We start from the raw sequence: 72,089 nt of genomic DNA on the forward strand, positions 1-72,089 counted from the left end.
TCAAAATTCTCATTAATTACACACTGTTTCTTATCTTTTTAACATGTTCATATCTTAAAAAAAAAAAAAAGAATAATACATATTATGCTTTAATAGACTATGTTTGGTAACACATTTGAAATTTGTGACCTCAATTACTTAACTTTAAATGCAATGCTTATATGTTTGACAATTTTGTTTTTCCTTTTCATTCAATATAAATACATGTAAACATCGGTGGAAACAAAAATTAGAAGAGTGTTGCTTTTATTTAAAATTGATTTTAAAAGTCAACTTCAATTGAATTTAATTTTCTAACTATAATTCAATGACACATAGTAATCATCCTTGACTTATCTTAGTTGCAACCTAAAAAGAGTGTCATAATGAGTCTAATGTAATAGGTTTACTATATAATCTTCTAAAGCGAGTTACTTTAGTTTGATTGTACTATTCAACCCTTTATAACTCATACAATCAAACTTGCATATTCTACCACCCAACAAATTGAATGAACATTTAGTTGGATTAGCCTTTTAGGTTGATTCGCTGGGTTAAATTTGACCCATTAACTTATATTATTTTTATTTATTGTTGGGTACTTATTAAGACTTTTTTTTAAAGGGAAGGTGTTTATTTTAAGACTTATTTATAATTGTATTATGTACTTATTTTATTGTTGCTAATGAATTTATTTATGATTATATTATGAACTTTTTTAATATTATCATGCCTCTTGTTGATGTGGAGCTAAACCATTACCATTAATATTACACTTAAGATATCTCTCAAAAATCTGTAATTGAGATGCATCAATGATGACTACTATTAAGACATAAAATGTATATTATTTCTTATGATGTATGTGCATGTTAAAAAAGAGATGGTGTGTGTAGTAAATGAGAGAATTGAGTGAAAAAAAAACACTAAATTATATAGACAAAAATCATATTTAAGCTCAACTTTAAGTTTAATTCGATCAATGTATTATATATTCTAATACATTAATATATTTAATTATAGCAATTATACAATAATTATATATTATAATTTTATTTGAATCAATCAATTAAATTACATATGTGAATGTGTTTTTAAAAATAATATTTATACTTATTATAAAGGTTAAAACCCTTATTTGGTCTCTTATAATATTTTTTTGTTTCAATTTAGTCCTACTTTAATTTTTGGTTTCAATTTGGTCCCCAATAATTTAAATTATTGCAATTTGTGACTTCCGTCCAAATAATTTAAACAGAGTTAACTATTAGCCACGTGGATGCCAGGTGGATGCCACGTAGATGCATATGTGGATGCCAAATTTCATGAATACACCTGGAACCAGAACGACCCATTCTGCTTGCACATGTTATGCGTTAATTTTGCAATTGGAACGGGTCGTTCCAAATGCAAATTTAACACACAATGAAAGCAGCAGAACGGGCCGTTTTGGTTTCAGAACGGGTCGTTCTTGTTCTAAGTGTATTCAATAAGCAGCAGAACGGGCCGTTTTGGTTTCAGAACGGGTCGTTCTGGTTTTAAGTGTATTCAATAAATTTGACATCCACCTATGCATCTACGTGGAATCTACGTGGCATTCACCTGGCATCCACGTGACCAATAGTTAACTCTGTTTAAATCATTTGGACGGAAGTCACAAATTGCAATAATTTAAATTATTGGGGTCCAAATTGAAACTAAAAATTAAAGTGGGACTAAATTGAAACAAAAAAATATTATAAGGGACCAAATAAGGGTTTTAACCTATTATAAAAGAGATATTGAGTTATGTAACCGTTTTTTATCTCCATTTTTTAGTAAATCGTTATACTCTTTGGATATATAAGAGAAAAAAAAAACTCTTTATTTCCTCTCTAAATAATGGCTATTACTACTGTGCCCTTTTATGTGAAAGGGTTTCAATGCCCCTTTATGTAAGGACCAACTATAGATTGACATGTGGATTCTATAAGCTGATTCATTGTAAACTGGTTAAGGGGTAATTTGGGATTTTGACATGTGAAAACGATCCTGAACCCCGTTCCTGAAACCCGTTCGGAAACCCGTTTCTCGGACGACAAAGCAAGTTTGTAGATCTGAAAATTTTGTCTTCTTCTCCAACGAAGTAAGTTGGTTTGTGAGCCTTAAACCTCGAATCATCTCGAACGAAGCAAGTGACGGAAGTTCCCAGCAACTTTCTCCGGAGACAACATCCCGTCACGCACAAGTTCCCATTCGTGGCGTTGTTAGCATTCCCTGCGTAAGTAGGACCCGAGGCAGTGCCAACCCCTACAGTAGTAATCCATGGAGCCACATCGGAGAGACTATCAGAAGTAGGACCCGCATTCCCAATGGAACAAGAAACCAAAATCCCTTTCTCCATTGCAAAAAAGCTCCAATAGCTACGTGGTCTCTGAAATAATCAGCCACTCCACCACCGAGCGACAACGAAAAACATTAAGTTGTCTGTTATCGCCCTATCAATCGTGGCCAGAATGTTGGAGCTGAAACACCCTCCCTTCCAGCAAACCTTGTAAACAGCGACTCTCACGCGCGTGGCCATCCCACGTGTTGTCTTGGACGCGTAGCCGAACAAACTCGCGCCAGAAACCACCGATCCCGAGGCAGTGCTAGCGGCATGGGTATCGTGGTGGTCGTCGTCACGCGACAACCTAGAGTACTCCTCTATTTACAGTAACGCCCTTGGTGCAAATTACCCAATTGTCCCTTGACCATATGTCAAAATGTCAAATTAACCCCTAACCAGTTCACAATGAGTCAGTTTATAGAATTCACATGTCAATATATGATTGGTCTTCACATGAGGGGCACTAAAACCCCCTCGTATAAAAGGGCACCGTAGCAATAGTCCTAAATAATTACTCACAACCTTTTCTTTATATACATAATTATGTCAGGGTAATCAACTTAATTTTTTTTTAATGTTAATTGTTAGAGACATAACGTAAAAGATTAATTTTGAGTCATTTTATAAAATTATACATACAGACTAAATTTAAATTTTATAAAAGGTAAAGAATGAATCTAAAAAACTAAAGGTATATTTTATGACTGAATTGAAATTTCATAAAAGGTAAAGGATCAATTAAAAAACTAAAGGTATATTTTATCCTAAAACAAATAAAAGGATAGTGGGTGATTAATCGATCAATGTGAGTAGTTTTTAATGTGAAGTTATAAAAAAAATAAAATAAAAATAAATTTTATAAAGAAGTAATTATAAAAAATTAATTATAAGCTATATTTGAAACTAAGTTTTACGTCATTTTTTGTAAATAAATTTTAAATTTAATATTAATATTAGAGACTATAAAAATATTATAAAACATACGAATTTTGATTATATTTTTCATTAAGAAAATTGTAGAAAAATATCATATCTTTGCTAAATTTTAATATTTTAGAAGTTATATATATATATATATATATATGACATGTAAAAAAATTTAATTATATTAACTAATAATTATTAGGGGTGAGCATTAAACCGACACCCAAACCGAACCCGAAAAACCCGAAAAAAAATATTGCTTTTGGGTGGGTTCGGGCGGGTCTTATGGGTAAATCGGGTTAAAATTTTAATTTTATACGGGTTATATTGGACGGGTTCGGTTTTGAATTTTTAAACCCGCTAAAAATCGAACCCAACCGAAAATGAGATAAATTTAAATTTTTATTACTTTTGTATAACTAAACAACAATGGTCCAAATTTAAAAGTCTTTATTTCAAGTATAATATAGCCATCAATTTGTAACTTATTTTTTTCCTTTTTCTCATAACTTAGATATTTATTTTGTCTTCTCCTTCCTCATTCAACTTCTCAACACACTAGTCCATTTTTAGAGTTATCTTTTTGCTTCTTTCTTTGTCTTTCTTTTCCATCTTCTTATCTCCATTTTGAGTACATTTTGTGTGACTGTGATTTCTTATGGTTTTGTAATCTAACTTTATATTTTTTTTTCATGTAACAACTATGAATTTTGTTATCTTTTATTTTTGCTTCTTTAGTTTGTAAATGTTTCAACTACGAATCTATTTACACCATCTATTGTTACCTTCATTCTATTTTTATACACTATTTTAAAAATATTTTTTATCGTTTTAAGCTTCATCTTCGTTAAGATAAATTGGTCTACAAAAAAATTCAAACCCGATTATACCCACCCGCTTAAATCCGAATCCGTTTCAACCCGAACCGCCTCAAATCGAAAGCTCAGTCGGTCGGATATGGGTCACATTTTTTCAAAGCCGGTTTACAACGGGTTGGACATTTTTCACCCGAACCCGACCAAACCCACCCGTTGCTCACCCCTAATAATTATTAATAGTTTTAAAATAAACAAATTAAAAAATTAACTTAAAAAATCACTTGTTATTAAAATTTATTTTCTGTTGTTATTAATGTATATCTGTTAAATTTAGTTTAGATAATAATTATGCCATCTAATTAAGCTATTGAAAGTGAATATCATTTTTAATGTTGAATTTTATTCCCCTTTTGAATCTTTAATTTAACCTATTATTTATTTTTTTTTAAAAAAGTTAAAAAGTACGGCCACCCAAAACTCGAGTCGAGAAAAAGCAAACAAAGTCCCAATCCTCACTTGCCGTATCAAACAATATCTGATCGTTAAAATTTATTTATCGACGTCCCTTAGGCTCCCACTTATCAAACCACGGATCGCCAGTCTGAACCGTGGATTAGTCCGAAATCCAACGGCAGAGATCAAAATTTGAAAACACCGAATCTCCTCTTCCCGCTCCAATAAATACCCCAATCTTCCTGTCAAACTTCATTCAAATTGCAACCAAAACCCCAAATTTTCAAATTCGAGTTTTCAGCAAATAATCCTCTGAAGATGTCTGGTCGTGGAAAAGGTGGAAAGGGTTTGGGCAAGGGAGGCGCCAAGAGGCACAGAAAGGTTCTCCGCGATAACATTCAGGGCATCACCAAGCCTGCAATTCGTAGATTGGCGAGAAGGGGTGGTGTTAAGAGAATCAGTGGTTTGATCTACGAAGAGACCAGAGGGGTTCTCAAGATTTTCTTGGAGAACGTGATTCGTGATGCTGTCACCTACACCGAGCACGCTAGGAGGAAGACTGTTACTGCCATGGATGTCGTTTATGCGCTCAAGAGGCAGGGAAGGACCCTCTATGGATTTGGAGGCTGAACAATTTCTTTGGTCTTATCTCAACTACTTTTTCTTTTGAATTCCCTAATGTTTAGTTTACGACTGTTGTGTAACATATAAAAGCTTATTGGGTTGTGTTTTGCGTACAAAGTGTACAACTTTGAATGAAATCGAATGAAGGAGTATTGCTTTTGTGGTGCATGTTATGGACCAAGCATGTGTTTTTATACATTGTTTATTTATTGTGTTATGAGGTTATTTAGCGCTAAAGTGTATAACTCTGTTAACATAACCATCTGTTTCGCAAAATTTTTGTTCTTGCTTTTGGTATTTTGAGCTGAAAATGTTGTTTAAAAATTTAAAGTTAATTATCTGATGGATCTGTTTGGTTTCTTCTAGTCTATTTAAATATCGTGGCGCTTATGTTGATGATAGTTTGTGGTGGGTTTTTGAATTTTGAAAAGCTTGTAGGCTTGCTTTGTAATCATAATAATAATAACTTCATAGTAGGAATTTAGTTTGTGTGTTAATTTTATTCTTTTTTTTTTGGCTCTTTCAAATGGTAGTTTATGGTAAACAAATGTTTTTCATTGTTAAGTAGCGGTGTTTTTCATTGTTATTTTGGGTTACTTTTTGTTTTTCCTTTTATCATCTTTAGTTGGAGTAAGCTTGTGCTTTTTGTCTCTTTCTTGCCTCTTTTCATTTTTATCTTGGCCAATGTTTAAGATGGTATTAAAGTTCTGTTGTGCTGCTGTACTCTCTTTTTTGTTTTCATGGCTTCTTCTTCAATCATGAGTGAAGGAGCGAACTCTCTAGCTAACATTCATAGCTATGTCTACTTACACCCCAGTGAAAATCCCCCTTTAACTCTCGTATTACCTCTTCTCGAGCTTAGTAATTACCATACATGGAGCAAGTCCATGGAGATGACACTCAGCGGCCAGCACCGAAAACAAGTTAGAATTCATAGATGGAAGAGCTCCAGAACCACCTCTTGATGATAGGTTTCATGGTGCATGAAAGCAATGCAATAACATGGTAGCTTCATGGATTGTAAATTCTATTTCTTCTCAATCAAACAAAGCATGGTATGGATGAACAAAGCTGAAGACATTTGGCGTGACTTGAAATCCAGATAAGCGCAGGGCGACCTCTTTTGAGTTTTAGAACTACAACTTGAAACTTCTTCCATCAAGCAAAGAGGAAAGAAATTATTCACCAAACCAACTGTCTTGATACTCTAGAGCAAAACGAGATTGTGGAGAGAAAACATCAACATTCTCAATGTTACCTGTGCTTTGCTGTTTCATAGTGGGTTGCCACCTTTATTTTGGTGTTTTACCATTCAACATGCTATCACTTATAAATTGCATTCCTACTCCCATTTTGCATGATCACCTTACACAAAATTATATAACAAGGATTGTGATATCTCTTCATTCAAAGTTTTTGGTTTTCTTTGTTATGAAAGTAACTTATATGCCAATTGCAAAAAATTAGATGGCCGGGCTGACCCATGTATATTCATTGGTTTCAAGGATCACACAAAGGGTTACCTATTATATAATATGAAAAGTGACTCCATTGATGTTAGTAGAAATGTGTTATATTATGAAAACCATTTTCCCTACATTCGAAAAGCTAGAGAAAAAAAATTGATTACATTTTTTTGTCCACTAGTCATTTTATAGCGAAGACCTCTTTTCATAATCAATGTATATACTTTATTCCTACGGCAAAACAAACCACTTTTAAGGACCAACCTATGTCTTCTAGCCTTTAAAATCACTAGAGCTCCTTTCTGATCATACTTAGCCTTGTCTTGACAACACTCCACCTATTTTGTCTCGGCCAAACATCCCTGAGTCACATGACACCCATTCCTATTCTAATCAATCTTTAGATATTCCTATCTCATCCATGAGTCTCCACCTATTAGTGATCTTCCTCAGCGAATCCATCTAAGACGATCATCTCGAACCCCATTGCCACCAAGCCATTTAAAAGATTTCCATTGCAATATTGCTACAACTATGCCAACTTTTTCAAATGTTAGGTATCCTCTCCACTCTTTTCTTTCTTATAATCGTCTTTTACATTCCTTTTGACATCTTATTTGTTCCATCATTGTGATCACTAAACCACACTCATATACTGAGGCTTCCAAATCTGAATGTTGGTTAAGGCTATGAAGGAAGAACTTGTGACCCTTGAGATGAACAACACCTGGACCTTAACTAAGTTACCCCCTGATAAGGTTGTTATTGGATGTAGATAGTTTTACAAAGTTAAATATAATGTTGATGGAACTATTAAGAGGTACAAGGCACGTTTAGTTGCTAAGGGATACAATCAACATGAGGGTCTTCATTTTCTAGACACATTTTTCCTGTTGCTAAGATAACCACTATGAGGATGTTGCTTGCTTTGGCATCTATTTTTAATTGGAATCTTAAGCAACTCGACATAAATAATGTGTTTTTGCATGAGGAACTCAATGAAGAAGTTTACATGCATGTTCCCCAAGCTCTTTCAGCTCAAAATGACCAAGTGTGCCTTCTAAAGCGCTCTCTATACGGACTTAAGCAAGCAAGCCATCAATGGTATGCCAGATTGTTTAGCTTCCTTCTCTTTCATGTTTATCATCACTCTTAGGTAGATCATTCATTATTTTTGAAGTTCACGGGTACTTCCATCACAACCCTCCTCATTTACATGGACAACATTATTCTCTCTAGAAACAACTTGTCAGAAATTTCCCACATCACTTTTCTTCTTAATCAAACCTTCAAAGTGAAAAAATCTTGGTAATCTAAAGTATTTTCTTGGTCTCAAAGTAGCTCGTTCACCCGATGGTATTCATCTTTCTTAGCAAAAATACATTCTCAATGTGTTAGCAGATGTTGGAATGTTACCTTGCACTTTTGTTTCCACTCCAATATATTACACGACCAAACTGACTTTAGACACAAGCACTGCCCTTGCAGATCCTTCTCCTTATAGAAGCTTGATTGGAAGACAATTTATCTTACTTTTACTCGTCCAGGCATTGCCTATGTTGTTCAAGATCTAAGTCAATTTGTTTCCTCCCCACTGATCTTCATTATAGGGTTGCACTTCGTAATTTAAGATACTTAAAACAGTCCCTTGTAGCTGGTATTTTCCTTTTATCCTCATGTTCTTTGCAACTAGAAGGCTTTTGTGATTCAGATTGGGCAGGGTTCTGTGAAACGAGACGATCCATTACTGGTTTTTCTTGTATTTGGGTGATTATTTGATCTCTTGGAAATCTAAGAAACAAGCAACGGTCTCACGAAGTTCATCTGAGGTTGAGTACTGTGCTCTTGCATAAACTACATGCAAGATTCAATGGCTTACTTATTTGATCGATGATTTCAAAGTCCCTAGGAAAAGCCTGCTTTATTATTTGCGATAACGATTTCGCCATTCAAACAACTTGTAATCAAGTTTTTCACGGAGAATTAAGCACATAGAGATAGATTGCCATGTTGTTAGAGAAAAGGTTAATCTTGGAGTTCTCAAGTTTCTCCTTGTTTCTTCTTTAATGCAACTTGCAGACATACTCATGAAAACTTTTCATCCCCACGTTTTCAAAACTTGTTACGACAAGGGAAAACTAAGTGGTGATAATGGTTAAATGGCTTGCTTGCAGCCATGCATCACGTGGTTGGATGATGTATTTAGTTAGAATCTTTTCTGTTATTTTGTCCCCTACCTTATCATTGGTTGTACCATTTTTCTCTCTCTGTAACCTCCCTTTCTTTCTCTCATTCTCGCTGTATATATTATGCTTTTATTCATGAATGAGAATTAGAATCAGGTTGTCTCTTTCTTGCCTCTTCTCATTTTTATCTTGGCCAATGTTTATGATAAGCAACTAGAGGGATACAAATATGTGCAATCTAGAGTTCATTCTGTCTGGTGTTCTAGTTGTTTTGAATTTTATGTTGGAAAATAAGTATTTTATCCCAGGAAAGTCAACATCGAAAGGTGTTTTTCATAGTGCCTAATGGGAAAAATCATGGTCCTCATGGATAGGCTTCGAATGCAATGATTTGGATGCTTTACTTAGGTAAAATTTTAATATTAAATTAAATGTTAAATGCTTATTGACTTGTTTTTTAATAAATGCTTAGCCACTTTTTTAATAAGTGTCCTGAACAATTTGTCATTATAGATCTGAGAAGACATATCTTGCTCGTGGAGAATAGTAAACCAGTTATTAACGTCTTGGTGGGGTTTTAATGCCATGGTGGAGATGTCAATACCATGTCACAAGTCTCACCTCAATGAACTTTGTTAAATACTAACTTTTTGAACACTTGCAAGGAATCATTGGAGATACAAGAATGTCTTATCAAGATGAAAGCATTGGTTAGAATGTGGCAACTTTAAAGTTGCAAAGCGCAATCTCACCTTTGTATCTAAATATATGAACCCTCATTGGATTTGATAAATGTAACCCAATTGGTGTCTAGTTTTCTACGTTTGAAAACAAAACATAACAACTGAACTAGGATTTTCAAACCTCACTACTAATGTTTTTGCTATTGTGGCTACTAGACCAAACAATTGAAGAGGCGATCAAGTTCAAGACGAGGAAGTTGCATAGATTGATCGGTTAAAAACAGTCGTGTGCAATATGTGGAAAGTTTGGACATATAATCGCACATTGCTACATAGTATTTTACAAGTGCAACATTATATTCATTTTTTTTCTTCTAATTTTTTTTCAATTTATAAAATATATATAGTATATTTAGTCTATACCAATTATATCATCTATATTTATACCTATTATAAAAGGGATATCTTGTTTTTATACACACAATTTTTGAATTATTTTACTCATTTTTAAATAATACAAAAATAATATTGATAAATTAACTAAATCTAGAACTTTAATTCAAGATCTTAATGTTGAAAGATTAAATATAATATCAATTAATTTTAAAAATATTAATATTTTTTAAATACCTTTAAATAGATATAGAGATACAAAGTGTCTCTACTTCTTTAGTCATCATTATTATATAAAAGAGATAGCCTATTTAATAATTGTTTGGATTATTTTTATTCGACTATTTTCTATTTTTATTTTATAAAAAATCTAAATCGCTATTTTTCTTTTAATATATTTTTGGTCCTAAATATTTTTTTAAGTAACTACTTAATTATTTTTAAAATTATTATTTTCTCATATGAAAAATAAATAAAGGTTCGAACTACTGGACTCTGCTACGATAGTTAATACATTAATTGTAAACATAAGACAAGCTCTAAGCACAAAAATATAAAATCTAATTCATAATTAAATATGATATATAAAAAATTGACTTCAATAAAAGTTATAAAAATTATGCTAATTCAATTGATATTACGATTGGTTCTAAAAAAAAGGAATATTTTCTTAATAAAAGAAGTTATCCCATATAAATAAAATATCACGTGATAACATTATATTTATTATTTTTACCTCAAAATTTTCAATCATTTTTTTGATAATTCATAAAATATATTAATATACTTAAATATATAATTAATATATTATTTATAAATACTAGGAAAAATCTTATGTTGTTATCTTATAATGACTACTAACAACGAAAACTAAATTACTAGAACATATAAACAAGTATATACATGTATACAGCAATCTCAAATAATCTTATGTCCTAATGTCGGCCAAAAATACCTATACAAGGTACATTAGTAGTACTGCCATAAAAAAGGATCACAACGTCTGTCCACAATAGCTCCTTAAAGCCTAGCTTTGATCTATTCCCATACACCGTATAATCATCGCAGTCCAACACAACTGTGGAAACAAAAAGATTAAGTTAGAGTTCTAAAAGATGTACATATAGAAAATAAGTCTATAATATACAAGATCATGTCATATATCATACATGAAGCTAACACAACTGAAGCAATTATGTATCTCAGTTAATCATGTCCCACAAAACATCAGTAATGCACATGAACACGCACTAACATACATTATATGCAAACATAACAATCAATGTGTTGTCACGCATTCATCTACGAGGATCTTCTAACAACATGAGTAGTTTAAGTGATTTCCATCCTACCGAACCAACTCAATCGTTTTCATGCCTAAAGTGTTGGCTCAATCACAACAAAATGGGATACCAATCCCTCCTCTGATTTCTTGAGTTTCATCACTTACACTAGGAAAGTCCGGTTCCACCATCACGAGTAGTACAATTGGCTATAGGCTTACCACGATCTTGATATGCATTACCAAGTCACATATGGAATTCGCTTACTAATTATTCTTAAGGAACCACACAACCTTTCTAGGTACTTGGTTAAGGGTTGTAGACTTCGACCTCCTACCTTACTTAACTACTATCTAAGAACTTAGGGGAGACTCAACACACCTCAAAACCTATTCCAAGAGACACATCTTCTTAAGGAGGGTTTTTCAAACAATGGCCTACCCGAGCACTACCCTATGTGAGATCTTCAATTTTCAAAATAATTTCCTCTTCTCAAGTCTTAAGTTAGCCATCATGCTTTAACGTCACACTGCACTTTTAGCATCCACACCTCACCAAACATCTACTATATACATCACATCCAGTCAATGCATAAAAGATTAATAATATCAATCATGTATAGCATATCAATGCTTAACACCTCAACCAAGAATAACATATCAATGCTTAAGAATTCATACAATAATATCATACCAATCATATAGAGCATATCAATGCTCATCACCATTTCATCAACTACACAAGGATAGAATACCAATCATACAAAGCATATCAATGCTCATCACATTTCAACTATACAAAGATAGCATACCAATGCTTATTATCATTATCCTATATTACACAACATGCAATAGACATAAGTATTCTATTCATGTTCACCAAATTCACCCATCATACAACATGTATCAACATGCAACTAATCAAAATCACTTATCCTACAGTGACAACCTTCACATAAAACAACCCATAGAAAGTTCTACTACTCTTATCATGCTCATCCTTATCTCATATGAAAGACAAGAAGATTTTATACAACTTTCATGAAGAATTTAGGTTCTAATTTCCCCATCTACCATGTTAAAAATTGTAAAAGTCACAATAGTTTTTCTAAATACTGATAGCTTGACCTTTGCTCACTAAAAAGGTCATAATTGGAGTTCTATACCTCATTTTTAGGTGATTTTAATGTCATTGGAAGCTAACATCCAAGACTACAATTTTCATGAAAACCTTAAGACCAAATTTGGTCATCTACCCTCGGCGTTGCAACACTCAATTTTCCATTACAACATTGGATTTTTGCTAGCTTCATTTTCTCCCAAGGTTGCAACGCTCAACTCAGCACTAGATCTCTACCAATTTCATTTTCTCCTAGGGCTGCATTGCTCAACTCAGTGTTGCAACGCTGGATCTTTGCTACCCTTTTTTCTCTCACAACTGTAGCACTCCACCAATGCTACAATCCTGAGTGCATAATTTTCTGCACTTTCATGAGGGTGAGCTCATGGGGCATTTTGGAATTAAGAAAACTCTTTTGCTTTTACAAGAGAAATTCTTTTGACCTCATATGAAAAAAGATGTTCAAAGGTTTTGTACTAGATGCATAGCTTGTCTTCAAGCTAAATCTACGACAAAACCTCATGGACTATACACCCCCTTGCCTATATCCAATGCTCCTTGGGTTGACATTTCCATGGACTTTGTCCTTGGTTTACCTCGAGCCCAAAGAGGAAAGGATTTCATATTTGTGGTGGTGGACCGTTTTAGTAAAATGGCACATTTTATTCCATGCTACAAAGTGGGTGATGCAAGTAATATTGCTAAGTTATTCTTTCAAGAAATAGTGAGACTCCATGAGTTACCTAAAACCATAGTCTCTGTTAGAGATGTTAAGTTCCTTAGCCACTTTTGGAAAATTTTGTGGGCAAGGCTAGGAACTAAACTTCTATTCTCTACCACATGTCACCCACAAACTGATGGACAAACTAAGGTAGTCAATAGGTTTCTTGGAGCTATGTTGAGGGCAATCCTCAAAGGCAATAAAAAGTCATGGGATGACTATCTCCCTCATGTGGAATTTGCCTATAATAGGGTGGTTCACAAAACCACTAAGATGTCTCCTTTTGAGATTGTTTATGGTTTCAATCCTCTTATCCCTTTAGACTTATTACCCCTTCCTGATGTTGCTTCTTTTATTCATAAAGAAAGAACATCTAGGGCTGAATTTGTGAAGAACTTACATGAGAGGGTTAGAAATCATATTCAATCCCAAACTGAAAAATACACAAAATACAATAATAAGGGTAGACAGGAAATTGTCTTCAATGAAGGAGATTGGGTTTGGCTACACCTTAGGAAGGATAGATTTCCTTCCAAAAGAAAGTCTAAACTTAGTCCTAGAGGAGATGAACCCTTTCAAGTCCTTAAGCGCATCAATAATAATACCTATGTCCTAGATCTTCCCTCTGAGTATGAGGTTAGTCCTAGTTTCAATATATCTGATTTATCTCTTTTTACAAGACTTATTGATCAAGAGGAAGATTCTTTGGATTTGAGGTCAAATCCTCTTCAAGAGGGAGGGGATGATGGAGGCTCATGAGCCAAGGGCCCAACTACTAGGGCCATGACCAAGAAAATGCATGAAGAATGGGTCAATGTTCAAAAGAAGCCCATAGTACTTTTTAGTTGGGCTTTAACTCAAGCCATGTAGATTAGGTTTGGGTCCATTGGGCTTGTATTGTGTTTTTGGGCCTTGTATTTTGGCCAATTAGATTAGGAATTTCATTTCATTGCCATTTGAATTTAGGGTTAATTAGGTTGTCATGTGCATCTCAATTTACATGTAATTAGCATTACATTTAGAGAACATTTCGGCCATGTGCACTCATGCACATGGGGTGACTGAAAATACTCCTAAATGCATGCTAAATCACATGCAAATTAGGTGGCACATGGGGTGACCGGTCTTGGCACCAAAATTTGAATTCAAACATTCAAATTTTGGCACCTAAGGTTAGTTAAACCATACCATGGTTTAACTTAACCTTGGGTTAAGCCTAGCTTGTCACACACTCTTCCTACCCCTATAAATTCACTATGGTCGGAACTTGTACTCACTTTGGCATTTATGAGATTTCACTCATTGAGAATTCTCTCACCGAAGTCATCCAAGGAGAAACCCTTCTCCCTTTCTACTTGAACCTTTCTCTTTGTAGAGCTAGGCTTGCCTTCCTTCTATCCGAGATTTGTAGCTCAATCTAGGCTACACTTGCTTCTCCATTCTTGCCTCAATTCCTTGCGTCAATCATCAAGGATCCGTGGAGAAGTGTGTTCAAGGATTCATGGAGTTTTCCTCTTGAAGCCTCCATCAGTTTGGTTACACATTTGAAATTTGTAATCTTAGTTAGTTGACCTTGAACACAATGCCTATATGTTTGACATTTTTTTTCTTTTATGCTCAATGTAAATTACAAGCAAACTTCAGTTAAAACAAAAGTTGTAAGAGTGTTGTTTTTATTTAAAGTTGGCTTGAAAAGTTAAGTTCAACTCAACATAACTTTCTAAGTATAATCCAAACACACACATGGTAGTCACCTCTGACTCATCTTAGTTGCAATGCAAAAAAGGGCGTCATAGTGAGTCTAAAGTAATATGTTGACCATATAATCCTTCAAAGTGTGCGAGTTAGTTTTAGTTTGGTTGTGATATTTAACCCTTCAACTCATACAATCAATTCTACTAACCATTCCACCACCCAACAAATTAAATGACGCATTTAGTTGAATTAATCTTTTAAGTTGACCCATTGGGTTACCTATATTTTTCCTTGAATTTGACCTATTAACCTATATTTGGGTGCTTATTAATACTTCTTTTAAGGGAATGTACTTATTAAGACTTATTTATAATTGTATTGTGTACTTATTTTATTGTTACTCATGAATTTATTTATGATTGTATTATAAACTTTTTTAATGTCATGTCTCTTGATGATGTGGGACTAAACCATTATCATTGATGTTACAATTAAAACAACTTCCAGAAAATGTTATAATTGAGATGCGCCAATAATAACTACTATTAAGACATAAAATGTATAGTGTTTTTTATGATGTAAGCAAATGTTAAAAAAGTAAGGAATAATGTGTAGTGAATAAGAAAATTTTGAGTATGAAAAAAAAAACTTTAAATTATATAGACAAAAATCATATTTAAACTTAACTTTATTTTTAATTCAATCAACCTATTATATATATATATATATATATTCTATTACATTAGTATATTTAATTATAACACTTATACAATAATTATATATTATAATTTTATTTCAACCAATCAATTAAATTATATAATTCAATGTATTTTTAAAATAATATTTTTATACAATACTTTTATAAATCTATCGTAAATTTATATACTCTGATTCTAATTTTATTTGAATAAAAAAAATGAGAAATTATGTCAGCGTAGTCGACTTAATTTTTTTTAATGTTGATTGTTAGACACATAACGTAGACTAGTTTTGAGTCATTTTATAAACATACACATACAGCCTAAATTGAAATTTAATAAAAGGTAAAGGATGAATCTAATAAACTAAAGGTGCATTTTATGACTAAATTGAAATTTCATAAAAGGTAAAGGACGAATTAAAAAGCTAAAGGTATAGATTATAAACTATATGATAAGCGCATCAAGTCTGCACCCATTTGGAGCAAAGATTTCATTGTTTAAATTGATATTGGGCTTTAGTTTAACTTGCTATTTTCTTTGTTGTTGGGCTGGAAATTATGTTTACTGGAGCCCAATTTGTCTATTGCTATTTAGTTGGAACAATTGAATGAAAAGTCAGGATATTACTGGATTGAAAAATCTTTCTTAGGGTTCTCTTAGTGTAGCTTCTCTCTAGTAGCTTATCAAATTGGTGCTTTCATCTCGTTCCTCTATGCCTCCCCGCTCTTCAAGGGACGTAGACCCTCGTGATACTAAAGGTGATGACGATCCCATTGGTGTCCTTACCACTCAAGTAGCTGCTTTACAGTCTCAGTTCGAATCCCAAATCAAATTGAATGCTTCCAATCATGAATCCCTAACCACCCTTTTATCCAACCTATTAGCCCAATTTCCCCCAAACCCTACTACCTCCCCAACGATTTCCCCTACTGCTACATCCTTCCCTCCGCCTCACCCACATACCTCCACTATAAATATGGCCATTCCTACCTCAAATTCCCATTTCACTCACTCAGTTGCACCCACCATACCCATTTCGTCAATTCCAGCACAAGGGTTCTTTACACAACCCTTGACCATCCCTGGCACACAACCACCCCCATGTATGCCCCAACCAACCTCATATATCAACCCTTCTCCAAACCCTTTCAACTCTCAACCGTATGGGTCTCCCATTCGCCTTCCGAAACTCCATCTTAGTGAATTTGATGGTTCGGAACCACTGGACTGGTTATTTCAGGCTGACCAATATTTTTTATTTTATCAGGTTCCATGGGATCAACGAGTTTCTATTGCAGGATTTTATATGAGGGGTGAAGCACTCAGTTGGTTTAAGTGGTTGCATACCAACTATCAATTAGGGGACTGGACTCAGTTTTCTCAGGCGCTTCAGTTACGTTTTGGTCCTTCGGCTTACGCTAATCATGAACAAGATCTCTTTAAGTTACGTCAAACAGGGTCCGTGGCTGAATATCAAACCGCTTTTGAGAAACTCTCTAATCAAGTCTATGGTTTATTTCCACTCTCCATTCTTAATTGTTTCATCTCTGGATTGAAGCCTAGCATTAAACGTGAGCTTAAGATTCTACAACCCAATTCAATCAATCAAGTTATTGGCCTTGCCAGACTAGTGGAGGATAAATTGAATGATACCAAACCCCAGTTCACTCGCCCTCACCCTGTAGCCAACCCTCCTACTTTTCACACTTCCCTATCTCCTTCGACTTCAACCATTCATAAACCTATTCCTTCCACCACCCCCACCACCATACCCATAAAAAAATTATCCCAACAACAACTACACGACAGGCGTGCTGCGGGTTTATGTTTTCATTGTGATGAAAAATATTTTTTCAGTCATAAGTGCTCTACACCGAAATTTTTGTTGCTTTTGGATGATGATATTCCAGACTCCGCTACGGTGGACTCTAATCTCGACATTGTTGCTTCGGATGAAGGTCCCTCTGACCCTGGTTCTCATTTCCAATTATCAACTTATGCTTTAACAGGCCAGGTGGGTGCCCAAAATTTCAAGTTTCAAGGCTTAATTCGAGGCCATACCGTTAATATCTTGGTAGATACTGGCAGCTCCCACAATATTGTACAACCTCGAGTGGCTCGATTTCTTAATCTAGCTACTATTCCTACCACACCTTTTAAAGTGATGGTCGGCAACGGAGAGCATATCTCATGTTCTAAAGTTTGTCCATCAGTTCCTATTTTGTTTCAGCAGCATGAATTCGAAGTTTCATTATACGTTTTACCCATTGAAGGTGCTGATATTGTTTTGGGCCTTTCTTGGTTGAGAACGTTAGGGCCTGTTCAAGCTGATTTTGCCATACCATCATTTTCTTTTACCCATAATAACCAACCCCTTACCATTACTGGGACTTCCCACCTTCCCACCCCAGCCTCGTTTCACCAATTATCTATCCTGATTCACCAACAAGCCATAGCCCAGTACCATTTATTATCCATTGTTCCCACTACTAATGTCCCTAGCTCACTTGATACTTCTAACCTTCACCCAGATATTACTACCATTCTCCAATCCTATGAGAATGTCTTCCAAAAACCACACAGCTTACCACCCTCACGCCCTCATGACCACCATATTCCCCTCCAACCCAATTCTTCTCCAGTCAATGTCCGCCCATACAGATACCCCCACTATCAAAAGGAAATTATCACCCAATTAATTTCTGAAATGCTTCAAGATGGGATTATACGGCCTAGCACTAGCCCTTATTCTTCCCCGGTTCTATTGGTGAAAAAGAAAGATGGAACATGGCGTTTTTGTGTCGATTACAGGGCACTCAACGCCTTAACAATTAAGGATCGCTTTCCTATTCCCACAATTGATGAGCTACTAGATGAGTTAGGCCATGCTAAGGTGTTTTCTAAGATTGATCTACGGTCTGGGTATCATCAAATTCAACTTCACCCTTCAGATATACATAAAACTGCTTTTCGGACATTTGATGGCCATTATGAATTTTTGGTGATGCCATTTGGCTTATCAAATGCCCCTTCCACATTTCAGTCAGCTATGAATGATTTACTAAGACCATTTTTACGAAAATTTGTCTTGGTTTTCTTTGATGACATTCTGGTCTATAGTGACTCATTCACGGCCCACTTGGATCATTTACGCTGCGTTTTGCACTTATTATCAAAAAATCATTATTATGCAAAATTGTCTAAGTGTGTGTTTGGAGTGCAGTCAATTTCATATTTGGGTCATGTTATCACAGGGACAGGGGTTTTCCCAGACCCTGAGAAGGTGAAGGCCATTCAGGACTGGCCCGTGCCACTCACGTTGACTGCCCTACGCGGATTCTTGGGTCTCACTAGTTTTTACCGGCGATTCATCCGCAACTATGCCGCTGTTGCCGCTCCCCTCACCGATCTACTTAAGGTTATTAAGTACCAATGGAATGAGCAGGCTCAACAGGCCTTTACAGAACTTAAGAAAAAAATTACAAGTAATCCTACTTTGTGCCTTCCCGACTTTAGTCAACCATTTGTGTTGGAAACTGATGCTTCTGCCATTGCTGTTGGCGCCGTCCTCTCCCAAAACCACCATCCTATTGCATTTTTCAGCAAGAAATTAGGCACCAAGATGAAAACTGAATCAGTTTATGTCAGGGAAATGTATGCCATAATTGAAGCTGTTAAAAAATGGCGACAATACCTGTTAGGTCGCAAGTTCAAAATCATCACTGACCAGCAAAGTCTTCAACATCTCCTCACTTAGGACCTCCACACCCCGGAGCAACAAAAATGGCTTTCCAAACTACTCGGGTTTGATTTTGAAGTACTGTACCGCCCAGGCAAACACAACCTTGCTGCGGATGCTTTGTCTAGACCACCTCTAATGTCAGACGTTTCCTTGTTGTTAGCCATTTCTTCCGTCATTCCCCAATACTTGCAACAGTGGAGGCAGTATTTCACCCAAAATTCAGAAGGAAAGGATCTCGTTACTAAATGTTTGAATAATGATGAGAAAGCAGCAATTTATACAGTTAAGGATAACTTACTGTATTTTCATCAACGCCTTTTTGTGCCTCCCCATGCTGATTTTCGTTCACAACTCATGGCCGAATTCCATAGCTCACCCACTGCTGGACACTCCGGGTTCAAGCCGAGTTTGTTTCGTCTTGCAGCTTCTTTCTACTGGCCTTCTCTGGCTAAAGATCTCAAGGATTTCATCCGCAAGTGTGAGATATGTCAGCTGTCCAAAAATCCAACCCACAAACCCCTCGGGTTACTTCAACCCTTACCAACACCACACAAAATATGGGAAGATTTAAGTATGGATTTTATTACCTGTCTTCCATGCTCTCATGGGTACACTTCGATTTGGGTCGTCTGTGATCGTTTAAGTAAATCCGCCCATTTCATCGCTTTACCGACTCATTTTACCGCTGTTCAGCTTGCCCATCGCTTTATGCATGAGATATTCCGTCTTCATGGTTTTCCTCGTTCCATCGTCTCTGACCGAGACCCTATCTTCCTGAGTATCTTTTGGAAGCAACTCTTTAAGGCTGCTGGTACGAAACTCCGTTTTAGCTCTGCTTACCACCCGCAAACGGATGGCCAGAATGAGGTCGTCAACCGTACCCTTGAGGCGTTTTTGCGCTGCTTTGTTGCTGATAACCCCCGCTCCTGGTTTGGCTATCTCCATTTAGCCGAACACTGGTATAATACTAGCTTTCATTCTAGTTTGCGGACTTCCCCTTTTCACGTGGTCTATGGCCGCCAACCTCCCTCTGTCATGGATCTATTATCTCCGCCAGATACAAACTCTCCTTCGGTTGCTGATCTGCTTCAACAACATCACCACACATTATTAGACATCAAAAACACCTTACGAGTTGCGCAACAGCGAATGAAAAGTTTGGCAGATCAAAAGAGAAAGGATCATACCTTCGAGGTGGGTGATTGGGTCCTCCTTCGACTTCAGCCTTATCGACAGGTTTCCCTCCATCGTCGCACCAACCAAAAACTCGCGAGACGTTTCTATGGTCCTTTTCGTGTTCATCGTCGCATCGGCGCTGTCGCTTATGAGCTAGAGTTACCATCGTCTTCCAAGCTGCATCCGGTTTTTCACATTTCTAAGCTCCGCCCTTATATTGGTAATGATCCTTCACTACACCACCAACCTTTACCTCCAGACTCAGTTTTATGCCGCAGTGACGAAACCCAAATCTCAACCAGTGACGTTCAAAACCCTCCGTCGGGCACGCCCACACCTATTCGTGACCAGGAATTTTCTGAGACTTCCCGAGACCCTTCTAGGTCTGTGCCACATCGTTTCCCCCTCATTAAAGAAAACGTTCCACTTTCGCTTCCAGCTGCACCGTTGGATCATTCACGGACGGCCACGATTAATCTTTCACCTGCTCTTTCACATTCCAAGACAACCTTTGTCACCCCACTTACCCCAACACGTGCTGAAGTCACTCACGAAGCTTCCTCCACGCGGGTTACATGCGGTCCATTAGATGGGGCAGTAACAAACACAAACGCATCTGCGACAGCCACGTCATCTTCGATCCGTACCTTCCCCCTTGTGACCAATCCATGCTTCACTTCCACTGACCTTGCGGACAAGGTCGTTGTTGGGCCGCGGAGTAATGATAAGCGCATCAAGTCTGCACCCATTTGGAGCAAAGATTTCATTGTTTAAATTGATATTGGGCTTTAGTTTAACTTGCTATTTTCTTTGTTGTTGGGCTGGAAATTATGTTTACTGGAGCCCAATTTGTCTATTGCTATTTAGTTGGAACAATTGAATGAAAAGTCAGGATATTACTGGATTGAAAAATCTTTCTTAGGGTTCTCTTAGTGTAGCTTCTCTCTAGTAGCTTATCACTATATTTGAAACTTTACGTCAAATTTTGTAAATAAATTTTATTCAATATTAATATTAATATTAGAAACTATAAAAGTATTACAAAACATACCAATTTTGATTATATTTGTAAAAAAATATTGTGAGTAATTACATTAATTAATAATTATTAATAGTTTTAAAATAAACTTAAATTAAAAAAAATTAACTTAAAAAATCACTTGTTATTAAAATTTATTTTCAATTTTTACTAATGTACATCTGTTAAATTTAGATATTAATTATACCATCTAATTGAGCTATTAAAAGTCAATTATCATTTTTAATGTTGAATTTTATTTCCCTTTTGAATCTTTATTTTAACCTATTATTTATTTTTAAAAAATGTTAAAAAGTACAGCCACCCAAAACTCGAGTCGAGAAAAAACAAAGAAAGTCCCAATCCGCACTTGCCGTATCAAACGATATCGGACCGTTAAAATTTATTTATCGACGTCCCTTAATGCCCCACTTATCAACCCACGGATCCCGATCCTGAACCGTCGATTAATCCAAAATCCAACGGCAGAGATGAAAATTGAAAACACCGAACCTCCTCTTCCCGGTCCAATAAATACCCCCAATCTCCCTCTCAAATTTCATTCCAATTGCAACCAAAACCCCAAAACCTCAAATTCGAGTTTTCAGCAAGTTATCCTCTGAAGATGTCTGGTCGTGGAAAAGGTGGAAAGGGTTTGGGCAAGGGAGGCGCCAAGAGGCACAGAAAGGTTCTCCGCGATAACATTCAGGGCATCACCAAGCCTGCAATTCGTAGATTGGCGAGAAGGGGTGGTGTTAAGAGAATCAGTGGCTTGATCTACGAAGAGACCAGAGGGGTTCTAAAGATTTTCTTGGAGAACGTGATTCGTGATGCTGTCACCTACACCGAGCACGCTAGGAGGAAGACTGTTACTGCCATGGATGTCGTTTATGCGCTCAAGAGGCAGGGAAGGACCCTCTATGGATTTGGGGGCTGAACAATTTCTTTGGTCTGATCAACTACTTTTTTTCTTGAATTCCCTAATGTTTAGTTTATGATTGTTGTGTAACATATGAATGCCTTTTGGGTTGTCTTTTGCACACAAAATGTACAACTTTGATTGAAATCGAATGAAGGAGTATTGCTTTTTGCTGCATGTGATGGACTAAGTATGTGTTCTTATGCATTGTTTTATTTTTGTGCTGTGAGTTTGTTATGCACTAAAGTGTATAACTCAGTGAACAAAAACATTTGTTTCGTTAAACTTTTGTTCTAGGTTTTGGTACTTTAAGAAGAAAGATTTGTTTAATAATTAGAAGTTAATTCTCTGATGGGTTTGGGTTTGGTTTCTTGTGTATTAAAATCTTCTTTGGTGTTGAGGAATCTAAGGAAAAGTTTCTGGCGTTATTTTGTGGATAATTGTCGGTGGTTTTTGATTTTGGAAAGGCTTGTGGGCCTGCCTGCTTTGTAATCATAATAACTTCGTAACAGGAATTTATTTTGCCTGTTAATTTTTGTTATTTTGACTCATTAAATTAGTAGTTTAACATAAATAATGTGTTTCATTTTCAAGTGGCGATATTTTCCCGGCAATTTGTAATATTTTCTCCTTCTAGGTTTGTAGCCTCGTTTTATCATAAAAAAAAAAACAAAAGTGACAAGGAGATGTGTGATAATTCTCATTTGCATTCTTAACAGTCAGATTGATACTTTTCATGACAATGAAATACTGAGAAAATAAAAGGAAAGAAACTTTATTATGTTGGCAAGTAATATAATAATAATTACTTTTTTAATTGTATGTTCAATCGGAAGGATAAGATGTTTTTAAATATAAAGGAATAATTTTCTTTTAAAGGAAAATAGAAACACACTTGATAACGTGAATTTTCACTATATATGAAGTACTCCTAGAAATTACCTACAAATAAGTATAAGCATCTGCTGAGAGTGAAACTAATTACTTTATATACAAATTGTGGAAATGAGAATGGTGAGAAGAAAATGTTGATCTTTAATCTAACATTCGTCTTATATGCAAATAGTTATATATTAAAGATATGCAAGATTATGGTAAATTAAAGTGATTTAATGATATTTAAATTATTTTAGCAGTTATATATTTGAAAGGATATAAGACTTTTAAATTTTAATGTATAGTAACAAAAAGATAATTTTATTTTGTAATAGATAAAAATAGAAATATTAAAAAATAATCTTATGACTATTTATAAATAGGTTAGATTTTCTAATTATTATACGAAACAGATATAATTAAAGAGGCAGACATAATTAAAGTATCAAGACATACAGATTGATCTAGAAAAATAAATCATCATTTTTTTTGTTATCATGGGTTTCAGGTATATTATTTATTATTTCTACTGATCTACATAATATATTTAAAATTTTATATAGATAATAGTTTTTATTAAAGACTTAAGTTTGATTTTACCTTGTTTATAGATGTTGAGATCTTGAAAATTTAGTATTTATAGAAAATTTGTTTGTTAAGACATGAAGCATATAGTTATCAACCCCTCTTGATAGAATAGTTGTAAAGGACTTAAGTAAAAATTTGTTCTACATACAGTGAGAAAGGCCAACGGTGTTTATACTTGAGTATTCAAATATGAAGGATGAGTTAACTTTATGAATTTAACTCTTCTTCCGAGGCTTCTTTCCTCATTGACCCTAGAGAAGTTTGTTATTACATAATAGAACTTGAAACTCATAAGAGCATTTCTAGTGGGGGTTGCTTATAAGCAACTTCCTATGCCACATCATTGCCACATCAGCTTTGATCCACTTTATGAATTGCTTAAATTTTAGCAAAGTTGCTTGATGTAGCAATGATGTGGCACAGGAATTGCTTATAAGCAACCTCCAGTAGAGATGCTCTAACTCTAATTAAATTCTCAACCTTCCCCATCATCTAAGTTTTTGTGAGGTGATCGGTTTGAAAAACCTTTGAAACAAAGGGAAGACTTTGAGTAAGTCAACAGGCACTTAGTGTAGCTTTAGTTATAGGCGCAAGTTATTTATTGTTTATATGATCGTCCTATATTATTTTAGAGTTAGAAGCCATGCATTGTCATGTTTTACAAAATTCTCATCAGACAAAATTCTCTTTAATTAAACAAGTGATGTTATTTTCTATTTCTCTTCTTTATTTTTGTGTTATTTCTCGCGTAACAAATATAGTGTAAATGAAGATAATAAAAGAAAAAATATTGAAATACAGTAAAAGTACTATTTTTTTTTTTTACAGTTTATTTGAGAAGATAAATGGGAAAGCTGGAAGTATTTTTTTCTCCTTTTGAATGAAATTTATTTCCTCTCTTCTCACTTTTTCTTCTCTTAAACCCAACTAAATTTGAGTCATTTATTTCTCTCAATTTCTTTCCTTTTATAAAAAATATAATCAAAATTTTCTTTTGAAAATATTAAATGATTAAAATGCCAAAGTTTGAAATTGTGAATGAAAATATCCAACCTCAGGCTTAGTTGGACTTGGGTGTTGGAAGTGAATTTATTCTAGAGATTATTTTAATACTCAATTATAGATATAATTCATTAACATACAAAATTAATTAAATGAATTAAATTTTATGCCGGTCCACTTCATTCCGGCCCAAGGCAGAGTTATCGGGAGAGGCGGTTTGTTCCTTGCTGAGCCGACGCAGCAACTTGCCCTTCCGTTCTCCGGCGACTGGCAACCTTCTTTGACACCGTATTTTGAGGTAATTTTTTCATTAGTCTGAACTGAAGCTTTTATTCAACTTCACCTTCGCCATTGAAGAACCCTTCATACTTGGTGTGATGCGATCGCTACTTTCTTTCTGTTAAACCTCAACTTTCTACAACTTTAATTGACCTTGCTTGTTGAGTGTTTGATAAAATGACCCAAAGGGAAAGGTTAACAGTTGACACGACTTTGGTTTAAATGCAATTATATTCGGTTGAGAGATAGTATATTGGTCACTTCTATTCCTAGTTAAAGAATAGTTAGTGTAGATAAAGCTGTTTAATTGGAACCATGGTTACACGTACTGAGACTAATTTCTCGTTTATAGATAGCTGCCGCACCCTGAAAATGCTGCAATATTACCTCATATAGCTAAAGTTTCTGCTGCTGCTGCTGCTGCATTAGCTTTGTGGTAATGAAGCTAGTATTTTTTCAATTTTGATTCTTAAAGTGCATAGCATTGTATAACAAACTTGTCTTGTATATTGTGTGACTAATTTTTTTTTATAGTTTATTACAAAATGTAAAATTATCATACGCAAAGTTCTATCTAAAGAAAATCAAACAAGTAGTTTTCATAACTTGCACTATCAGCAGCGTCTAGAGAGATTTTGTTCCTTGCATATACTTGATTCCATTCAACTAGACAATTGGGGGTTAACTTTATAGTTTTCTGTACTTAGGACGATTCTTTCTTTTATTCTATTTGATTTCCATTTTACATCAACCACTATTAAGTTTATAATTGCCATTTCTCATGTGCATTCTAACTGTTGGAGGAAATTCCACTATATCTCAGGGTCTTATTTATTTGCTTGCATTATAATCACAGGCACACTGATGCAGAGTGAGTCTGTCATATGCTAACTGTTATATAAGGAAAGAATGGAGCTAAATCTAAAGATATGCTCCTAACTACAAAATGTACTGTAAATTTCCTAATAATAGGTTATCTACATAAATAAAAATCAAACTTGATATAAATAGGAACCAAGTAAACTAAATCAAATCTGTATCATATCTCCTATCATATCTATGTAATTTATGTGATATCTCAAGATTCTCAACACAACTGTGAGCCAACATGACTGTTTCAGCTTTCTAGTCAGGCCTTTAGAATTATGAAGTCTACTTTGACTGTTATTTCACTGCAACTGAAACGAGTGAGTAGCCATTGCTCTTTTTTTTCCACCTAATTTCCAGGTGATAGACTCCTTAGCTTCTTCAACTAGTCAAACTTGCTCTGTTTCAAAGTAGCCAAATTAAGGTTGAGGGGGGGGGGGGGCGATTGACTATCATTTAGCATGTATTCTTATCTGATACTCTTAGATATTTGTTAAGTAATGAAGTCTTCAAAAAAGCTATGAAAATCCAATATAGCTACATATGAAACATATAAGCATGTATAATGTAGAAACATAGGAGCATTGTCCCTTGATGAACCAAAAATGAAAATTGTTTTCTTTATAGATGATTTCAAGAAATGAATAAGATTCATACTATTCTTATTATGCTAACATTGATCCATAATTTTTATTTTGTTTTAGCAATGTCCAATAATTATGTCCTTAATTTGAATTTGCATAATTGCAATTATATGTTTTTATGATTTTTTTAATGCATTTTATATGTATCTTATTCATATCTAATATATTTTTATAGTAATTGAATTTCTGTAAGTGCATCATAGTTTAAAATAAAGCCTTAAATCTTAATACGCATTTCTTATATGATGGGTTTCATTCTTGAAATGATTGAGGTTTTAAATTGTATTTACTTCTCCCACTCTCTTTCCCATGAGATCGTATCTTTGATATATGTTAAAAGTTCTATGACATTGTAACTCATCCTGCTGTACTCCCTCCCTCCCTCCCCCTCTCTCTCTCTCTCTCTTTGTTGGTCATGCAGGTCCTTGAGTTACAATTCCCAGGAGTCTTCGTTCGGCAGCATGTGGAACTGTAACTGTAAGCTCAAGCACGGATGATTCATTTCCCCTTCTATTTGTTTCTCATCAATTATTATCCACTGGCTTCCTCCTATGGCAATAAAGCTCCCATCTTCGGCACACCCTACTCGATTCCTCAGATGGGTTTATCTCTCTTCAAGCTGTATTGCTCATATTTCAGAAATCCCTGCAATTCTTAAGCCCAAGGATTCATCTGAATTCGACCAAAATCTGAACTTTTTGAGAAATAAGCTTGCTCCAGATAACTTAATCCGGGTTTTGGACCGTACTAGCGATTTGAACTCAGCACTGAGGATATTCAAATGGGCTTCTCGTCAGAAGAGTTTTCACCACACCTCTCAGACATATTTTAGGATAATTTTGAAACTGGGTATGGCTGGGAACGTTCTAGAAATGAGGGATTTTTGTGAAAATATGGTGAAGGATAGGTGTTCAGGGGCAGAAGAAGCTCTTGTAGCACTGGTTCATGAATTTGTGGGGCATTGTAGGATTAAAGAAGCTATTACAGTCTTAGGAAAAATGACTTTGGATGGTTATAGGCCACCAATTGAAGTTTTTAATGTTTTATTGGGTGCTCTTGTCAAAGGAGAGAATAGAGATTTTGAAAATGCCTTGTTTGTTTATAAAGAGATGGTGAAGGCATGTGTCTTGCCCACAGTCGACACTTTGAATTATTTGTTGGAGGTATTATTTGCCACCAATCGGATTGACTTGGCTTTAGATCAATTTAGAAGAATGAACAATAAAGGGTGCAATCCAAATAGTAAGACCTTTGAGATTCTTGTAAAGGGTCTCATTGAAAATGGTAAAGTGGATGAAGCTGCCACTGTTTTAGAGGAAATGCTCAAACTCAAATGTCAACCAGGTTTTAGTTTTTATACCTGCACCATACCTCTCTTTTGCAGAGAAAATAAAGTAGAGGAGGCAGTTAAGTTGTTTAAAATGATGAAAGATTCTGATTTTGTGCCGGACTCTTTCATTTACGAGGTTATAGTACAATGCTTTTGCAAAAACTTGCAGTTGGACTCTGCTGTAGACCTCATAAATGAGATGATAGAAAGCGGTCTGCCACCAAAACATAATGTTCTTGTTGATATGATAAATTGCTTTTGTGAATTAGGGAAAATTGATGAGGCTGTGATGTTTTTAGAAGATACACAAGTTCATGAAACTGCTCCTTTCAATACGTTGCTTGAAGGTTGCTGCAGTGCTGGTAAAATTCTGGTAGCAAATGTTCTGCTGGAGACAATGTCTGAGAGAAACATAGCTGATTGTCAATCTTGGAATATTCTCATTAGATGGCTTTGTGAGAATGAGGACACCAAGAAAGCATATATCCTTCTTGGCAGAATGGTCAAATCCTTTGTTATTCTTGATCATGCGACATATTCTGCTCTTGTTTTTGGCAACTGTAGATTGGGCAAATATGAAGAAGCAATGAAACTATTTCGTCAAATATCTGCCAGATGCTGGGTTTTAGATTTTGCCTCTTATTCTGAACTAGTTGGTGGCCTCTGTGACATCAAACATTCTCAAGATGCCATTGAAGTGTTTCACTATATGTCAATGAAGAGATGCTCTCTTCATTTCTTCTCCTTCTACAAGTTGATAAAATGTGTGTGTGACAAAGGAGAGGTCAACATATCCATAAAACTATGGCAATTAGCTTATTTTTGTGGCATTTCTTGTTGTATTGCCACACACACTACTATCATGTCTGAGTTATCGAAATCAAGTAGGGAAAAAGACCTGTTAGCATTCCTCTCACAAACGTTGATGGTGGGCAGCGATCTTGATGTGGAAGCATATTGTATCCTTATTGATAGCATGAGTAAACAAAATAAAGTAAAGGAATGTGTTTTCTTTTTCAATATGATGGTCAATGAAGGCCTGATACCTGATCCAGACAGACTATTTGATCAACTGTCATTCATAGCGAATCATTGTCAGTTATCTATGATTTCTAGTGCAATTGATAGAATTTCTGATGGTAACATTTTGAATTCATCAATGTATAGCTTACTGATAACTGGCCTGTTGAAAGAGGGTAAGGAGCATGAGGCACGTATATTACTGGATTCAATGTTAGAAAAAGGTTGGCTTCCTGACGCAACCGCTCATAATTTATTGATTGGATCTGATGTCAGAGAAGGAAGGAGTCAAGCAATGTTGTTTGATAACTCTGCCTCGCAAGATTCTGTTAGCAATATACTTGCCGAAGGCCTTGGAGATACATGAAACTTCTGCATTCCATAAAAAGAATGTGAACTGCTTAACATGCCAGTTTCATCGAGTGCTGCTCCCTCCATCAAGGCTTGTTTATTTAGCACCCTGTCTTGCAGCAAAAAAACAATTGTCTCTTAGAAAATTCTTTCGAGAGATTCATGTGGACAAGAGTCAATTTGGTCAGTCTTTTTGTCACACTCGGTAAGATGTGGGATGACTTGTTATTTGGATATAACTCCAATTAAAAACATCGATTTACTTTTTTTTTTTTTCTTACAACGTATACATGGCATGCTTTGTTTGTGCAGTTATTTTATTCTTTTATTCTTGATGCAATCAAATGGTCTAAGTACAAATTTTATGCATATTACCAGCTAGTGTAGATCAGTGCAGCAACTCGAGAGGGTTTTAGATTCCTTTCATTTTCAGTTAACTCTGACATGCATGCACACGCGCACTCAGCATATTGAAAGCATGATATTTTATTCTTGTTCCACTGATTTGCAGGAACTAACCTGTCTGATTTATTTATTTATTTGTTGCAGATGAATTTTCATTACTCTATCCATGGTAATTTGGCAATGCTGCCACCTGCTATTTAAAAGAGATATACTTTTCGTGGTCACTTCCACTATGGTTTACTGTCGTCCTACTTACTGAGGGTTCTGCCAATCTGCCCCATGCCATATGTGATTCTCAGCGGTTATTAGCTGAATGGGACGGGAAAATTGCTTTCAGATTGCTGGAAAGTACTGTTCATTGCTGATTTAATCTAGCATGTTAGCAAGAGAAGCTGTCAATATTATTTGAACACAACTATCGAGCGGAGGCAAAAATAAAAAATAAAAAACCTAAATGAGATTTATTTATTTATAGTATATATAAACAATATGTATTTTTTACGAGAGACAATTCTCTTTAAGTCGGATAGAATCATTATAATACTTGAAGAAAGATGATCTTTACTTATAAGTTTCCATTATAGAAATTGATACCTTGAGAAAACTTGATAGAAGTTTATAAACAATTTTTTCTCTCAACTTATCAAAGTGTTCTTTCAAGGATTAAACATAACAATCCAACTTATAGTAGCAGATACTAAAGATTGTTGTTTTATTTACTATAAAGTTTTATTTACCATAGAGACCGAGTATGTAGCAGTAACAAAAGCCATTAAAAGATGATATGGTTCCAAGGATTATTAATAAAGTTGGGATGCATATAGGAGAAAAGTGTTTTGTACAGTAATAGTGTGTGATGCATTTGATAAAGAATTTAGTATTTCATTTTAGAGTTAAACACATTGATTTTCGTTATAACTTCATCATATCTTTGAGGATTAGGTGCTAACATTAAAAAAGATTTTGGGAAGTAAGAATTCAACAAACATGTTCACAAGGGTAGTAATTATTAACAAATTGAAGTTGTGTTCAACTTTAATTGGCATCTTAAAACAACAAATAAAATAAGATCATTGTATTGATGAGAGTGTGAAGACAAATTGAAATTAGTCTTTAAGTGAAAAATTGTCAGACTTTTTTTATACAAAGCAAAAATTTATAGAAACACATTTCTTTGTTGAGGAAAAATAGGAAAATCAATAAAATTAAAGAAATGCATGAAAATAAAAAAAAGAGGAATAAAAACTTTGTATGCATATATATAAATAACATGCTATAACTATGAAAAGTAATTTCAACTATGAGGGAGGGAGGGAGGGAGGGAGGGAGGGAGGGAGGGAGAGAGAGAGGGAGGGAGAGAGAGAGAGAGAGAGAGAGAGAGAGGGAGAGAGAGGGAGAGAGAGAGAGAGAGAGAGAGAGATTTGTAATCAATTTTTACATCACTATATTGCATTATTTTATTTTTGACAAATTTGATTATAAGAAATTTAGCATAATTTCTCAATACCTTTTAGAATAAATCTAGATAGTTCTAATTATTTTAGATGATGAATTTGAGTTTAACTCCAACTTAAAAAAAGAATTTATAAAATAAAAATTATCTCTATTTATATATCTTGTAATTACCTTATCTCTCTTTGAAATGAGACATAGATTTGTTGCATTAGTTTCTTAGAAAGCGAGCTTTACATTGCCCTTGAAAGGTTGCCTTTCCGGCTTTCCCATCAGAAGTAATTGATTAACAAAGCCGTTTGGCTCTAATTAATACTAAATTAAATAATTGCTCTTTGACCAGTCAAATGATATAGCTAAAAGTCAAACCAAAGCCATTTCATCATCCCCAAACGTTACGCCACAACTAATAAGCAATGGAAGCAAGACCCGCGCAACAAGGAGATGCCAAATGGAAAGAGTATATTAGTGTCTTGTAGCATGTTATCTTCTTGTATATTGATAATTCATAACCATACTTTATTAGATTAATATATTCGTTTGTTGTAATATTTTTCTATTGTCGGTTGAAATTGAATCATTTAAAGTTGGTTTAACAGTGATGGATAGAGATAATATACATGATGTCATATATTTTAATTTTGGTATAATCATTGCACGCCAATAAATTTTTTTAGTTAAAATTGATTAAAAAATTATACCGACGTGTTTGACAAAAAGGAAAGACATGGATGAGAAAAAAGAGAAGAAAATTGAAAAGATAATATAAGAAAGTAAGTAAAATTCTTATATGAGATTATCATTATTACTATTTTCATAATTGCTATCATTATCATCTTTTATCATTTATGTTATTATTAGTGTAACGACCCGCCATGGTCTCTACACTTAGTGGAATCGCACTACTATTAGTGAACTAAGGAAAATATTAAATTGGATAACTCATACATACATGTATAGATAAGAATAAAAATAACCAAATTCTTTAAATACAAAATAAAATGCCATACATGTACAGTCATCCCAAAAATAATATTTCCTAGTGCCGGTCAAACAGACAAAAATCGCTACCCAAAATGGTAACCCTAACACGAGGATCAAACTCCCCGTCTCGCAGCGGTCACCTCGACTCCAAGCTAGCCCTGATCTGCTCCCATACCAAGTATGATCATCGCAGTTCCACCACATGGAAACATAAGGGTAAGCTAGAATTCACAAATGAATCATAATAATCTATACTACACAATCGTATTCATAGAGTCACACCATACACTCTATCCAATACTACTCATGCATAAAATACAATCCACCAATCATGAAGTCAAACACCACACTTCATCATATTAATAATCATGCAATAAATGCATCTCCTGACAGATATCAATGCATATCAATCATCTAATGCGTCGTCACGCATACACCTAGGAGATCTCCACAACAATAGAGCTGTATAAGTGACATTCCATCCTACCGAAACCACCCCAACCGTTTTCACGCCCAATGCGCCCGCTCGGTCACAGCTAAACAGGATATATAATCCTCCCTCGGGTTTACTCAGATGATGTCACTTACACAATTGGAAGTCCAGATCCACCGTCAGGTATAGCACAGCTGGGTACGGGCTTACCACGACCTTGGCATGCATTAACCAAGTCAATTGTGGAGTTCGCCCACCGACTATCCGCAAGGATCCACGCACCTTCCCGAGTACTTGGTTAAGGGAATAACCCTCGACCTCATACCCCGCTCCAACACTAGCTAAGGACTCAGAGGAGACTCACCCAACCCAGTGGCCTATCTGAGCACCACTCTCCCAAATCCAGTGGCCTCCCAGAGCACCACTCTCATATATCAGTGGTCTATCCAAACACCACTCTCAAGAGACTCTATGTGAGCTCTTCCAGTTCGAAAATATTTTTCCTCTCCTCAAGTCCTAGGCTAGACTCATGCCATAGGCATCACATGCAATCATGCATCATACATCATAATGGTTTGCCCACCATCATGATCAACAATCATACACATGTCATAAGACATCACATGCAATAATGCATCATACATCATAATGGTCTGCCCACCATCATGATCAACAATCATACACATGTCATAAGACATCACATGCAATAATGCATCATACATCATAATGGTCTACCCACCATCATGATCAACAATCATACACATGTCATAAGACATCACATGCAATAATGCATCATACATCATAATGGTCTACCCACCATTATGATCAACAGTCATACTCATATGAACATATACGCATGTCATATCATATTCAAACATTCATACGTATCATCACAAAGCATACATATGAATCACACCTCACCATACATCATATATCATACATACATAATCTAAAACTTTAACTTTAAACATGCATAAGCATCAATTCATTCATAAACTTATTCACGCTCGGCGTAGCCTGAGCTCGCCCAGCCTAATCCCAGCCTGAGAGTCCCAAGACTCATCCACGCCTAGCGCATTCAACCTGCGCCCGGCCTAAATTCCAGTAACAGAGTTCACAAACTCTCATCCACACCAACAAATCCAGCCACATGCAAACACAAAATACAATGCATAGGCTCCATACAACTTAAATAAACCTAGAATCAACATGCACCCATCTGATGCATCAAATTCACCAGAAACCCCATTTTTTTTCCAAGACTTTGAACAATTAGCGAATTCTCCGATCCAGCCATGGATCCTCAACTTTCATGCATCAATTGAGTTTCTAAACTCACATGCAACTTAAATAACAAACATTCTAGCTTCCCTTACCTGAAGATTGGCTCAGATAGCCAAAGACTGAACAAAAGTATAATTTCCCCTCGAGGCTCAACTCGGAACTTCAGTCCTCCCAAAACAAGCTTTCTAATCTGAATTTCAAGAAAAGTCAGAAGGAGTTAGTGATCTAGAGGAGAAAAGGAGTCAAACAGAGAAATTTGGGAGAGAAAGGAGCTCACTGACCCAGAGACCTTCTCTCTAAAACTTCTCTCTAAAAACTCCAAAACTCCTGAAGGCCCCCAACCCCCTATTTATAGACTTTCGGATTGGCCCAGAACGGCCCGTACCGAGTTCGGAACGGCCCGTTCCGAACTCCCAAATCACGCACAAAATTAACGCCCAGAACGGCCGGTTCTGAAATCAGAACGGCCCGTTCCGGGACTCATCCGGAACGGCCCGTTCTCCCTCCAGAACGGCCCGTTCTCCCTCCAGAACGGCCCGTTCTCTCTCCAGAATGGCCCGTTCTCCCTCCCAGAACGGCCCGTTCTCAACTACAATATGTAGTTCAATTCAGTAGCTTGGAACGGCCCGTTCTGGGCTATTGAATCAGCCTCTTTTTTTTTTTTTTTTTTTTTTTTTTTTTTTTTTTTTAACAATGTTACAATACTCCCCAACAAATAGGAATTTTCGTCCCCGAAAATAGGTCTACCTGAAGAGAGGAATGGATACTGTTCCTTGAATTGACTCTCCACCTCCTAGGTAACCTCACCAGTAGCTGCATCCCAAACAATTCTCACCAAGCTGATGGATTTGCCACAAAGCTTCTTCAACTTGTGATCAACCACAGCTACCGGTCTCTTCTCATAGGTCAAGTTCTCTCTAACTTGCACCTCATCCATCTCTACCACTTGACTCAGATCTGGGATTTACTTCCTCAACTATAAAATGTGAAACACATGTTCTCCCTCATCAAATTCTAGAGGTCTCCTCCTCTTATCGGCATAGGACTTTCATCAACTCTGGGTAGCCCTCAACCTTTGCTGAATTTATCTCACCATCTCAGTAGTCTGAAGAACTAACTCTGGACCAACCACTACTGGCTCACCCTCTTGATACCAACATAATGGAGTCATACACCTCCTGCCATATAAAGCCTCAAAAAGTGTCATGCCAATAATCAAGTGATAACTGTTATTATAAATAAACTTTACCAATGGTAACACCTCTTCCCAGCTACCCAGATGATCCAACACATAAGTTCTCAAGAGATCCTCCATTGACTGAATTGTCCTCTCCGACTGACCATCTATCTGTGGATGATAAACAGAGCTCAACCTCAACCTTGTTCCCAAAGCCTGATGCAGAGTCTGCCCACCGGGAAGTAAACCTTGGATCTCTGTTAGAGATAATACTGTAAGACACTCCATGCAACCGTACTATCTCTCTGATATACAACTGTGCAAGCCTCTCCAAGGACCACCTCTTGATAGGAAGAAAGTGCGCACGCTTTATCAACCTATCAACAATCACTCAGATAGAGTCACTGTTCCTAGCTATCCTAGGCAACTCAACCACAAAGTCCTTAGTGACACTATCACACTTCCACTTGAGAATCTCCATCAGCATTAAGCTCAAAGCACTAAGCTCAAACACAGCTGCCCTCTTAATACCAAGCAATCCCAAAATCCTCAACAATTCTAGATCATGTAATTGCTTAGTTCCCACCTGTCTTAAGAAATCATTAGTTATGGTGATCATACCACAACTAATGTGATCTTGGACAACCTCCACTTCTAGTCTCAAATCTCTAAACTACTCAATCAGCTCCAAGTCCTTAATCAACATAACCGACACATGAATGAATTTCCTACTCAATACATTTGCTACCACACTCGCCTTTCCAGGATATACATCAACTTTGAAATCAAAATCCTTTAGGAATTCCATCCACCTCCTCTGCCTCATATTCAAACTCCTTTTTATCCTTAAATACATTGAATCTCGCATCATACAGATAGTGCCTCCACGACTTCAAGGCAAACACCATAGCTGCAAGCTCCAAATCATGAGTAGGATAATTCCTCTCATGAGTCTTATGTTGCCTCGAAGCATACACTACTATTCTCCCTTCCTGCATCAACACACAGCCCAACCTCTGATGAAAAGCATCACAAAAACATATCAAAATACTCACCAGTGTCAGGTAACACCAAAACTGGAGAAGTAGTCAATCACTCCTTCAATTCCTGAAAACTCTACTCACAAGCATCCATCCAAACTAAAAGCTGATCTTTCCAAGTCAGTTAAGTCAAAGGCATTACTTTTCGAGAGAAACTCTTCTATAAACCTCTGATAGTAACCCGTTAACCCAACAAAACTCCTAATCCCCGTAACAGTCCTCTAACGCTCCCACTGGATCACAGCCTCCACCTTAGCTGGATCTCCTGTAATCCCCTCTATCGATATCACATGCCCCAAATCTCACCTCAGACAGTCAAAACTCACCCTTGGACAGTTTGGCATACAACTACCTCTCTCTCAGTACCTGTAAAACCAACCTCAAATGCTCATAGTGATCCTCCAAAGATCTAGAATACACCAATATATCATCAAAACATCGAAGCTCCCCTCAGTGGATCCATCAACTCATCAATTCTCAAAAGCAGATACCTATTCCTTATCGTCAATTTGTTCAGTTACCGATTGCCGATAATCACACAAACGGGCCCCACCATCTTTCTCTACTAACAGTACCAAGGCACCCCAAGGAGAAACATTGGACCTCACTACTATTTCTCCAACAAATCCTCGATCTGTTTCTTCAGCTTTACCAACTTAGCTTGAACCATCCTATAAGAAGCCACTGATACCGATCTTGCACCCAATACCAGGTCAATGCTAAATACAACATCACGCATAGGTAACAATCCCGACACATCATCTGGGAACACCTCAGGAAACTCACTGACAATCTCAATCCCAGTGATGGCCCTCTCCATCTCAATCATTCAAAACGACAAACAACATGAAGCACTCAGCTCCATCTTTCATCAACTACTCAGCCTGACCCGCTGACAACAACACCTCATTCTCCAACTGAGGAAATACCAATCTTCTCCGAGCACAATCTATAAGGATGTGATGGACAGATAACCAATCCATCCCTAAGATTATGTTAATATCTATCATGAGCAACCCAATCAGGTTCACTCAGAACCTCCTACCAAAACACCTCTATTAGGAATCTCACACACATCTCCAATGTCATCAAAGAAATTGAAGCCAGAGTAGATACATACAAAACAACGTGCCCTGCAAACACCAACAACCCAATCTCCCCACACAATCAACAAAAATAAATGAATGTGTGGCACCAGAATCGAACAAAAATAAAACATCCTCACCTGTTGCCTTCCCTTTTCCCTTCACCAAGTCTGATGAAGTGGAAGCCTCTGCACCTGATAATGTAAACACTCTCCCCGCAGTTGTAGGTCTAGGTGGCCTCGGGGCACTCCCAGATGAAGTCGGCGATGTTTGACAATCTCTAGAGATGTGGCCTGGCCTACCACATCTGAAGCAAACATTCCCCGGATGAGAACAATCTCTAACTATATGTGCTCTTCCACATCTGTAGTACCGCACCGACTGTGCTCCGCCCTGAGCAGTAACAGGTCGAGGTCCTCTACTAACAGCTCCTCTCTGAGACTATACCGGTCTGTCATAGGGTCCCCTCTACTGGCCTCCCCTCCTGAACTCTAGCAGCCTTACCACTGCTACTACCACCCTCCAAACTCTCAACAGTCTTTGCCTTCTCAACCAAGGCAGGAAACTCCACTATGGACATAGGGACTATGACCCTCTTCAGCTCGTGCCTCAATCCCTCTGCAAGCTTTCTACATCTCCAAGCCTCAGATATGGCCTGAGAGTAGAAACAAGTTAAATGCTCAAACCTCATAGCATAATCTAGAACAGACAGGCTCTCTTAATGCAATCCCTATCAACAGGTACACTCCTGTTCTCTAACATTTGTTTGGTGTCTCTCCACCAGTACTCAGCCTCGCCTGCCAGTATACATATTGCATAGGCCAACTTCCTTTCCTCAGAAGATCTCAAAACACTGAAGATCTTCTCCATCTCACACAACCACTAATATGCCACATCAAGATCTGAATCCCCCTTGAACTGAAGAAGCTAACATCTCCTGAACTCTGCCTGAGAGACCACCGGTCTAGCTGCCTCAACCGCAGCTCTACCCACCTCCATCTAAGCAAAGTAAGCACTTTACTATTGCATCACTATGGCCATCATCTCCATAGTTCTAGCGATATGATCAAACTGAGACCTCACCATACTAAAAGAATTCAAACATTCTTTTACTAACACTTTACCACTACAACTCACCAAAATTAACACATATCAAAGATATGACACAACAGAAACATAGAAGGATCACTCCCCACAGAGCATCCTAACAGACTCGACCGGCTCTAATACCATAAAAGTGTAACGACCCGCCATGGTCTCTACACTTAGTGGAATCGCACTACTACTAGTGAACTAAGGAAAATATTAAATTGGATAACTCATACATACAGGTATAGATAAGAATAAAAATAACCAAATTCTTTAAATACAAAATAAAATGCCATACATGTACAGTCATCCCAAAAATAATATTTCCTAGTGCCGGTCAAACAGACAAAAATCGCTACCCAAAATGGTAACCCTAACACGAGGATCAAACTCCCCGTCTCGCAGCGGTCACCTCGACTCCAAGCTAGCCCTGATCTGCTCCCATACCAAGTATGATCATCGCAGTTCCACCACATGGAAACAGAAGGGTAAGCTAGAATTCACAAATGAATCATAATAATCTATACTACACAATCGTATTCATAGAGTCACACCATACACTCTATCCAATACTACTCATGCATAAAATACAATCCACCAATCATGAAGTCAAACACCACACTTCATCATATTAATAATCATGCAATAAATGCATCTCCTGACAGATATCAATGCATATCAATCATCTAATGCGTCGTCACGCATACACCTAGGAGATCTCCACAACAATAGAGCTGTATAAGTGACATTCCATCCTACCGAAACCACCCCAACCGTTTTCACGCCCAATGCGCCCGCTCGGTCACAGCTAAACAGGATATATAATCCTCCATCGGGTTTACTCAGATGATGTCACTTACACAATTGGAAGTCCAGATCCACCGTCAGGTATAGCACAGCTGGGTACGGGCTTACCACGACCTTGGCATGCATTAACCAAGTCAATTGTGGAGTTCGCCCACCGACTATCCGCAAGGATCCACGCACCTTCCCGAGTACTTGGTTAAGGGAATAACCCTCGACCTCATACCCCGCTCCAACACTAGCTAAGGACTCAGAGGAGACTCACCCAACCCAGTGGCCTATCTGAGCACCACTCTCCCAAATCCAGTGGCCTCCCAGAGCACCACTCTCATATATCAGTGGTCTATCCAAGCACCACTCTCAAGAGACTCTATGTGAGCTCTTCCAGTTCGAAAATATTTTTCCTCTCCTCAAGTCCTAGGCTAGACTCATGCCATAGGCATCACATGCAATCATGCATCATACATCATAATGGTCTGCCCACCATCATGATCAACAATCATACACATGTCATAAGACATCACATGCAATAATGCATCATACATCATAATGGTCTGCCCACCATCATGATCAACAATCATACACATGTCATAAGACATCACATGCAATAATGCATCATACATCATAATGGTCTACCCACCATCATGATCAACAATCATACACATGTCATAAGACATCACATGCAATAATGCATCATACATCATAATGGTCTACCCACCATTATGATCAACAGTCATACTCATATGAACATATACGCATGTCATATCATATTCAAACATTCATACGTATCATCACAAAGCATACATATGAATCACACCTCACCATACATCATATATCATACATACATAATCTAAAACTTTAACTTTAAACATGCATAAGCATCAATTCATTCATAAACTTATTCACGCTCGGCGTAGCCTGAGCTCGCCCAGCCTAATCCCAGCCTGAGAGTCCCAAGACTCATCCACGCCTAGCGCATTCAACCTGCGCCCGGCCTAAATTCCAGTAACAGAGTTCACAAACTCTCATCCACACCAACAAATCCAGCCACATGCAAACACAAAATACAATGCATAGGCTCCATACAACTTAAATAAACCTAGAATCAACATGCACCCATCTGATGCATCAAATTCACCAGAAACCCCATTTTTTTTCCAAGACTTTGAACAATTAGCGAATTCTCCGATCCAGCCATGGATCCTCAACTTTCATGCATCAATTGAGTTTCTAAACTCACATGCAACTTAAATAACAAACATTCTAGCTTCCCTTACCTGAAGATTGGCTCAGATAGCCAAAGACTGAACAAAAGTATAATTTCCCCTCGAGGCTCAACTCGGAACTTCAGTCCTCCCAAAACAAGCTTTCTAATCTGAATTTCAAGAAAAGTCAGAAGGAGTTAGTGATCTAGAGGAGAAAAGGAGTCAAACAGAGAAATTTGGGAGAGAAAGGAGCTCACTGACCCAGAGACCTTCTCTCTAAAACTTCTCTCTAAAAACTCCAAAACTCCTGAAGGCCCCCAACCCCCTATTTATAGACTTTCGGATTGGCCCAGAACGGCCCGTACCGAGTTCGGAACGGCCCGTTCCGAACTCCCAAATCACGCACAAAATTAACGCCAGAACGGCCGGTTCTGAAATCAGAACGGCCCGTTCCGGGACTCATCCGAAACGGCCCGTTCTCCCTCCAGAATGGCCCGTTCTCTCTCCAGAATGGCCCGTTCTCCCTCCCAGAACGGCCCGTTCTCAACTACAATATGTAGTTCAATTCAGTAGCTTGGAACGGCCCGTTCCAGTTTGGGAACGCCCCGTTCTGGGCTACTGAATCAGCCTCTTTTTTTTTTTTATTTTTTATTTTAACAATGTTACAATTAGTATCACTGATATTATTATTGTTGATATTGTCACCACTATTAATATCATTGCAATGATATTGAATGGTGGTACGATAACAACAATAGTGATGATAATAATATTGACAATGACATAATGACAATATTAATAATGATGCAATGAGAATAATGATAAATATAATTGACAATAATAGTGATTATTGTGATTGTGATGGCAGCAAAGGCCATTGGTGATGGTTATTATGGTGTAATTGCGGAAGCAACAATAATAATGACCTCATAACACTAAAATTTTAAGTAAATGAATAAAAACTATCAAGTTGATTAATTTAGATTAGGTGTCAAATTATAATTTAACACATTGGTGCCATTTGATCCTATCCCTATTTTCGCACACTCGTGTAAACATAATCTGCCACACATAAAGCGAGTCATCCGAAAACTTATTTTCACATATTTTTCCTTTAAGGGAGAGTTTTTAATAGTGAACTCTACTTAAAATTACATGCATTTTCCTTCTCTTCTCTCTTATTAAACACATTGCATTTTTTTAAAACTTTTCTTCATTCATCCACACTACAGGTGTGAAATAAAACTAATGCAATTGTCTTTGCAAAAATAGTATAATCTATTTAAAAAAAAAAAACCAATCTGATTCACATTATAAAAAACAATTTGATTGATTGATTCATTTTCATAGAATGGATGATTTGAATTTTTCAAAAGTTCAATCTTTGTTCAACTCTACTTCACACTTCCTTTCTCTTTCTAATAAAATTTTATTAAAAATAGAAAAATATGTTTCAAAATTAAAGAGTACATTAAAAAAATATGTCAATAACGTCTTTCTTTTCTATTAACGAAATTTAGATATTTTGTGTCTCTATATTTTATTTAATAAAATTATTTAAAATTTATTCATATTTCAATTGGTGTTGTATTTGATATTTAAACCTAAAGATTTTGAATTCAAATCTTATGTTTATAAGAATGATTAATTTTTAGTATTATTTTTTATTGTTTAAAAATTTAAAAATAAAATTATTAAAGAAAAAGATGTGTACACTAAATGGGATTATTCTATAAATAATAAATGTTGAAGTCGTGTGGCGACTGAACCTAAATAAACTAGTCATTTTGACTACATTATAGGAAGAGAAGACATTAGAATGAGTAGGGTTCATAACACGTCATTCTCAAACTGGAAGGGAGAAGCCAAATGTTGGTAGAGTAGTAACTGACTTTTCAGTCAGAGATGCCAATAACTTAATTTCACATTCTTTTCAAGTGAAGTGACTCTTATTCTATTGAAACATCCACAACTTAAATTTTCAAACCTCTCATATGCGGTCCATTTTTATCAGCATATTTCCTTCTAAGAAACAATTGAAACATTTTTTTTTCTTTTTTGGTTTTTCCAAGCTTTCAGTCTAAGAATAGCCAGATGATGACTGTCCATTCTTTATCTGACTATTTAGGCTTAGATTTTGTTTAGGGATTTGATTGATTTAAAGTTGGGTAAAATTGTTGAATGCATTTGAGATATATATGTATCTAAAATAAATTTAATTATATATATTATATATCTTACATTAAACTATATGCTACAATCAGAGAAAATGATTCACAATGTAAAACATATCCGACTTTTTAATATTTAAATCAAATGGAAATTATTAAGGTTAGAGAAGAAGAAAAACATCAAGCATGATTTATAGTCAAATTTTCATACCAACTACTGATATAAAAAAATTTGATCATCAAATCTAAGTCACAACTAAAGAAAAAATAATTTGTTCTAAGATAAATGCACTTTTATGTCTGCACTGTATTAAAAGAAAAAATAATTATATTTAAGAACAATTATTCATGAATAATTTATATATAAAATAATGAAAGAAAGAAAAAAAGAGAAATACTTATGACTAGCTATTAAGGGTGAGCAACGGGTGGGTTTGGTCGGGTTTGGGCGAAAAATGTCCAACCCATTGTAAACCAACTTTGGAAAAATGTGACCCATATCCGATCGACTGAGCTTTCAATTTGAGACGGTTCGGGTTGAAACGGATTCGGATTTGAGTGGGTGGGTACAATCGGGTTTGAATTTTTTTGTAGAACAAGTTATCTTAACGAAGATGAAGCTTAAAAGATAAAAAAATATTTTTAAAATAGTGTATAAAAATAGAATGAAGGTGACAATAGATGGTATAAGTAGATTCGTAGATGAAACATTTTCAAACTAAAGAAGTAAAAATAAAAGATAACAAAATTCATAGTTGTTACATGCAAAAGAAATCTAAAGTTAGATTACAAAACCCATAAGAAACCATAGTCGCACAAGTTGTACTTAAAATGGAGATAAGAAGATGGAAAAAAAAGACAAAGAAAGAAACAAAAAGAAAACTAAAAATGTACTAGTATGTTGAAAAGTTGAATGAGGAAGGAGAAGACAAAATAAATATCTAAGTTATGAGAAAAAGGAAAAAAATAAGTTACAAATTGATGGCTATATTATACTTGAAATAAAGACTTTTAAGTTTGGATCATTGTTGTTTAGTTATACAAAAGTATTGGGTTTGGTTTTTAACGGGTTTAAAAATTCAAAACCGAACCTGCCTTATATAACCCGTATAAAATCAAAATTTTAACCTAATCACTAGTTTCAGACACAATCAAGAGAAAGTACTCATAAGAAGTTCTAGAAAATAATTAAAGGGTAAAATGGTTTATATAAAATGAAAATTAATTATGAATACCGATGTACCCCATTTATATGTATAGATTTTAAACCATAGAAAATGATTAAGGACCGGTTGAAACATGTGACTCATTTTTATTTTTATTTTTGATTAGGTATCCTCAAATACATTGAGTTTAAATGTAAGACTTTGACATGTCAAAACAAATTTCAAAGAGAACCGAGTTAACAGCACAGGTTGAATGATAAACAAAAGGCATGCAGACATATTGCAATACAAAAAAATAGACTATTTGATAGTTTGTTTTATGTTAAAAATGACATGATATAATAGACTATTTTACCAAAATAATATTATTTTAATTTTTTTTTTACCTAAATAGTAATTGTGCAAATTTATTTACCAAACTAACACTGTTTACTGTTCACGTTTAGAACGAGCCGTTCTGATATCAGAACAGGTCGTTCTAGATGAAAAAATAACATATGGCAAATGGATCAGAACGGTCCATTCCAGATTCAGAACGGGCCATTCCGGATTCAAAATTAACACATGATCACTGAAACCAGAACGACCAGTTCTGAATTCGAAACTGGCCGTTCTAGCCACTTCTGAGTTCTAATAGGTCGACATATGGAACAATAGACGTGAGCACACATTAATGAGTCATCCAATGCAAGACCCATTGTTTCATACACGAGAATATATGGAATGGTACATGGCCAATTTTATCTATTTCCTATCTCTGTGCCATGACTACTACAATGCAAGCTCCAACATAAAGATTATTGGCTAATAAATGACAAGTCTAGATAACCTGCACATCACACTAGGAAGACATGTCTAAATAATGTATAATTATAATAGTTTATAAGCGACATAGTGCATTAAAAGTAAAAATACATAACATTAAAATTCAGTGACGGATGTACATTGAAGGGAGTGAGGACACTTGCCCCCACTACAATTTACATACATATTTTTTATCAAAAAATAATATTTTAAAAATAAAAGTTATATTTTAATAAAATAAATAAATATATTTAAATTATCATATGTATAAAATATAAATTCGGAAGAAATGTTCATTTATTTAATATTTTTCAATTTTTCGAAGGAGATTCGTTCTCATATATGATAAAGAATATTCCTTGATAACAAATCAAATTTTAAAAAAATTATAATTATAATATATATATATATATATATATATATATTAATACTCACATGTATAATGTAATATATTAAAAAAATAATTTTTGATAAAATAAAATTTGCAGTATGTATATTTATTTTTTGTACTTTCTATTTATTATGTAAAGATTGTAAGATTGTGTGCGTTAATTAAAAAAATCAAAATAAGAAAGATTGGATGATTTATGTTCTATTTAGAATTTTTATTATAAAATGTTTTAATCTTCGTAATGGTGTAAATTATTTGGACATGTCTTTCTAGTGTGATGTGCAGGTTATCTAAGCTTGTCATTATTTGTCAATAATCTTCATGTCGGAAATTGCATTGTAGTAGTCGTGGCACAGATAGGAAATAGATAGAATTGACCATGTACCATTCCATGTATTCTTGTGTTTGAAACAATGAACTTTGCATTAGATGACCCATCAATGTGTGCTAATGTCTACTGCTCCATATGTTGGCCCATCAGAAGTGGCCAGAACGACTCGTTCTAGATTCAAAACTGCCCGTTCTGGTTCCACTGATTATGTGTTAATTTTGAATCCGGAACGGCCCGTTCTGAATCCGGAACGGCCCGTTCTAATCCATTCATCATGTATTATTTTTTCATTTGGAACAACCTATTCTGATATCAAAACGGCCCATTTTAAACGTGAACAATAAACCGTGCTAGTTTGGTAAATAAATTTGCACAATTATTATTTGGGTAATTTTTTTTTAAAATAATATTATTTCTGTAAAAAAGTCGATATAATAAAGTGATTAGTGAAATAAAATAAAATAAGATGTCAAATTTCACGGTTCATAATTTCAACTTTCCAATTGTCACATGTCGTTTTTCACTTCCGTGAATTTCTTCTCCTTCTGTTCGTACCCCGAAAGTGTATTACAATTTCCTGGAATTGTCAAGCTTGTCTGTTTCTTCCATGACAAGAAAAAGAAGAAACCAAGGAATGTTCAGATTTTCTGATTCTGATTGTGGTGCATACGGGGAAAAACTCAAGTCCCACATCGACTAGAGATTAGGCAGTTGAATAGTATATAAGTGGAAAGCAACCCTCACCTGACAAGCCGGTTTTGTAGGGTTGAGTTAAACTTAATTCACTATTCTAAGATGGTATCAGAGCCATTTAGATCCATTTTAAAAAAGCTCAATAGTGCTGGACATGAGGGGGTGTATTGGGAAAAACCCAAGTCCCACATCGACTAGAGATTAGGCACTTGAATAGTATATAAGTGGAAAGCAACCCTCACCTTACAAAGCCGGTTTGGACATGAGGGGGTGTATTGGGAAAAACCCAAGTCCCACATCGACTAGAGATTAGGCACTTGAATAGTATATAAGTGGAAAGCAACCCTCACCTTACAAAGCCGGTTTTGTAGGGTTGAGCTAGGCTTAATCCACTATTCTAACAGTGCAACATGATGACAACTAGAAAATTCCTGTGGCAATAGTGCTGGACATGAGGGGGTGTATTGGGAAAAACCCAAGTCCCACATCGACTAGAGATTAGGCACTTGAATAGTATATAAGTGGAAAGCAACCCTCACCTTACAAAGCCGGTTGAACTAGGCTTAATCCATTATTCTAACAGTGCAACATGATGACAGCTAGAAAATTCCTGTGGCTCATCTATATTTTCTTTATTCTTGGGTCGCAATTTCTTGATAACAATACATTTTCCCTTTCCAAAAAAATAATTCAGTCAACGCCAATCTTTTCATCAACTAAATAAACAAAATTATCAATTAACATTAACACACAAACACGAGTAATTATATGCCTTAACATGAAACCCCTGGTACTAATTCATGACCCGTTTGTTTGCTTTCCATTCTTAGCTTAAATTATTTAATTAACAAGTTTCGCTGACTGGACCCATTTATATAATCACGCAGTGACTGACTTTTCTGTATTCTATTTATTTTGCCCAAAAGAAGGGTCACCATTTTTAGCTCTCTTTCAGCAAAAGGACGTGTTAATTTAGTAAACCACATAAGGGCTTGTATAAAAGACATCAATGAAGTAACTGCCAATATTTTTTTCTTCTTCATGTTTATCATTTATTTCTTCTATCTCATCATATTATGTGTACTTGGTTAAAAACAAATTGTTGATCTGAGCCAAGAAATTAATTTGGATTTTGTTGACAAAAGAAAAACATAATTTAGAAAAGAAATATCTCAGATGGTGAACAACTAAAACTATTGGTGGAGATTAATCGTCACTAAGAACAATTATTGTTCCCGTCATTATTATGATATCGCTATACAAGTATTTTAATTTATTTCAAACTTTAATAAAATAAAGAAAATGGTGATTACTTTTAACAATATCCCTATTTATTAATATCTTATCTAAATACTTGGACAAATTCACTATTTTAATTTTCTTATTAGGAAAATATTTTTATTAAAAAACCATTTTTTATCATAATAGTAACTTATATAATTAACGTACATATTACCTCAAAAGACAAATAATGAGTAACATTACAATAGTTTGTAACACTTTATCTCAAAAGTTTTTCTCATCTCAGAAACAAAGTCAAAAAGACATGTTTATAACACATTTTGCAATATGAATCTAGGAAACCGCGTGGTGACTTAGACTGGTACATTGTGGTCCAACTACAGCTAGCCAAGGACTTGGAATGGTTTTGATGCTTTGTTCTTTTCTTGGTTGATGATCCTTTGACTTGTGGGATGTAACGATTAGGACTTTTACTTATAAAATAACTTGCAGTTGCAGGAGACAAATTGTCATTGAACTATTGCAAAATCTGTTTGGAATACAAGTCCAAATGAAATAACAACACATGGAAAGAAAAGAATACATGAAATGATAGCATCTGAGATCTTCTTCCTTTTAATTTTTGGCCACTAGAGATGATATGGAATAGCATTAGCTTCTTCAAATGAGGAAAACACCACCCCCCAGTTTGCATCAGTCTAACCAAAGAAAAAAGAATGTTGGTCTCCAAGATAGAGGTGCAGGCAATGGCAAGCATAGGCACAATGCTGAGAACCATACTCCTCTCACAAATTTCAAGTCTTCTTTGAAGAAATTTTTTACATTTTTTTTCTCTGGGAAAAGTAAAACAGCCTCAGAAGCTCCCCAAAGTGATGACAGAAAGAATACACACAAAGTTAGAGGGGTACCATGTAAGTCTGATGAATAATGGTTTGTGTTTTCTTTTCTACCATTTGATGATGTGAAGTGAATTCAAAGCATGTCTGGATTCACGTCAATTTTGGTTGGAACTTGGAAGTGATAACAATTAGTTGCTTTTCCAATGATTTTCGTGTGATTTTTACGTAAATGTGGATCATGTACCTGGAACCAAACACGCACTCATTGTGTTTTTTCTTGGTCAACCCTTTATGTACAATTTTTTTCAGGGTACTTAAATGAGGGGATGATAAATGCTTTTGGGGTACTCATCTTAGTACACAGTCATGTGTTTTTTCAAAACTGAATTTTCTTGGAATTTGCAGATTTCACAGATGTATCATCTGATAGTTCTAAGAATTCATCAAAAAGGGTGTTTTCTCATTCCTCTGCTTCATCTGGCAATTCAAGTAGTCAGCTTGGAATGGGAAACTTCACCTTTGAGGAAATTTACAAGGCAACAGCAAAGTTCTCCCATGATAAGAAGATTGGGGAAGGTGCTTTTGGAACAGTGTATAAGGGAAAGCTTATTGATGGATCCCTTGTAGCTATAAAGCGTGCCAAGAAGGTATGGCATAATGTTCGTCTTTTGATTATTCAACATCTCTAGAATATTTTCAATTGTGATTGAAGTTGATGTAAGAGAAGAAGGTTAGGTTAATCATATTAAACCTGATCACACAAGACTTCTTTAGTTTTATAGTTTTGATCAATGAGCCTGATCTAGTGAAGTTTCTTGGCAGGATTTACAAAACAGGAACTTAGCTGAGTTCAAGAATGAAATAAACACCTTGTCAAGAATTGAGCACAGGAACCTTGTAAGATGGTATGGATATTTGGAGCATGGAGATGAAAAGATTATTGTAGTTGAATATGTTAATAATGGAACTCTTCGGGAACATCTAGATGGTAAGTCCAAGTTTATAATGGAACTCTGTAAATGTGTTAGCAATCCCTCATGTACCAAATCTAGATCTGTGCTGTCTATTGGTATATGGTGCAGTTATAAAATACAACAATTGCTAATTTGCAATAGCCTATAATGACATACATAGAAATTGACAATTATTAATGCAGGTATTAAGGGAGATGGACTAGAAATTGGTGAGCGTCTAGACATAGCAATTGATGTTGCTCATGCAATTACTTACCTTCATATGTACACAGGTATGAGCCCTTAGAATTAGATTACAAAGTAAGAAATATGTAACAACAAATTTGGATCGCTTAACTGTTGCCCTATATCTACATGTATTCATAGCATGTCATTTGTAAAGGGTATGTTTAAATAAACTTCTTTAAAAACACTTATAGAAAAGAAAAATAAGAAGAAAAAATGAAATGTCTTTTATAAACTAAAATTAGTATATGCTTAAGTTAATTTATAGAAGTTTTCTAATTAATTTCTCCAAAATCTTATTTTTAACTTATGTGTAAGCTAGTTTTAATTTATGAAAAAATTTATGTTGATTTTCGTTCCTATTTTTTTTTTCTTCCTAGAAGTACATCTGAAGAGGTTTATCTAAACATGTCCGAAGTCTGCTAAAGTAATCTTATAACAATCTTTAGTCTCGTTTGTGCTCTTAATGCCAGAATGTGTGTGTTGTTTTTTGACAGATCATCCAATTATTCATAGGGACATCAAAGCATCAAATATCTTAATCACTGATAAACTACAGGCCAAAGTGGCAGACTTTGGTTTTGCTAGGTTGGGAGCAGAAGATCCAAGTGCAACCCATGTTTCAACTCAAATTAAAGGAACAGCAGGCTACATGGATCCTGATTATATGCGAACACAACAACTCTCTGAAAAGAGTGACGTTTATTCCTTTGGGGTGTTGCTAGTTGAAATGATGACAGGAAGATATCCAGTTGAACCACAGAGACCCCTCAGTGAGAGAGTTACAATTAAGTGGGTAAGTGGGAGCAAACTACCAAATAGATTGCTAAAACAAAAAAAACAAGTATTTTTACTCCATGAAAACATGCATCATTTTAGAATGAATAGTGATTGGTTCAATTATCTCTCACAAAATATTGAAAACATAAAGAGATTTTTGTGCAGCATCTTTGTTATTCTAAGCATCCTAGTTATTCTAATGCCAAAAGAAGTTGAAGTTAGTATCTCTGTTTACGGAAATGGATTCTCTCAATTGAGATTTTATTCTATCAAGTGGAAATTCTTACATTCAAAAGTCCTTTTTCTTTATCATTTAAATTCTCTCTGTAATTTTTAATCAAGGACTGAGATTCTGCTAGACAGAAATGTCATATGAGAGAATCCAAATCCTGGACTAATATCTTCATTTATAGTAGATGTTGCTTGATAATTATTCTCTTCAAGAGAGTTTTAAGTCACAAATTTAGTTCTACACAACTTATTTAGTTTCAAGCCATACATTGGAGTCATTGACTTATACAATCATTCTACTGGATATATTTTTCTCTTCATGTACCTCTCTCTCATAACACTTATAAATGATCAAGAAAAGTAGCAAATTTGGCATTATGAACCCCTCAATTGGTATAATTTGCATGGCATTCAGGCAATGCAGATGCTGAAACAAGGAGAGTCTGTGATTGCCATGGATCCAAGACTGAGGAGAAATCCAGCCTCAAACAAGGCAGTGGAGAAGGTTCTCAAGATAGCTTTCCAATGCCTTGCACCGTCGAGACGATCACGGCCATCTATGAAGAGTTGTGCAGAGGTTCTGTGGGATATCCGTAAAGATTTTAAAGAAAAAACATCTTCTCATCCTCCTCGTGGTTCTCACCATTCTGCAGATTTCCCTCGAAGAGATGCTAGGAAGAATAGGCATATGACGTTTGGTATTGAAGATGGTAAAGACTATAAATTTGTATCTTCGTAACCAAAATTCACATTTGAAGTTTGTTCATTGATTGTTCTGATAGTCAACACATGTCTACCACAGCTCTTGTTTGTATTATGTTCAATTGTTCATTATTTGAAGCTGTTAGTTTCATGAGGTTTTTCCTTCTTCCATTTTGAAATTCTCAAGGTTTTAGATTTTTTGAGATCAAATGGGCGAGGGTGAATTACAAAAAATAATGGGAAACCTTTGATTTTGGTGTGCACTAGTTTTGTCTTCTGTTTTGTATTTGTCTGTATCATCTTTTATATGATAACTTCGAATGTTCTGTAGAGGCTATTGTAAACGGTGAGAATGTAATGATTGACTTCAATACTGTGATTGTAAATTTGGAGAGTTATGGTTTTAATATGGAATTTTTATATTTGGTTCATAACACTTGGCCTGTAGAAAAAAGGCTTAGTAGATAATTTGATGAAAAAACCTTAATCGGTATTCAATAGTGTTAGCAGAAGCCTAACATTGAAGGACGTCCAACTTAAATTGAAAGACCGAAGTGACATCCACTAGACAACTTTAAACGAAGACGAAAAGAAGTTAACAAAAATGTGGTTAACAGTTACGAGTTAAGTCCAACATCGGTTGGGCATGTTGGTGGCTTTCAAACTTAGCTTATAAAAATGAAATAGGTTTTTTGAAATTAGCTTATAAAAATGAAATAGACTTTGTGAAAACACAAGCCGAAAATTTGTTTTTCTTTTATGTATTTTTTCATGCTTTAGGAAAAAGGAAAAAAGAGAGAAAAATGTTTTTTATTGCATGAGTATTTCTTTCTTATCTTCAAAGAATATTTGAAGTACTTCATTTAGTGAAAAAAAATCACTTGTATCCTTTTCATTTTTATTAAATAGGTTTTTAGGTTACAGATTTTTATTAAATAGTTTATGGTTATTTTATTTATTTTTAGAATTTAATTTACTTTCTTCATTTTTTTAATTAATATTAAAAGTATTATTAAGACGGAAGAATAGTATTGATTTTTTTTAAAAATTAGAAAATTAAAAGTGATGTTATTAATAATAAGATATGTTAATTTTTAAAACAACTTTTATTCTCTTCTAACTTTTATGTAACTCAACTAAGACATGTATCTTCAATACATATCTAACAATTTAACAACTTAATCAATTATAGTTGTATATAACTTTACAACTTATTTATTCATTAACTCATAATTTAGTAACATAAATATCACTACATATTATTCCATCTTTATATAATATTCATCACGTAAACAAATCATCATCCTCCAATTATAAAATAACTTAAAACATCTTATATAAATCATACAACTCATGTCCAATGTCATATACCCTAAATATCCAACATTATTGAGACAAGGGCTTACTGTCTCACCCACGCCCAACATTAAACTCTTTGCGTCCAGCGTGGATGAGGTCAAAAGCCTCCCACTCTCTCATGCTTGATGTGACCCCAACTAGGCAAAGGGCTTCTGCTTGACTCACACTCGACGTCACTTTATTGGGACTTGACATCAATTCAGGTAGAGACGATTCTCCTTCATCACGCTTGATTTCATTCAAACTCATTGATCAAGTTAGAGATAATTCTCTCTCCTCACGCGCGGTGTGATAGACTATGGCCAAGGCCAAGGAATCCAATAGGTGATATCTTAAAAGAACCAAGAGGAATGAGATGATCTTAAAGACCTTTTTCATATGTTTGTACATATAGTAGTTTCTTTGTATAAGCTTATTTTTGCCTTTGTATTTGTGAGGCACTTTACTTGCTTTTATTAGTGATTGTATATTGTTTTTAGGGTGGGTTACTTGGAGAGTTTAACTCCATTTAACCTCCTTTGTTGATACATTCATTTTATATTTTTTCAGTAAGGAAAAAGGGGTGGCATTTAACAATGCTTGAGGGTGTGACTAGTAATTGGGCCAGAACTGGGCCTAGGCAAAATTTTGCATATTAGACTCATTTTGCTCCTAATTTTTTATAGATTTGATTTAGCTAGGTCTCATCATCATATGATGAACCTAACTAAACCAAATCAAATATTTTTGAAATAAATCATGGAGCATTTTTGAGCCTTGGCCGCCTAGCTCATTCCTTTTATTGTTGGCTGAAATTCCGAAATTTCTAGCTTCTCCTACAAGTTTTGAAGCTTGCCTTCCAAGCTTCTAAACCTTAGTAGGTTTGGCTGACCTTATCATGGTTCTTAAGTGAACCATGGTCAAGGTTAGCTTCTCCTACAAGTTTTAGAAACCATGGATGGTTAGCTACACCTTACCATGGTTCCTAGTGAACCATGGTTAAGGTTAACTTCTCCTAGAAGCTACCTCTCCCTATATATTTGTAAATCCCTCTCTTGTAATCACTTTTGAACATTTTGAGAAATAGAAATCATATTTCTTTCTCATTCAAGAGTCTTATAAACCGTAGAGAACTCTCTCTCTAAGGTTTCTATCAAAGTTTCTTCAAACTTTGCCTTGGTTCCTCAAGCTTCCTTCACAAGCTAGGAAGTAACTGAACCTACTCCATTGCTTCTCCACCATTGGAGAATCCTCCAAGGTGATTCCGCCACCTTAAGGAGTTCTACCTCAAAAGTTCTTCGGTCCTTTGCATGGAGGCTTGGTTGAACAACAATCTTCTCCAAGTGCTTCCATCACGGTGTCACCAATATTACGCTCAACGTGAGTGAGATAAAACACCCTTGATTAGGTCACACCCAATGTGATGATGAGTTTTGCACTTGGAAAAAGCTCAATTCATCCAAATTCACCTAAAACTTAGAAATTTACCAACATGCAACATATAATTTGACTTTTAGGCATCCTAAACAACTAAAAAACAACATGCAACCATTACACTCCAAAATCACCAAATTCTACTCTCAAACAACTCATCTCATCATTCATACAACTCAACTACACATAATGATCATAAACAGCCGCAACACTTATGCATCAATAGTTTCAATTTAACAAATTTCTTTTACCTCTAGTTGATTAACTAAGAAGAAGGAAGCAACTTGCACGACCCCAACTTGGTATTCTTGGCTCCTCAAGCTTCAAGTCACCGACAATCACCTTGGATCAACTATATTAAAGGATTAAAGAAGGTCTTTAAGTAGAAAGAGGGAGGAGAAAGATTTGGATTTCAGAGAACTTCTCTCTAACTTTTCTCTAGAATTTCTTAAAATATGAACTTATGATGTTTACAAAAATCTTATATACTCTTCCTTAAGTTGAATAAACTAATCTCTAACTCACCTACCTTAGAGTAGGCATGGCAACAGAGTGGGATGGGTATAGGTTTCATGATATTGTTAAGTCTCATTTATACATATGTTTAGATAGGAATTATTGAACAATTCCACTCACTCCATGCACTCTTGCAATATAATTGTTCTCTTTTTGATTCAATTTTTTTGCAGATATAGCTAACCTAAAACTCATCTAATAATACCCTGATACACCTCATTCTTTGTGCAGGTATTGAGTTAAATAATTGAGGTTGAAGACCCATTGGATTGGAAATTAGAAGAGCTAAGGAGCAGGAGAAGCATCATTGCGCCGGACGCAGACTACCCGTGTCGGGCTTGAGAAACACAAAGACCATCACATCTGCACTTCAGCATTGCACTGGGCGTAAGAGCATCCACACTGGGCGTGATTCAAAACAGAGAGCACTCAAAACTCTATGGAAGACATTGAGCCGGGCGCATGCGCATCCGTGCCGGGCGTGATTCAAGACAGAGAGTAATTACCTCCTCTAAAAGACCTTGTGTCGGGCACGAAGTATAATGCGTCGGGCGTGTAAACCCTATCCTGTCTCCCTCAACTCGTATTTGATCAAATCTTCGAGGCTCATTCCCTCATTCACACATTGGGCGACTTCTAGGAGCTGTGGAAGGGATTCCCGGTGCTTGGGACCGTTCGTGTGTGGGTCTTCCTTCGGTTCTTCCATCTCTATTTTTGTTTCATCCTTATTGTTTTGAGCGGTTTTACCCATTGTTTTGTGGGGTTAGATGTAACCAACATAAATCTCTTGTATTCTTCACATTATCAATGATATATATATGTTGTTTCATTCATTGTTGTGTTATGTTTCTAATTTTAATGCTTGCTTTGGATTGATTCTCCTTTGCTTGATATAGAGTCCATTGGGTATTGGAAAATAGCCTTTTGAACTAGCTCTAAAATAAATACCTAGTGGGAAATGTATCTAGGAATGGAGCTTGACCCATTAGTAGTCTTAAACTCTAACCCGTAATGCAGGTGTAGGTATTGGATACTCAAGAAATTGATATTCATTATCTGCACCTAGACTTTTGTTTTAAGGGATTAGATTTAAGTAAACTTATGGGTTGACTAGGCAATGAATGTAACAAGAGAACAAAGATTCATTAGTGTGAAGTTCAATGATATCTGACCCCACAATCTTACAAACTCACAACACCATTTCTGTCCCTTCCCCACACACAATTTATATTATAGTTTTGAAATTCCAGTAGTCATAATCTTTACTTCAAATGCATGACAATCTATGAAAAATTGGGATTATTCTTTAGTCATAAATAATCATTAAATGCTTGTTTTACCTAACTAGTCCCTGTGGATACGATTTAAATTTACTACTTGAACGGCCAGTACACTTGCCGTGTTTGAGTTCATTGTCAGAGTTAAAACGATTTATGATGAGAAAAAAAATTAATTTCAAAGAAAATCTAAACAAGTTTTTGGCACAGTTGCTGGGGACTAGTTAAGGCAATTTAGTATTTATAGCTATTTGTGACTTTTACTTTAGCAATTCATTATTCGAGCTGACTTGTGCACTCTAGTCTTCTGTTTCTCTATATGCAAGGAACTATTTGAACTAGAGGGACCAAATCTCCTGAGCCGCTGCGAGTGATACTAAGATTGAACGTACAACAAGGAGAAATGATAGCAACAGGAGGAGGAGAATTAGGGTGGAGAGGTCGAAAGACTGTGTTGTACCCTTTCATTCAGAGAGCCTTGAGGTCTCTTTCAGTCAAGCTCGGGACAGTAAACAAGCGCTTCCTGGGAGGCAACCCAGAGATCTAAACTTTGTTTTATGTTTTTCTCATTTCATTCGCGTTTTGGATTTCAGTACTAATGTTTGTTATATATAGTTGTTTTATGTTATATGTTGTTTGTGTTATATGTTAATTGTTAGAATCATGCTTGAGTGGGTAAATATAGGGTACATCTTGTTTGGAGTGTGAGGAATGAGGCAACTCTGTTTCTTGGTGGAGATAAGGCCTTCTCTTAAAGAAAAAAACTTAGGTAAATTGACCATGTAAGTGGCGATACGCCGAGCGTAACTCTTTTGCGCCTGGCCTAGTAATCAATTTTTGGTCTCTAGAACCACCACGTCGGGCGCGTCGATGTCACGCCCAGCGCAATATCATATTTGGAACCTCTTGGACTTTTACTGATACTAAGCCGATGCACAACATCCCTGACACCCAATATTTATCTATTTCAATCATGTTTCTTTATGTGCTATTTGTGTGCTTTATGTTGCATTGTCACAGTCCATTTCTGTGTGCATCCATGTTGTGCTTAATTTTGGTCTAAGGATATTCTCCATTTTTCTATATTTGCTTGGTCATCACTGTGTATATTTTTTTTGTGCTCACCATTTTTTTTTCATGATTACACTTCGAGACCACTCCCGGCTACCAATTCCTCTCTACTGTGGACTTTCATGCATATACTGGTTGGCCCGGGGACCAGGCCCCTAAGTTTGGGGGAGTGGAGCTGCTGATGCTGATGGAGCTGATAATGGTGGAGCAGCCCCTAGAGATGATGATGACCAAACTCAATAGATTGATGCATATGGAGTTTACCTTAGTTTACCTTTTATGTTTATCGCATTTTATTTTTATGTCTTTTATTTTTCGTGATTTAGATTTAATGTAGCTGTTTATGTTTAAAAATATGTGGTTGGTTTACTTTTTGTAACTATCCTGCTAATAGCACGGGTATTGGTTTTGTTGATACTTGGTGTGTTTGTGGTCATTTCTGAATTATGGTTTGCTTGATACTTGTTGTGTATGTGCCTTAGATATTTTCAATTCACGTTAGAACCTTAGTTCATGACTAGTTGCATATGGGTTTCAATTTTGATCATAGGGCTAAGCCAAGTTTGATAATCTTTGGATGTATAGCCTTGTGAGGTTTGAGCCTCTGAATGCTGATGAGTGAACTACGCTTAAGTTGCATGATAGACTTTGCTTGAGTTTCCTTGGTGGTATGCTAATGTTGTGCATTTATATGATCAAGACATTCATATGTCCCTATTTTTCTAACCATCTAAGCCAAAAAACCACCTCCACATTTCACTTGACCCATAACTTCCTAAGCCTAAACACCACACCTTTTACTTATCCTAAATTGTGAAAAATTAACCATAACCCTTGCTTTGGTTAAGAGAGTAATTGATGACATGAGACAAGTTTGGGGGAGTTGAAGAATGAAGGTTTCTGGGAAAAGGAAAGTATATGGTCATTCATTTAAAAAAAAAACAAGAAGAGAAGAGAAAACAAAACAAAAATATAAGGATGCAAAAGTGTAAATATGCATCACATAAAGGCTAGTGGCTTGGGTTCGGTTAAGGACATGTTCTAAAATGTTGTAATGGGTTATAGAGAGGGATATCATTGTAAAAAATCTCAATTGCTCTCTTAAGCCATAACACTTTTAATCTTTGACAAACCATAAGATTGTTATTGTTTGACCCAAATTGCCCTAACAAAGACCTTGTGATAAGTGCCTACATTTGCCTTACCATTGGTTCCATTTGGAAACGGAGAGCAAAGTTGAATTATGTGGCGTGAGTAGTAGATTTGAGAGAAACACTCACCCTGATACACCAGTGTGCACAGAGAGAAATACTTTTCTAGTGAGGATGCATTCATAGATGATCATTAACTTTCCTCAGCTCTTTGATCTCTTTTGAAACCTTTGTTTGCACCTTGTCATGTGCCATTGCCATAATTGTGACTAAAAGTTCATCTAAGGTTCGTGCTTTTGAAAATAAAATCCAAGTAAGCTAGAATTTAAGAATTTGACATACATGCATTGCTTGGTATCTGCCAGATCAATTACCTGTTGCTTGAGGGCAAGCAAGGTTCTATGTTTGGGGGAGTTGTTAAGTCTCATTTATACATATGTTTAGATAGGAATTATTGAACAATTCCACTCACCCCATGCACTCTTGCAATATAATTGTTCTCTTTTTGATTCAAATTTTGTGCAGATATAGCTAACCCAAAACTCATCTAACAATACCCTGATATACCTCATTTTTTGTGCAGGTATTGAGTTAAAGAGTTAAGATTGAAGACATATTGGATTGGAAATTGAAAGAGCTAAGGAGCAGGAGAAGCATCATTGCGCCGAGCCTAGACTACCCGTGTCGGGCTTGAGAAACACAGAGAGCATCACCTCTGCACTTCAGCATTGCACCGGGCGCAAGAGCATCCGTGCCGGGCGTGATTCAAAACAGAGAGCACTCAAAACTCTTTGGAAGACATTGCACCGGGCGCATGTGCATCCGTGTCGGGTGTGATTCAAGACAGAGAGTAATTACCTCTCTAGAAGAACCTACGCCGGGTGCGAAGTATAACGCGTTGGGCGTGTAAACCCTATCCTGTCTCCCCCAGCTCGTATTTGATCAAATCTTCGAGGCTCATTCCCTCATTCACACATTGGGCGACTTCTAGGAGCTGTGGAAGAGATTCCTGGTGCTTGGGACCGTTCGTGTGTGGGTCTTTCCTTCGATTCTTCCATCTCTATTTTTGTTTCATCCTCATTGTTTTGAGTGATTTTACCCATTGTTTTGTGACGTTAGATGTAACCAACGTAAATATCTTGTAATCTTCACATTATCAATGATATATATATGTTATTGTTTCATTCATTGTTGTGTTATGTTTCTAATTTTAATGCTTGCTTTGGATTGATTCTCCTTTGCTTGATATAGAGTCCATTGGCTATTGGAAAATAGCCTTTTGAACTAGCTCTAAAACAAATACCTAGTGGGAAATGTATCTAGGAATGGAGCTTGGCCCATTAGCAGTCTTAAACCCGAACCCGTAATGCAGGTGTAGGTATTGGATACTGAAGGAATTGATATTCACTATATGTACCTAGGCTTTTGCTCTAAGGGATTAGATTTGAGTAAACTTATGGGTTGACTAGGCAATGAATGTAACAAGAGAACAAAGATTCATTAGTGTGAAGTTCGGTGATATCTGACCCACAATCTTACAAACTCACAACACAATTTCTGTCCCTTCCACACATACACAATTTATATTGTAGTTTTGAAATTCCAATAGTCATAATCTTTACTTCAAATGCATGACAATCTATGAAAAATCGGGATTATTCTTTAGTCACAAATAGTCATTAAATGCTTGTTTTACCTAACTAGTCCCTGTGGATACGATTTAAATTTACTACTTGAACGGTCTGTACACTTGTCATGTTTGAGTTCTTTGTCAGAGTTAAAACGATTTATGATGAGAACAAAAATTAATTTCAATGAAAATCTCAACAGATATCCATCCTCGTCCCCGCAATTCAAACCAATCCTTGTCCCCGTTCCCGCGATTCAAACTCATCCTTGTCCCCATCCCCGATAACTGATAGGTATGTAATTTTTGTCCCATCCATGTTCATGTCGGATATCGGGTATACTTATACCCATAAAAAATTAATTATTTTTTTTGCAAAAAAAAATAAATAATATTTTTAGCTTATCTTTCTGTTATATTACAATGGTAATTGGGTTGTTTGTCTATCTCATATTTTAATCAAGAAACTTCTTAATAATTAAACAACCATAAATGTTTCATATCATAATAAACAACCACACATAATTAAAATCTTACAAATTAAACAATCACAAATATTGAGTAATGTCACAAATAAACAACCATAATATTGAGTTGATATAACAAAATAAATTGAAATTTCTCAAATCAAAAATAGAATTCATCTTGCAAGTAAAATCAGGGATGGGGACAGGGACGATGATGGGGACGGGGACGAGGACGGAGCGGGTAAGTATATACCCGTTCTCATCCTCGTCCCCAGTTTAATATTTCGGGTTTTACCTGTATCTGATTAAATCGAGTATTCCCTGTCAAAGTTAGGAGATGTTTAGATATTATCCATGAGTACGAGTTTATTTGTCATCCCTACCTTAAAGACAACTTAACTCTCAAGGAACCCTTGACCCTTAAAGTTCTAAAACAACAACTTACAATTTAATCATGTATCATACATATAATTAAATTAAACACCCCAAAATAAATAGTGTTACATGGATCACCACTATAAAGCTCACATTAGCTTCGGGGAAGGAATTAGAGATCCTTTGTCTGTAACAATCTAACATAGTCCCTACACTTAATGGAATCGATGACTAACAACGGAAACAAAATACACCTACCTAAGGTTAACACGTAAGTAGTTCCTAGATATGCAAGAGACAATACATACACATGTGCATAGTTGAAATAAACAAGTATATATACATATGACTATACAACAATTCAAGTGTAACCCTAGGTTGCCTACCATTGGTTACATCAGATTGACCCAATGAAAGTCATCTACCAGCATGACCTTGCAAAATTTAAACATGCCTCTAGCTAACCCTACCCTATTTTCATGTAAACATGATCATCATAATTCAACCACAAAGAAACATGCATGGGTACTCTAGAGCAAAAAGAATACAACATGATATAATTATAGAATAAAAGTATATATACTAATCACCAACATGTAGACCATACACAACATCACCTCATGGATTACAACACCACAACAAATCAACAAGGCATCCAACAACTTACAATCGTAGATAACTCAACCACATATGACAAATTATATTTCACCATATCAATGTCATTCAACCATGAAATCAGCAAGCATATAAACAACATTAAATCACACCATATCATATGCATACACCTTAACTACACATTCACCTGTGGAGATCTTTTACACCAATGTAAGTAATCTAAAGGGGGTATATTGGTTTAGGATTTCATAGGATTTTAAAAGACTTTTTTTGAGTAGAAAAATCTATTGGTATTCGATCAAGATTTTATGTCACTTAAAAATAATGCAGTGGTATTCAATCTAGATTTTCAAGATTTTTTAAAGAGTCAATTAAAATCTATTGGTATTCATTTGAGACTTTTTACAACTTAAAAATAATCCATTGGTATTCAAAAATATTAGGATTTTAAAGAATTTTTGTATTAGAGAGATTTTGAAGGACTTTTTAGTAGTATCTATAAATACCAAATTCATAAAACAATCTCATCCAAACCCATCAGATTTTAGAGGATTGTTCGAAATGACTTTTCAAGTGTTTCAAGAATTTCCAAGTGAGTTTTTCATCTTTTTTTTTTCTATGCTCATGTCTTCTTCAATTTTTTTCTCTCGCTAATAATACTACATTACTACTAATGTATAATATTGTACTACTATTCTCATTTTATTCCCTTATTTGGTGAAACTTCTATACGTAAATGATAGTGTCATTGACTTGCTCTATTTTTCTCTCCGTTCTCTTTAATTGACTTGCTATATTTTACTCTACTTAGTTGAGATTGTTCCTCAGTTATATAACACAGAAAATGCTTAAAATTTTAACTTTTAAGTAGTAATTCTTTTTATAACACGCGTCAAGAAAAGGGAAAGGTGAAAGCTAAAATTGATATTATAATTTCTATAATCAAATGTAGATCTTTAAGACCTTCTAATCAATTTAGATTTACTAGAACAAAAAAAACAGTATATAAAATATGAATTTGAGTTAGGGTTTCTGTGAGTGGAATGAGATGATAAGAATGGATTTTAATTGGGGGAAGAATTCTCTCAACAAAAAAACTGTGATCTTTCTCCCTCTCTTGAATTTATTGTTATTATCCTTCCCATATATGACTCAATAATTATTTTATTTCTTCTTTTTATTATGAATTTTATTTTTAAATTTTTATATTGAGAAATTAGGATTTTCTATGTTTAAAAAAGAAAATTGATATAAGACATTGCAATATCTTAGAATTTAATACTAAAAATATTTTTTCACGAGTGAATAATTGAAAACAATTAAAAAATTAAAAAAATATTTTGTACCTATAACAAATTTCAGATATTTTTTTCTTCTAGTTGATGTTTATAAATTTCTAAGATTTTAAATGAATAAAAGTGTATGAAAGGCAAACTTTCACTCAAATACCAATATAAAATGAAAGGACATATTTAATTATAAGAGAGTAGAGTAACTGTCCTATTATTTTTTAATCATTTATAAATTTATAAATAAAATATTTTAAATCACAAATTATAAAAAAAAAATTGAAATGTTGTTTAGAATAACTTTTAGCATGTGCAACACTACATAACTTTCTTCGTAAAGAATGTCATTTTGATGAATTCTAATTGGAGTGGGGGACGAACCTTCATCTTTAACATCATCGGTTAATGAAAATCATAATTTTGAGCTTATTATTAAAACTCAAGAGCAAGAGTGAAAAGATGTTAATACTTGGAGGACTAGTATAACTATGAATATGTGGGTGAATGCTATTTAGAAGGACATGATATTACGGAAAATTATTATTATTATTATTATTATTATTATTATTATTGTTTATCTAGACATTATTTTTTTTATTATTTTTTTCTTTGACTATTTTTAAATTTGAATGTATGAAAAAAAATCTTGAACTCTTATCGTATGTCAAAAATCTACGAAATTTTGTAAAGTTCACAAAGTCTCGCAAAATTCATTAAAATCCTAACTTGAAAGTCTTGCAAAATCCATTAAAATCCTATTTGAAAGTCTAGCGGAATCTTACAAAATCTTAAAAGTCATGAAAATCTTGCAAAGTCTTTTAAAATCCACATGACTTTTTTCAACTAAAAAAATCCTTTAAAATCATAATTCAATACACCCCTTAAGTCACTTGACCTATTGAATCAATCAATCTTTTTACACTTGTTAGATAAAAAACAAAATGGGATAACAATTCCTACAACATGATTTATCAAATGTTCACACCTAAATTAGGAAAGTTCAGTATCATTATCAATTATAACATTCATACCACAACCCTGATATGCATAAACCAAGTTACCTATGGAATTAACTCGCTAACTATCCTTGCGATATCATGCACCTTTCTAATAATCAATTAAGGGTTTTAGTCCTTGACCACATACCTTACTCCAACATTAAATAATGACTTAAAGGAGACTCAACAATCCATTCCAAGAGATAACGCCTACTTAAGGAAAGTTTTTCAACAACTAAACTCATAAAGCACCACATTGATATCCACACTATGAAATATCCAACTTTTGAAAACACCCTCTCCTCTAGTCCTAAGTAAATCAACATATCTAAGTGCCTATAGCATTATCAGTATCAACACTTCAATAGGTCAACAATCATTCAACATATCATGCCTAAATTCCTAAAGCATTCTCAACATCAACACCTCAACAACTCAACAATCATAAACATACCATGCCTAAATGTCTAAATCATTCTCAATATCAACACCTCAACATGTCAACAACCATTCAACATATCATGCCTAAATGTCTAAAACATTCTCAACATTAACACCTCAACAATTCAACAATCATAAACATATCATGCCTTAATGCCTAAAACATTATCAACATCAACACCTCAACAATTCAACAATCATAAACATCTATATATATCATCCCAAATCTATATATATATATATATATATATATATATATATATATATATATATATATATTATCAATACCATCCATCAACATGCAACATGTAATAGATTCATCTAACATATTCATGTTCATCTTTTTATCAATCAAATAACAAGAGTTTTCAAAACAAATCATGCCCAACACCATACACTTGACGCTCGACACCATTGAGACGGGGAGTCTTGTGCCTTATCCACACCCATGGAACAACACCATTCAACCCATGTCTGATGTGAATGAGATAGGGAACCTTGGGCCTTCATGCCTGACGTGACAAAGTTCACGCTCGACCCCATTTTAGGAAGAGACAAGTCTCTTTTTTCACGCTCAACATCACAATATTGACGCCAATTCAGATAGAGCCAATTCTCTCACCTCTGGCTCGACGTCACTCCTTTGATGCCCATTGTCAGTTCAGGTAGAGTCGATTCTCTCACATCATGCCCAATGTCATTCAAACCACACCCAATATGACCAAGTCAGAGACTTTTCTTTTCTCTCACGCCTGATGTCACCAATCTTGCACCTAACACGAATAAGATAGAGACCTCCTAATTATTTGAGTCATGCCCAACACAATGATGAGTTATGCATTTGCAAACTCATGAATTTGGCTCAAACCTCCTGAAAATTAAAAGAACCAAACATGCAACAACACAATCCACAAGTATGCATCACATAGAATCCATTACTCATCATATTAACAACATGAAACTATTGACAATCTCAAATCATCAAAATCCACCTTCACATGCTCAACGCACCCAAAATCCAAACCCTTCATCATACCATTTGAAATCAGCCAATACATTTTCATTTTGATGACAATCAATTAACATGTAACTCATATAACTCCACATAACAAGTTTTTAGCTTCCTTTACCTTGAAACTTAAGAAAATGAGGGAGGAGAAAAAGAACGAGCTCCAAGCTCTTTCAAGAAACTTCGCATGACACCACCTTGATTCTCAAATTTTTGGCTTTGAATCAACACCCCATAAAGATCCTTACGTGTTTGAGAAGTCTAGAAAGAAGGAAGAAAAGTCAGAGCTTCAAAGTTTGTCTCACTTGTTTATCTCTCTAGGAATTTTGAGAATGAACTTATGAAGCTCAATTCTAAAAAAACCTTATATACCTTTTCCTTAGAGTTAAAATAGACCTTTGCCCAAAAATACTTTTTAAACAACCTAATCTAACGAGAATTCCCTAAATTCTCAGAGATTCTCAATAATAAATAGCCAAAAGCACCACAACATACCGTCATAGTGGGCTTCGGCTCGTGGGCAACATGATCTACCTTGAAAACGGGTTGAGCCAGGCCAAAAAAATGAAAAAAAACTCATAATGGGTCAAAAAATATAACCCAACTCACTTTCGACTCGACCCACCCAGGTTGAGCCCATGATGGGTGGGCTTCCCACCTAACCCACTTACACCCCTATCAACCTAACCCACTAACAACTCACTTAACTATTTATTATTATATGTATTATTTTAACAAGATATAATTTTTTTTATAGATAAAGATAAAATCAATGTTAAACAACTTGAAATTGGTATAAATTTATCTACTCAAACCTCTAATGAAATTTTATTTTTTTGTTTTAATTTTTTAAAGTTGTACACTTTTTAATTTAAGTTTAATGTTGTATGCATGATACTTAGTTTGATAATTTTTACTTTAGATTAAAGATTATTTTATAGTGGAGTTTATCTTAAATTAGAATTTTTTTTAAAAATTTGGTGGGTTGGTGGGACGACATGTTTAGCCCACCAACCCGTGATAGGCTGGGCCGGGTTAGAAAATTTTGGGCAACAAATTTGGTGGGTTGGGTCGGGTCAACCCACTTAAAAAGTGGGTTAAGGTGGGCCGGGTCAAACGGGCTAGATTGACCCATTTTGATAGCTCTACAACATATAATCATTAATAAAACAAAATAATTAGCAAAAACTCACAATGTTACACTATGGAATTAGAATGAAGTTGAGTCACTTATGTTTCTAAAGCTTCTCTCTCTAAGTTATCTCTCTAAGATTTCTTAGGAAAAAAACTTATAACACTCGGGTCTTAAAAAAAATCTTATATACATTTTTCTTATAGGTCAAACTGAATCTGTGTTCCAAAAAACTCCTAAACAACCTAAAATTTTCAAGAATTTCAAAATTTTCAGAATTTTCTTAACACTTAAACTCCAAAATCACAACATATAATTCATCATAATTAACAATAACGTACATGATTACATCACTCAAAAGAAAATGTGAATCTTATCCTTTCAAAATTATAAATAAATATTGATCCTATGATGATTAATTTTAAGAGGTGTTCATTAATATAGTGGTGAAGCATTATAGAGATTTTAGGCAATCCCTGTCCCAAAGGCAGAACTTGGTAAATTCTTGTGAAGGATTAAAACAATAAAATTATAATGTAATAAATTTAATAATAAATTATAATGTATTTAAATATTAGCTATTGTTATTTTATTAATTAATGGTTCTTTTGTTATTAAAATATTTTCTATCTTAATAATAACAGATTTTTTTTTTATTTACAAATTTTATGTCTTGGATGAAAAGGTTCACATGTATAATTCAATTTTTTTTATATATATCTTATGATGACAAATAAATACATCATTAGTTTAATTGATGTACATTGTTTTTTCAGTTTAATCCAATCCGCTAGATAGTTATTCCTAATGTCATTACATAATATAATGTTGAAGTAATAGTTAAGGATAAATAAAAGGAAAAATAATTTTAAAAAACTAAAATAAAATCATATATTACAGATTTAAATTTTCATAGTGAAATAAGGATGTGGTTTACATTTATATTTAAAAGTAAAATAGGGGAAAAAATGTGGTTGAAGGAAGGTATAGTTTATTTGTTGGTGGTAGTGGCTTTCACTTTCACAGTAGAGTGAGTTCCCCCATCAAAATCCAAAGAAGGAATATGCCATTCGGCCATGTAAATTGTTGGGCTCTTTGTTTGAAATATGAAAAGCATTTTGGTTATCCAATTTGTAATTTACCTCACTTCAAGTCTTAATCGACCTTTCATAGGGATATTCATTGATGGCCTATTGGTTCAAAACTGTTATTCATGTGCAAACAAAATATCACAAAAGTCGTATCATAAACGCCACAAAAGCATCCCACCAAATTTAAATTTGACTAGTTCAAAAATAAAAATAAAAATAAAAATACTTGTACAAGTTGTCCAAAAAAGTATAAAAGAAAGTTTAATTTGAATGCTCTTTTGTTGTTGAGTAATGAAAGAAGAGAAAAGGATACATATTTTATTGTAAAATATATATCAATTTTCTCTCTACGCTTCATGTTTCTCATAGGGAGTGTAAAGTATTTGTATAACTTTATTGTAAAATTTAATATTATTTAAATAATAAATTAAAATAATTATTATAAAATTAATAAATATATTATACTAAGTAACATTCGATGACAATATTAAACCTTTATATTGTCAATAAATATATTATATATTTATTTTTAAATATTTAATATAATTGTATGTCCAAAATCTGAATTTAAAATTATTAAAATTATACATTTTGAAAAACCTTAAATATAATACTTTGTGTACTTTTTAATCCTTGAATATTTTGTTCATACAATTTATTCTCTAAATTATTAAATCTTTTGTACTTTTTAAGTTCCTAGTCAACAATTTTTTTTTCCTAATCTCCTTGTTGTAAGTATGTTAATGGAATTTGGTAAAAAAAAAAAAAAGGTACGTTAATAGAATGACTAAATTAAACACGATTTTTTTCTTTATATATTTTTACTTTGAAATGTGTAAAAATACAATATAATACTTTTCTAAACACATTCTTGAATTATTAGAATTGATTTAATAGTAAAGTTAGAATAATATGTATATAATTTTAAATATAAATCTTAGTATTGTCATTGACTCATTATAATTTTGACAAATTAAAAAAATAAACACTCCTATAATATAAAGATAAAATATTTAAAGTCATACAATAGTATAAATATATAACAATTTACATGACACATAGTATTCTCATATTCTTTTTACACTTGATGCTCTCATATTTATTTTATTAATACTAGGAAGGAAAGGGGTACTTCATGCTTCTAAATATTTTTAAAAATAATATATATATATATATATATATATATATATAAATAAATAATAGTGTGAGCTGTTAATATTTATTCTTAAAAATTAGAAATATAATCATTCACAATTGTGAAGACCAAAAATGATTAAGAAAAAAAATTTCATTTATCTATTAGTATAGATTAAAATAGAAAACACCACTTTTCCGTCAAACTCTATGAAAATTGAAGGCTATTATTTTATTTTATGAAACTATTATATTGAGAGAATTTGAATTGTGTATGTTGACACGTAAGTCATAAAAAAAAAAAAAAAAAAAAAGGGTGTTTCATGTTTGGTTTGAGAGCATAAATTCGAAAGAAAAAGCATCCTTAATTCGAAAGCATATCCCTTTATAGTTTATACGAATACCACCTCCCCAATTAAGCAACTTAACTCCAAGTCTTACTCAACACCACCAGCGGAGATGGGTCTCCGGCGCACCCCCCTCCTCCTCCTCCTCCTCATCCTCCTCCTCTCCCCCTCCCCCAGCGCCGCCTTCCGCAAGAAACACAAGCTCCCGGGCCCCATCAAAACCATCGTGGTAATAGTGATGGAGAATCGCTCCTTCGACCACGTGCTCGGCTGGCTCAAGCCCTCCCGCCCCGACATCGACGGCCTCACCGGGAAGGAGTCCAACCCCCTCTCCGTCTCCTCCCCGGAGTCCCCCCGAATCCCGGTCACCGACGACGCCCTCTTCATCGACGGCGACCCTGGCCACTCCTTCCAAGCCATAAGGGAACAAATCTTCGGCTCCAACGTCACCTCCCTAACCCCTGCCCCCATGAACGGGTTCGCGCAGCAAGCCGAGTCCATCAAGCCGGGCTTCTCCAAAACCGTGATGAGCGCCTTCAAGCCCCAAATCCTCCCCGTCTACACCAAACTGGCTCACCACTTCGGAGTCTTCGACAAGTGGTTCGCCTCCGTCCCCGCCTCCACCCAGCCCAACCGCTTCTACGTCCACTCCGCCACCTCCCACGGCGCCATGAGCAATGTCCGCAAGGATCTCATCCACGGCTTCCCCCAGAAAACCATCTTCGACTCCCTCGCCGACAACGGCCTCTCCTTCGGCATCTACTACCAGAACATCCCCGCCACCCTCTTCTTCAAAACCCTCCGCAAGCTCAAAAACGCCCTCAACTTCCACGACTACGCCTTGAAGTTCAGGAAACACGCCGAGAAGGGGAAGCTGCCCAACTACGTGGTCATCGAGCAGAGGTACTTCGATGTCGAGGTTTTTCCGGCGAATGATGACCACCCCTCGCATGACGTGGCGGCGGGGCAGATGTTTGTGAAGGAGGTGTATGAGATTCTTAGGAAGAGTCCGCAGTGGGAGCAGATGGCCATTTTGATTACGTATGATGAGCATGGGGGGTTTTATGATCATGTTCCTACGCCGGTTGTCGGTGTGCCCAACCCTGATGGGATCATTGGCCCGCACCCTTATTACTTTGGCTTTGATAGATTGGGGGTTAGGGTGCCCACTTTTCTTATCTCGCCCTGGATCGAGAAGGGGACTGGTATGTGTTCCAAAGTTTTCAACTTTTTCAGATTTTTTATGGTTTAAGGCTTGTTTGCTTTGAAAAAAACTGTTTTTTTGAAATGTTTTTCGTCCGAATTTGGGAATTATTCATAAAAATGGAGACAGTTGGGGGATTTTTTCCCGCTCAAATATGTGTAAGGGACAATTTTTTTACGGGCAAGAGATATTTTTGGAAGCCCCAAATGATATTAGACACCTAGTGAGAGAGAGAGAAAACAGGAGAAAATATAGGAATGATAAATAATATGATTTGGGAGGGAGACAGAGAGTGTCCAAGAACCATTGTTCGAGCAAGAAAATGGGGATGTGTTCATTGGACAAACACTTTTGATGTGGTGAGAGGACGAACAAATTTTAGAAATTAAAAAAATGTTTTTGAAAATAGTTAACAAATGAGGCCTTAACTTAGTTTACTGTTCTTTTTTGGTTTTGATCGTACCAGGTGAGTCCTATTTTGGTTTTCTGGATTGAGTTTGTGGAACATGCTTTGGCTTTGGTGGGTTGAGCTACGGGATTTTGACTTGGTTTTGGAATTTTGATGTAGTAGGTTTATTTGGTTGGTGATGGTGTTTTGAGTACATGAATTAGTTGCTATCTGATTGTTTCTGTGGGATTTGTATTTGTACATGTACATGTGTTTGTTGATGTCATTTTGGGTCTTGACATAAGTTAACTGGCCTGTTGGTGGGTACTGGTAATTGTTTTAAGTTTTTCATGAATGAATATATGCTCACATCACTTTTGCACTTGATGGAGCTATGTGCATGTACCATTTCAGTATTCTTATTTATTTGTGGGAAAAGTTTTGCATTACTTCAAAATGATGTACTGAATTTTGAAACTCCTATCCTATGTACTTGTGTAATATACTGAAAACTAGTTTCGGTCATCTTTGTGTATACTGTAGTTCTCACTTATCAGACAATCTATGCCCCTAGTCCGTAGATTCATGTGAGGGGTAATAAACTAGTTTAAGCATTTATGGACTTGATTGATGATCGGTAAGATAGTAGCTTATTGCTTGAGCCAAATATGGAATATATGAGATGATAATGAGAAGTATTTTTACTCAATTGCAACATATAAGAATCGTGATATGCCTCTTGATATAATTTAATTTTTATATTTTGCAGTGATTCATGAAGCAGAGGGTCCAACTCCATATTCTCAATATGAACATTCGTCTATTCCTGCCACAGTAAAGAAGCTTTTCAATTTGAAATCCAATTTCTTGACAAAAAGAGATGCATGGGCTGGTACCTTTGAAAAATACTTTTACATTCGAGATACTCCTCGTGATGATTGTCCAGGTTTGCATCTACTTCTTTCATAGTTACATCTGATTTCAGCATTCTGGGTATTCTGTTATGTATGGGAGCAAAATCAATGCCTTTTGAACTATATGTGCTTCAGTGCGTGTTTGGTTCTACATCCATTATCTACGTTCTAAGTAAGAACTGTGATATGTATTGGGATATGAGCAAATTCCAAATTTTGGTTTCCCTCCTCCACCAATATTATCTATGCATTTTATTGAGCAATAGACTCTGAAATTTCCATCCATGGCAATTCATGCCAGAATGCAGTCTTAGAAATTTCCTGTGACTTGCATGCTAACTGCAGCAAGAAAAAGCTAGTAAGTTTCCATTTCTGTCTTCATCTAAAAACCAGATTTGGAAGTATATTGAAACATCAACGGTGCACTTGTACCTATAAAGATCCAAAATTTAGTGCACAAACCTTCGGATCTGTCTTTTTCTCTTTAGAGCCGTTTGGTGCTAGTGATTAATTAATTTATTTATTTCCCTTGTTATGTTTTTACATTATTTCCAATATGATTGTTTATATAGAAACTCTTCCGGAGATAAAGACACTAAGGTCACATGGACCAAGAGAAGACTCGAGACTTTCAGAATTCCAAATGGAATTGATTCAGCTTGCATCTCAGCTCAATGGTGATTATGTACTCAACTCATATCCAAACATTGGTAAGACCATGACAGTGAAAGAAGCAAACAGGTATGCAGAAGATGCAGTGAGGAGGTTCCTGGAAGCTGCAAAGGCTGCTCTTAAAGCTGGGGCTAATGATTCAGCCATTGTCACAATGAGGCCTTCCCTCACAAGCAGAGTTGCTGTGGGAGATAATCACAAAAATTTGGAATCATACTGATTCTCTCACTATATCGCTGTAAATATGGTATATATTTAGCATATTCAATATAATGTAGGAAAAAAAAAACCCAAGAGTTCTTAGTAGAAGTATTTTCAGTTCAAGAACAATTAACCATATAATTGATTATTTTTGTTCAAAATGAACAATCTGTTATTGATCACCACTGTAAGGTTGATTGTTCTTAAATTGAAAAGAATTTTACCAAGAATGATTTTATTTAGGAAAACTTCTCTTACATCCATATCCATGTGTCCGACAAAAGGTTTTTTTAAAAAAAGAGAAGCTTCTATAAATATTAATTGTATTTCCTAAATTGACTTCTGAAGCAACATAGTATGTACTATCATGTATACTATTGCCACGTATGCTATTGTTCTAATTTAGAAACAAAAGTACAACTTTATTTTTATTTATTTTTTGCAAACTGCTTCACTTATTTTCTAATATTTTATTATTTTGTGGATTTGTGATGAGAATGTACGACTGATGATATTAATGAATATTCGGATTAGCGGTGCTTTGGAATAACATAGTTTTTATTATTATTATTATTATTTATTATTATTATTATTATTGTTATTTTATATTATTATTATTATTATCTCATAAACACAACTTTGACTAATATTTTGTCTCGTTTTGAA

The 72,089-nt window shown here is 35.1% G+C and overlaps 6 protein-coding genes across 7 annotated transcripts; all 6 read left to right on the plus strand.

The window, feature by feature from the left end:
* Positions 1 to 4,780: 4,780 nt before the first annotated feature.
* Positions 4,781 to 5,334, plus strand: LOC109794469 (histone H4). Its single transcript, XM_029272137.2, has one exon. It carries the CDS (start codon positions 4,861 to 4,863, stop codon positions 5,170 to 5,172), a length of 312 nt encoding a protein of 103 aa, XP_029127970.2. The 5' UTR covers positions 4,781 to 4,860; the 3' UTR covers positions 5,173 to 5,334.
* A 10,791-nt stretch (positions 5,335 to 16,125) lies between these two features.
* Positions 16,126 to 19,170, plus strand: LOC145956448 (uncharacterized). The gene has a single exon (XM_083072047.1). It carries the CDS (start codon positions 16,126 to 16,128, stop codon positions 19,168 to 19,170), a length of 3,045 nt encoding a protein of 1,014 aa, XP_082928173.1.
* A 2,723-nt stretch (positions 19,171 to 21,893) lies between these two features.
* Positions 21,894 to 22,445, plus strand: LOC109803872 (histone H4). Its single transcript, XM_020365546.3, has one exon. It carries the CDS (start codon positions 21,975 to 21,977, stop codon positions 22,284 to 22,286), a length of 312 nt encoding a protein of 103 aa, XP_020221135.1. The 5' UTR covers positions 21,894 to 21,974; the 3' UTR covers positions 22,287 to 22,445.
* Positions 22,446 to 24,737: 2,292 nt separating this feature from the next.
* LOC109803857 (uncharacterized) lies at positions 24,738 to 30,278 on the plus strand. 2 transcript variants are annotated; one of them, XM_020365527.3, is made up of 4 exons: positions 24,738 to 25,032; positions 25,366 to 25,449; positions 26,946 to 29,430; positions 29,775 to 30,278. In XM_020365527.3, exon 3 carries the CDS (start codon positions 27,076 to 27,078, stop codon positions 29,239 to 29,241), a length of 2,166 nt encoding a protein of 721 aa, XP_020221116.1. In that variant the 5' UTR covers positions 24,738 to 25,032; positions 25,366 to 25,449; positions 26,946 to 27,075; the 3' UTR covers positions 29,242 to 29,430; positions 29,775 to 30,278. The 2 variants fall into 2 exon arrangements, with proteins under 2 accessions (XP_020221116.1, XP_020221121.1); XM_020365532.3 differs by lacking the exon at positions 25,366 to 25,449.
* A 17,191-nt stretch (positions 30,279 to 47,469) lies between these two features.
* LOC109800107 (calmodulin-binding receptor-like cytoplasmic kinase 2) lies at positions 47,470 to 51,139 on the plus strand. The gene is made up of 6 exons (XM_020360807.3): positions 47,470 to 47,892; positions 48,226 to 48,467; positions 48,643 to 48,808; positions 48,977 to 49,066; positions 49,517 to 49,815; positions 50,446 to 51,139. The coding sequence occupies exons 1-6, from the start codon at positions 47,646 to 47,648 to the stop codon at positions 50,767 to 50,769; spliced, it is 1,368 nt and encodes a 455-aa protein (XP_020216396.1). The 5' UTR covers positions 47,470 to 47,645; the 3' UTR covers positions 50,770 to 51,139.
* Positions 51,140 to 68,063: 16,924 nt separating this feature from the next.
* Positions 68,064 to 71,858, plus strand: NPC1 (non-specific phospholipase C1). The gene is made up of 3 exons (XM_020366329.3): positions 68,064 to 69,249; positions 70,406 to 70,582; positions 71,123 to 71,858. Exons 1-3 carry the CDS (start codon positions 68,157 to 68,159, stop codon positions 71,440 to 71,442), a joined length of 1,590 nt encoding a protein of 529 aa, XP_020221918.1. The 5' UTR covers positions 68,064 to 68,156; the 3' UTR covers positions 71,443 to 71,858.
* The last annotated feature ends 231 nt before the right edge of the window (positions 71,859 to 72,089 follow it).

This window comes from Cajanus cajan, chromosome 3, assembly GCF_000230855.2.
Source record: "Cajanus cajan strain Asha chromosome 3, NIPB_CcT2T_4, whole genome shotgun sequence".
NCBI lineage: Eukaryota > Viridiplantae > Streptophyta > Magnoliopsida > Fabales > Fabaceae > Cajanus > Cajanus cajan.

Excerpts from the sequence above, each read along its gene's own strand:
- LOC109794469 (XM_029272137.2), top strand. The coding sequence starts at position 4,861 with ATGTCTGGTCGTGGAAAAGGTGGAAAGGGTTTGGGCAAGGGAGGCGCC.
- LOC145956448 (XM_083072047.1), top strand. The coding sequence starts at position 16,126 with ATGCCTCCCCGCTCTTCAAGGGACGTAGACCCTCGTGATACTAAAGGT.
- LOC109803872 (XM_020365546.3), top strand. The coding sequence starts at position 21,975 with ATGTCTGGTCGTGGAAAAGGTGGAAAGGGTTTGGGCAAGGGAGGCGCC.
- LOC109803857 (XM_020365527.3), top strand. The coding sequence starts at position 27,076 with ATGGCAATAAAGCTCCCATCTTCGGCACACCCTACTCGATTCCTCAGA.
- LOC109800107 (XM_020360807.3), top strand. The coding sequence starts at position 47,646 with ATGAGGAAAACACCACCCCCCAGTTTGCATCAGTCTAACCAAAGAAAA. Across the intron at positions 48,809-48,976 it reads TCTTCGGGAACATCTAGATG|GTATTAAGGGAGATGGACTA; the intron begins GTAAGTCCAAGT and ends TTATTAATGCAG. Across the intron at positions 49,816-50,445 it reads AGAGAGTTACAATTAAGTGG|GCAATGCAGATGCTGAAACA; the intron begins GTAAGTGGGAGC and ends CATGGCATTCAG.
- NPC1 (XM_020366329.3), top strand. The coding sequence starts at position 68,157 with ATGGGTCTCCGGCGCACCCCCCTCCTCCTCCTCCTCCTCATCCTCCTC. Across the intron at positions 69,250-70,405 it reads CTGGATCGAGAAGGGGACTG|TGATTCATGAAGCAGAGGGT; the intron begins GTATGTGTTCCA and ends TATATTTTGCAG. Across the intron at positions 70,583-71,122 it reads TCCTCGTGATGATTGTCCAG|AAACTCTTCCGGAGATAAAG; the intron begins GTTTGCATCTAC and ends TTGTTTATATAG.